This window comes from Salmo salar, chromosome ssa01, assembly GCF_905237065.1.
Source record: "Salmo salar chromosome ssa01, Ssal_v3.1, whole genome shotgun sequence".
NCBI classification, from domain to species: domain Eukaryota; kingdom Metazoa; phylum Chordata; class Actinopteri; order Salmoniformes; family Salmonidae; genus Salmo; species Salmo salar.
Genome location: NC_059442.1, coordinates 4,180,895 through 4,252,304, shown reverse-complemented (window position 1 = coordinate 4,252,304; position 71,410 = coordinate 4,180,895). Strand labels below are relative to the sequence as shown.

The 71,410-nt window shown below is 45.4% G+C and overlaps 3 protein-coding genes across 4 annotated transcripts; 2 read left to right on the top strand and 1 right to left on the bottom strand.

Moving 5' to 3' along the window:
* Window positions 1–5,354: 5,354 nt before the first annotated feature.
* Window positions 5,355–14,550, top strand: slc39a9 (solute carrier family 39 member 9). Its single transcript, XM_014176859.2, has 7 exons — window positions 5,355–6,120; window positions 8,245–8,353; window positions 9,263–9,469; window positions 11,349–11,417; window positions 11,557–11,642; window positions 13,033–13,167; window positions 13,420–14,550. Exons 1-7 carry the CDS (start codon window positions 6,019–6,021, stop codon window positions 13,654–13,656), a joined length of 945 nt encoding a protein of 314 aa, XP_014032334.1. The 5' UTR covers window positions 5,355–6,018; the 3' UTR covers window positions 13,657–14,550.
* A 7,453-nt stretch (window positions 14,551–22,003) lies between these two features.
* Window positions 22,004–41,847, top strand: LOC106586368 (uncharacterized). The gene is made up of 14 exons (XM_045694291.1): window positions 22,004–22,440; window positions 36,572–36,736; window positions 36,839–36,905; window positions 37,040–37,146; window positions 37,240–37,373; window positions 39,970–39,984; window positions 40,315–40,380; window positions 40,513–40,578; window positions 40,792–40,872; window positions 40,924–41,121; window positions 41,152–41,217; window positions 41,269–41,430; window positions 41,482–41,679; window positions 41,710–41,847. The coding sequence occupies exons 1-14, from the start codon at window positions 22,004–22,006 to the stop codon at window positions 41,838–41,840; spliced, it is 1,893 nt and encodes a 630-aa protein (XP_045550247.1). The 3' UTR covers window positions 41,841–41,847.
* Window positions 41,848–48,782: 6,935 nt separating this feature from the next.
* Window positions 48,783–57,621, bottom strand: ccdc177 (coiled-coil domain containing 177). Of its 2 annotated transcripts, none has more exons than XM_014175158.2 (2): window positions 57,475–57,621; window positions 48,783–55,644 (listed from the first exon to the last, which is right to left on the bottom strand). In XM_014175158.2, exons 1-2 carry the CDS (start codon window positions 57,508–57,510, stop codon window positions 52,627–52,629), a joined length of 3,054 nt encoding a protein of 1,017 aa, XP_014030633.2. In that variant the 5' UTR covers window positions 57,511–57,621; the 3' UTR covers window positions 48,783–52,626. The 2 variants fall into 2 exon arrangements, with proteins under 2 accessions (XP_014030633.2, XP_014031429.2); XM_014175954.2 differs by lacking the exon at window positions 57,475–57,621 and adding an exon at window positions 56,689–57,326.
* Window positions 57,622–71,410: the final 13,789 nt, after the last annotated feature.

Genomic DNA, 71,410 nt, shown 5'->3' with positions numbered 1-71,410 from the left:
CAGGTTAGCTAGGCTCATATCCCTGAGCACGTGCACCAAATTTCATCACTCTGAGTCAAACAAATTAAGAGATATAAACATGTGCCTGTTATACTGCCACTGTGTTGTCAATCTGAATGTGCTTGGATATGTTGAGTCTTCACAGTGTTTGGAACACGTGTACCAAGTTTTGTTACTATACGTATACGTGACTGACGTATATGCATTCATGTGCCAGACCACGCCCAGAATGCTTATTGGTCAATAATGGCCATGTTGATTTAGGTACTAGTCTGGAAAATGTTTTATTGGGAAAACGTTGTCCATAGATGCCACATATCATGTTTTGTAGAGATCCGCCACTCGGTGCCAGAGAAGTAGCGTTTAACGTGTTTTTCACTCAATTCTAAACGGTGGAAAATCCATCATTGTGAATCTAATGGATCCTTGAGGTAAATTTGGAGAGGGACCTATGTACCGAATTTCATGACTCTAGATAAAACAGGGTGAGGGGCACGACCTTTCAAAATTGGCATTTTCAATCGCTTGTTATAGCGACACCATCTAGCCAACTGGCATCGCATGGGTGGGTTTGGCAGCTGGCCCTTAACATCATGTCAGGTTGCACCATCCGAGGCCTTACCATCTCACAGTAATTAGCATTTCAATTTCGCCTTACAGAAGAAGAGGATTAATAAACAACGTAGCTGCAATCAGCAATGCCGGGGTTCAGCTGTGGGCCCACTGTGCCCTAGGACGAGTTACTTATTTACCATTTACCACTCTTGCCAAATAAAACAACTCAAAATCAAAGGGATCATGCAATATACTGTTTTGGTGTATTTTGGAACAATTTTCAATGATATTGACTACTTTAAATTAAAAGTCTTCTTCTCCAGAACTGCTGGACCGATTGTGTCCAAATGCGGTATATATCTTCAAACGCAATATTTTTGAAGACTCTAGCTGAAAACAATATGGCCGCTATGAGCCAATGAGCTTGCATTAATGTTTTTTTTTCTGTCCAACAGCGCCACAATGTGGACAAACTCAACCCTAATTGACCGGTTAGCTACTCATATCCTTGAGCCTGTGCGGCAAAATTTCAACAGATCAAGAAATATAAACATGTGCCCGTTATAGAGCCACCAAGTGGCTGATATGAAGGTGTTGCATTTTTTGGGAGTCTTGACAGTGTTTGCAACATGTTTACCAAGTTATGTTACAATACAAATATTCGTGATTGATTTGTATGCATTTATGCGCCTGACCAGGCCCACATGACTGCTTATTGGTTAATAGCGGCCATGTTGTTTTAGGGACTAGTCTCGTGTAGATTGGTCATTCGGTGCCAGAGTAGTAGCGTTTTCAGTGGTTTTTTTCCACAAAACTCTAAATGGCGGAAAATCCATCATGGCGGAGCTTATGAAGAGAGACCTACAGTATGTGCCGAATTTCATGCCTCTAGGTCACACGGCATACAGGGTAGCTTTCAAAGTTAGCATTTTCAATCATTTGTTATAGCGCCACCATGTGGCCAATTGGCATGACATTGCATGAGACGGTGTGGCCAATGGCCCTTTACCATCATGCAAATGTGTATCCTCCTAGGCCTTAATATCTCACAGGAATTAAGAGTTTTTTTTCACCAAATTGGCGGATATAAACATGGGCTGGTTATGATGCACAGTGTGGTCGATCTGAATATGCTTGCATATGTTGACAGTGTTTGGAAGTGTTTGGAACACTGGAACTCTAGAGTAGCCTTCCCTGTAGCTCAGTTGGTAGAGCATGGTGTTTGCAACGCCAGGGTTGTGGGTTCGATTCCCACGGGGGCCCAGCACAGGGAAAAAACAAAACAGCCCCAGACCATTATTCCTCCTCCACCAAACTTTACAGTTGGCACTATGTATTGGGGCAGGTAGCGTTCTCCTGGCATCCGCCAAACCCAGATTCATCTGTCAGACTGCCAGATGTTGAAGTGTGATTCATCACTCCAGGGAACGTGTTTCCACTGCTCCAGAGTCCAATGGCAGCAAACTTTACACCACTGCAGCCGACGCTTAGCATTGCACATGGTGATCTTAGGCTTTTATGCGGCCGCTCGCCATAGTAAGTCTTGCAATAAGAGCTACGATGCTAATATTTGTGTAATCTCTTCATAGTTGCTGCTGTGGCACTGCATCGTAGTGCTAGCTGTGCCACTACAGATTCTGGGTTCGAGTCCAGGCTCTGTCGCAGGGGCGGCACACAATTGGCCCAGTGTTGTCTGGGTTAGGGGAGGGTTTGGCCGACAGGGATGTCCTTGTCCCATCGCGCACTAGCGACTCCTGTGGCGGCCTGGGTGCAGTGCATGCTGACACAGTCGCCAGGTGCACATTGGTGCGGCTGGCTTCCGGGTTAAGTGGGCATTGTGTCAAGAAGCAGTGCAGCTTGGTTGTGTTTCTCTCGGCTCTCGCCTCTCCCGAGTTCGTACGGGAGTTGCAGCGATGAGACAAGACTGTAACTATGAATTGGATATCATCAAATTTGGGATAAAAATAATAAATAAAAATAACAAAAAAATGTATTAAATAAATAAAATATAAAAACGATAGTTGCTGTTTGTTGCTAGCTGGCTGCATGCCAAACATCCTTGCTCTTTACTTTATATAAATGTTTAATCAAATTCTGTATTTAACAAGTTTACCAACGTCTTAGTTTTGTCCTCACATGACGTTTCCCATTAAACTTCTTCACCCAGGACACTATCTGGCAGGACCTCGTCCGGCCAAAAAGACGAAGTACTATTATGCAGTAGTAATAATATACAGGTATCGCCTTAAGGAGAGGATAACCGAGTTGCAAGCTCGACTTCAGTCGCAAGGGCAATTTAAGTGTAGAAAAGGATGAAACAGTAAATAATGATCAGTAAATAATAATCAGTCCCTGCAGCTGGACTATTTTTTTCCACGGCTTCTGGAAAGAAATGCTGTCGGTGTAGCTAATTCAGCCGATATAAACTTTCAACTGTTTTCTCCACCAGTTGTTCCTCCACAGTTACGGGGTCTGAGCCGCCGAAACCTCCCATCATTAGCGCTGGCAAATTGAAAACCCTTGTCATTGGCGACTTCATTACCCACAATATTGCGCTATATTAAAAATAATCATTCAGCGATCATATATAATTTACCACACCAGGGGACAGGCTTACCGACGTAAAGGCTCATTTGAAGATGGTGCTGCCTGGGGCTAAAACTGGCGAGAGCAGATGGTATTGGGATATTGTTATCCATCTCAGTGTTACCGGCCTCAGTCTGTAGCTGTGGTGGCCTGTAATTGTAAAAGGACACAAGTTTACGTCTTTATTCTGAACTCACTGTTTCTCCTACTACCACAGTGCAACAGCGCCATCTATTGGCTTGATGGACTCACTAATGCTGAAGCATGTAAAATATACAATTTAGATTAATTAAGACAAAAACATAAACAAATTGGTTATAAAAAAAATTATAATAAATGGGGTGTCTGTTTTAAGTGACTTTGTTTTCAACCCAATACATCATCACTAACTATGTTATGATGAAACAGTCAGAGGTCACCAATGTGCAACATACACTATATTTACAAAGGTACGTGGACACCACTTGAGCAGCTTATCAAAATTATATGGACACCTTCTGGAGCAGGTTTTCATCAAGGATCTCACTGTACTTTGCTCCGTTCATCTTTCCCTCGATCCTGACTAGTCTCCCTGACCCTGCCTCTAAAAAACATCCTCACAACATGATGCTGCCACCACAATGCTTCACTGTAGGGATGGTGCCAGGTTTCCTCCAGACGTGATGCTTGGCATTCAGGCCAAAGAGTTTGATCTTGGTTTCATCAGACCAGAGAATCTTGTTTCTCATGGTCTGAGAGTCCTTTAGGTGCCTTTTGGTAAACTCCAAGTGGGCTGTCATGTACCTTTAACTGAGGAGTGGCTTCCGTCTGGCCACTCTACCATAAAGGCCTGATTGGTGGAGTGCTACAGAGATGGTTGTCCTTCTGGGAGGTTCTCCCATCTCCACAGAGGAACTCTGGAGGTCTGTCAGAGTGACCATTGGGTTCTTGGTCACCTCTCTGACCATGGCCCTTTTCCCCCGATTGCTCAGTTTGGCCGGACGGCCAGCTCTAGGAAGAGTCTTGGTGGTTCCAAACTTCTTCCATTTAAGAATGATGTTACCACTGTGTTCTTGGGGACCTTCAATGTTGCAGAAATGTTTTGGTACCCTTCCCCAGATCTGTGCCTCGACACAATCCTGTCCCGGAGCTCTACGGACAATTCCTTCGACCTCATGGCTTGGTTTTTGCTCTGACATGCACTGTTAACTGTGGGACCTTATATAGACAGGTGTGTGCCTTTCGAAATCATGTCCAATCAATTGAATTTACCACCAGTGGACTCCAATCAAGTTGTAGAAACATCTCAAGGATGATCAATGGAAACAGGATGCACCTGAGCTCAAATTTCGAGTCTCACAGCAAAGGGTCTGAATACTTATGTAAATAAGGTATTTCTGTTCTAAAAACCTGTTTTCGCTTTATCATTATGGGGTATTGTGTGTAGATTGATTAGGACAAACATTCATTTAATACATTTTAGAATAAGGCTGGAATGTAAAAACACGTGGGAAAAGTGAAGGGGTCTGAATACTTTCCGAATGCATTGTAAAAGATGGCGGTGTTCGCAATCTCACGAATAAAGACCTCCTCCAGTTCTGTCATTATTGAAAGAGACTGTGATAATACCTCACATCTAAAAATAAGGATACTTAATGTTAGATCCCTCACTTCCAAGGCAGTTATAGTCAATGAACTAATCACTGATCATAAACCTGATGTGATTGGCCTGACTGAAACATGGCTCAAGAATGATGAATTTACAGCTTAGTCTTGACAGATAATCCTCACATTTTTTGGTGACTTCAATATTCACATGGAGAAGACCACAGACCCATTTTAAAAACGATATATATCTAATCTCCCATTCCTGTCATTGTTTTTGTCTAAAGCCGTTCACTCAGCCATAACTGGCCTCACTTCCAGCACAATAAGTGGCGTCAACCCAATCTCAAAGAAGATGAAATAGACATTTGTCATCATTAAGTTCCAAGAAAACTTCACCATGGGCTTGTAAGATGTTGTGTGGAAATGTATTATCATTGAGCAGCTTATCAAAATTATATGGACAACTTCTGGCACTTAAATGGTAATTTAACAATTAAAGTAATCGTCCACTTAAACGGTTATACCTTTTTATAGACGTAAATAGATCGGTTTATGTAACGTCTGACGTGTCGGTCCACAGAGTCAGTGAAGACACGTTTACGTGGCATGTTTTTGCGTGGATAGTGATGAATACGTTACCCGGAAGTGCTACATTTCATCCGCAATGAAGATGCTGGCTTGTTGGCAAAACATTTCAAGCTAGCTATATATAAACAAAAATATTAATAATAATAGCCTACTGCAGGTAGCTAGTTTTAATTTAAAAAAATTGTGATAACAAATAGCTACGTTGGAGAGTACGATGTGGGCAATACGCTATGAATTACAACTTGAGATTGTCTGCTAGGCTAACTCTGCTAGCCGATGGTGTTTAGATTTCTGCAAAGTAAGGATCAGACTAGTTAGTTAGTAGCTAGCTAGCTAGATTTACATGTTTGCATAACAAACCGCGTTTAAGATCAATAACTTGGAGCCTATGTACATCCTTTGAAAGTCACCAGAAATGATTTAGCTAACGGTTATAGCCGAACTGACATGGCTGTTAGACCTCTGTGCAGCTAGCTTTAGCTAGAATTGCGACGTCTTTTCGTTTGATCATTGCTTTGTTTACACTTGGAGTTATTTGCCTAGCTAGAGCCTCAGCACGAACCACAATTCGTGTCTAGTAAGCAAGCTGAAGAGCAACAAAAACTCTGAACACTTGAACCGAGCCAGTTAGTTTCTGGTTTAGTCTTGAGTTCACGCTAACTACCATTAGTCAAGCGAATTGTTGCTAGCAAAGCTGTAACTATGTCTATCGACGACTTCACTTCGATCAGCCTGCTTTCCCTGGCCATGTTGGTGGGGTGTTATGTGGCTGGAACCATTCCTCTGGCTGTCAACTTCTCAGAGGTGAGTAGTACTCAAACTACAACATTGCTTAGAAACAGAGAAAGTTCTACTTGAAATGAAGTCAACAGCTGTTAGTCCCTAGCTAATTACTGAGATTACAGTGCTCATCAATGCACAATTTGTTTAAAACATCAGTGACAGTGGTTTTTTGGTCAAACTAGTCAATTTGAATGTATTCTAACGTTCACATACAATTTGACATATTCAGTGATGTGAGGTAACTAATCATGTGAGGCCGAAGTTCATGGTTGGAATATTGATCCCTGTCCAGGTTGTTCTGTAATGCTGCTGAACCCTCCGTCCTGGTTGTTCTGTAATGCTGCTGAACCCTCCGTCCGGGTTGTTCTGTAATGCTGCTGAACCCTCCGTCCTGGTTGTTCTGTAATGCTGCTGAACCCTCCGTCCGGGTTGTTCTGTAATGCTGCTGAACCCTCCGTCCTGGTTGTTCTGTAATGCTGCTGAACCCTCCGTCCTGGTTGTTCTGTAATGCTGCTGAACCCTCCGTCCTGGTTGTTCTGTAATGCTGATGAACCCTCCGTCCTGGTTGTTCTGTAATGCTGCTGAACCCTCCGTCCTGGTTGTTCTGTAATGCTGCTGAACCCTCCGTCCGGGTTGTTCTGTAATGCTGCTGAACCCTCCGTCCTGGTTGTTCTGTAATGCTGCTGAACCCTCCGTCCTGGTTGTTCTGTAATGCTGATGAACCCTCCGTCCTGGTTGTTCTGTAATGCTGCTGAACCCTCCGTCCTGGTTGTTCTGTAATGCTGCTGAACCCTCCGTCCTGGTTGTTCTGTAATGCTGCTGAACCCTCCGTCCTGGTTGTTCTGTAATGCTGCTGAACCCTCCGTCCTGGTTGTTCTGTAATGCTGCTGAACCCTCCGTCCTGGTTGTTCTGTAATGCTGCTGAACCCTCCGTCCTGGTTGTTCTGTAATGCTGCTGAACCCTCCGTCCTGGTTGTTCTGTAATGCTGCTGAACCCTCCGTCCTGGTTGTTCTGTAATGCTGCTGAACCCTCCGTCCTGGTTGTTCTGTAATGCTGCTGAACCCTCCGTCCTGGTTGTTCTGTAATGCTGATGAACCCTCCGTCCTGGTTGTTCTGTAATGCTGCTGAACCCTCCGTCCTGGTTGTTCTGTAATGCTGCTGAACCCTCCGTCCTGGTTGTTCTGTAATGCTGCTGAACCCTCCGTCCTGGTTGTTCTGTAATGCTGCTGAACCCTCCGTCCTGGTTGTTCTGTAATGCTGCTGAACCCTCCGTCCTGGTTGTTCTGTAATGCTGCTGAACCCTCCGTCCTGGTTGTTCTGTAATGCTGCTGAACCCTCCGTCCTGGTTGTTCTGTAATGCTGCTGAACCCTCCGTCCTGGTTGTTCTGTAATGCTGCTGAACCCTCCGTCCTGGTTGTTCTGTAATGCTGCTGAACCCTCCGTCCTGGTTGTTCTGTAATGCTGCTGAACCCTCCGTCCTGGTTGTTCTGTAATGCTGCTGAACCCTCCGTCCTGGTTGTTCTGTAATGCTGCTGAACCCTCCGTCCTGGTTGTTCTGTAATGCTGCTGAACCCTCCGTCCTGGTTGTTCTGTAATGCTGCTGAACCCTCCGTCCTGGTTGTTCTGTAATGCTGCTGAACCCTCCGTCCTGGTTGTTCTGTAATGCTGCTGAACCCTCCGTCCTGGTTGTTCTGTAATGCTGATGAACCCTCCGTCCTGGTTGTTCTGTAATGCTGCTGAACCCTCCGTCCTGGTTGTTCTGTAATGCTGCTGAACCCTCCGTCCTGGTTGTTCTGTAATGCTGCTGAACCCTCCGTCCTGGTTGTTCTGTAATGCTGCTGAACCCTCCGTCCTGGTTGTTCTGTAATGCTGCTGAACCCTCCGTCCTGGTTGTTCTGTAATGCTGCTGAACCCTCCGTCCTGGTTGTTCGGTAATGCTGCTGAACCCTCCGTCCTGGTTGTTCTGTAATGCTGCTGAACCCTCCGTCCTGGTTGTTCGGTAATGCTGCTGAACCCTCCGTCCTGGTTGTTCTGTAATGCTGCTGAACCCTCCGTCCTGGTTGTTCTGTAATGCTGCTGAACCCTCCGTCCTGGTTGTTCTGTAATGCTGATGAACCCTCCGTCCTCTCTGTCTTGTCCTGCAGGAGAAGCTGAAGCTGGTGACGGTCCTGGGAGCAGGGCTGCTGTGTGGTACTGCCCTAGCTGTCATCATCCCTGAGGGGGTCCATGCCCTGTATGAGGAGGTCCTGGAGGGTGAGACTCAGGCAATATTCCAAATGGCACCCTATAATCCCTTTATAGTGCACTACTTTTGACCAGGTCCTATGGGGTTATAGTCAAAAGTAGTGCACTATGTACTATGAGCACAGATCGAACAATGAGACAGATATTTCACCGAATCTGAGTCATCCGCTTGGCGTTTCCTCTCACTACCAAATATGGTGGTGAGAGGAAGCCCAGTGGTCGGCAGTGGCAGAAGATGGAAAGAGGTGAATTTTGACCGACATTCTGCCAATTTTTTTTCATTGATGAAACATTTGATCTCAATACAGTTTTCTGTTCCCAAAACTAGAAATTATTACAAACAGAGTGGACTAAGTTTTGTAGACTTTACCCTTTGCCGAAGTGTTTTTTTAATGACGTTGTTTAGGAGTGCAAAGGCGAATTTAGTTACTGTACACGTGCACTTCAGAGTAGGCGTTCCCTAACGGATATATGCAAATGCATGCTAGAACGCGCCAATAGCATCTCGCTAGCTCGTGCTTGGCTCTGCCCAGCTTGCTTGTTCTGCCCAATATGACTTATTTGTTCCTATTGGAAAGGACAGTCTGTAGTCTATTTTGGGTTAGTTATAAAAAAACGCTAGCAAGCCCAAGTAGGTAACACTGAGGACATAGTGAAGTGTATCAGGGTTTCCATTAGCCGGGTAAATGCTGTCTTTTGACCCCCCTCCCCCACACTTTAATAATAATTAAAACCCAATACATAGGTTAGGGTCTGAATCTATTCTATGGGTTAGGGTCTCTGAATCTACTGTCTAGGTTAGGGTCTCTGAATCTACTGTATGGGTTAGGGTCTCTGAATCTACTGTATGGGTTAGGGTTCTGAATCTACTGTATGGGTTAGGGTCTCTGAATCTATCTGTCTTTACTGTCTGTGTAGGTGCACACCACGCCCCTGGCCAGGTGAAGGGGGTGGAGGTGTCTGAGCCCAAGGAAGGTGTGGATGCAGCTCTGGGGGTCAGTGGGGAGCACAGCCACAGCCACGAGCACCTCCATGCCTACATCGGGGTTTCCCTGGTCCTGGGGTTTGTCTTCATGCTGCTGGTCGACCAGATAGGAAGCGCACACGTACACAGCAGTGCTGACGGTCAGTCTGGCAACAGCATGTGTGTACACACACACACACACACACACACACACACACACACACACACACACACACACACACACACACACACACACACACACACACACACAGCAATAACAGTCAGTATGGGTGGAGCTCACCACTCTCAGGGCCTGTTTCCCAGACACAGATTAAGTCTAGTAGTCCTGGACTAAAACAAGTTCAGTGGAGAATCACCATTGAAATGTATTTTCAGCCCAGTTCTAGGATTAATCAGTCCGGGAAACCGGGCCCACAAGGTTATACTTTATTAGAGCACGATTTGTCCATGGGAGTAGTCTGTCTGATTTGTCCATGGGAGTAGTCTGTCTGATTTGTCCATGGGAGTGGTCTGTCTGATTTGTCCATGGAGTGGTCTGTCTGATTTGTCCATGGAGTGGTCTGTCTGATTTGTCCATGGAGTGGTCTGTCTGATTTGTCCATGGAGTGGTCTGTCTGATTTGTCCATGGGAGTGGTCTGTCTGATTTGTCCATGGAGTGGTCTGTCTGATTTGTCCATGGAGTGGTCTGTCTGATTTGTCCATGGAGTGGTCTGTCTGATTTGTCCATGGAGTGGTCTGTCTGATTTGTCCATGGGAGTGGTCTGTCTGATTTGTCCATGGAGTGGTCTGTCTGATTTGTCCATGGGAGTGGTCTGTCTGATTTGTCCATGGGAGTGGTCTGTCTGATTTGTCCATGGGAGTGGTCTGTCTGATTTGTCCATGGGAGTGGTCTGTCTGATTTGTCCATGGGAGTAGTCTGTCTGATTTGTCCATGGAGTGGTCTGTCTGATTTGTCCATGGGAGTGGTCTGTCTGATTTGTCCATGGGAGTGGTCTGTCTGATTTGTCCATGGAGTGGTCTGTCTGATTTGTCCATGGGAGTGGTCTGTCTGATTTGTCCATGGGAGTGGTCTGTCTGATTTGTCCATGGGAGTGGTCTGTCTGATTTGTCCATGGAGTGGTCTGTCTGATTTGTCCATGGGAGTGGTCTGTCTGATTTGTCCATGGGAGTGGTCTGTCTGATTTGTCCATGGAGTGGTCTGTCTGATTTGTCCATGGAGTGGTCTGTCTGATTTGTCCATGGAGTGGTCTGTCTGATTTGTCCATGGGAGTGGTCTGTCTGATTTGTCCATGGAGTGGTCTGTCTGATTTGTCCATGGGAGTGGTCTGTCTGATTTGTCCATGGAGTGGTCTGTCTGATTTGTCCATGGAGTGGTCTGTCTGATTTGTCCATGGGAGTGGTCTGTCTGATTTGTCCATGGAGTGGTCTGTCTGATTTGTCCATGGAGTGGTCTGTCTGATTTGTCCATGGAGTGGTCTGTCTGATTTGTCCATGGGAGTGGTCTGTCTGATTTGTCCATGGAGTGGTCTGTCTGATTTGTCCATGGGAGTGGTCTGTCTGATTTGTCCATGGAGTGGTCTGTCTGATTTGTCCATGGGAGTGGTCTGTCTGATTTGTCCATGGCAGTGGTCTGTCTGATTTGTCCATGGCAGTGGTCTGTCTGATTTGTCCATGGGAGTGGTCTGTCTGATTTGTCCATGGAGTGGTCTGTCTGATTTGTCCATGGGAGTGGTCTGTCTGATTTGTCCATGGGAGTGGTCTGTCTGATTTGTCCATGGGAGTGGTCTGTCTGATTTGTCCATGGAGTGGTCTGTCTGATTTGTCCATGGGAGTGGTCTGTCTGATTTGTCCATGGAGTGGTCTGTCTGATTTGTCCATGGGAGTAGTCTGTCTGATTTGTCCATGGGAGTGGTCTGTCTGATTTGTCCATGGGAGTGGTCTGTCTGATTTGTCCATGGGAGTGGTCTGTCTGATTTGTCCATGGGAGTGGTCTGTCTGATTTGTCCATGTGTGTTTAGATCCAGAGTCTGCGAGGGTTGCCAGCTCAAAGATCACCACCACTTTGGGACTAGTTGTCCATGCAGCAGGTAAGATGGCTTCATTATACTCCTATTCTATAATGTTTCAGACCAAGATGTTTTTAGGAAGAAGAGAGAGTGGGAAGGCTTGTTGGTGGATTTATTATTATTATTATTTTATATTTATTTACAATACTCTATGTTCCAGCGGACGGCGTGGCTCTCGGAGCAGCAGCTTCCACCTCTCAGACCAGTGTACAGCTCATTGTCTTTGTGGCCATCATGCTTCACAAGGTACAGTGAAAACAATAACAACTCGTTCATCTTCTAGTCCATGTTTTGTTTTTAACGGTTTGTGTGTTTTCGTAACAGATGGTCACTGTGTTGCTTAACAGAATAACTTCCATCCTCACGAACCCACGCTATGACAGCATTCTAAACTTCCATCCTCACGAACCCACGCTATGACAGCATTCTAAACTTCCATCCTCACGAACCCACGCTATGACAGCATTCTAAACTTCCATCCTCACGAACCCACGCTATGACAGCATTCTAAACTTCCATCCTCACGAACCCACGCTATGACAGCATTCTAAACTTCCATCCTCACGAACCCACGCTATGACAGCATTCTAAACTTCCATCCTCACGAACCCACGCTATGACAGCATTCTAAACTTCCATCCTCACGAACCCACGCTATGACAGCATTCTAAACTTCCATCCTCACGAACCCACGCTATGACAGCATTCTAAACTTCCATCCTCACGAACCCACGCTATGACAGCATTCTAAACTTCCATCCTCACGAACCCACGCTATGACAGCATTCTAAACTTCCATCCTCACGAACCCACGCTATGACAGCATTCTAAACTTCCATCCTCACGAACCCACGCTATGACAGCATTCTAAACTTCCATCCTCACGAACCCACGCTATGACAGCATTCTAAACTTCCATCCTCACGAACCCACGCTATGACAGCATTCTAAACTTCCATCCTCACGAACCCACGCTATGACAGCATTCTAAACTTCCATCCTCACGAACCCACGCTATGACAGCATTCTAAACTTCCATCCTCACGAACCCACGCTATGACAGCATTCTAAACTTCCATCCTCACGAACCCACGCTATGACAGCATTCTAAACTTCCATCCTCACGAACCCACGCTATGACAGCATTCTAAACTTCCATCCTCACGAACCCACGCTATGACAGCATTCTAAACTTCCATCCTCACGAACCCACGCTATGACAGCATTCTAAACTTCCATCCTCACGAACCCACGCTATGACAGCATTCTAAACTTCCATCCTCACGAACCCACGCTATGACAGCATTCTAAACTTCCATCCTCACGAACCCACGCTATGACAGCATTCTAAACTTCCATCCTCACGAACCCACGCTATGACAGCATTCTAAACTTCCATCCTCACGAACCCACGCTATGACAGCATTCTAAACAAACAAAATTATTTTCAGTAACAACAAAAAAAAGATGAACAAAACAGATAAAAGGAACATCTATGAAGTAACAATTAGAAAGTAACCAATCAATGCTCTTATAAAGTTCAGTTGTCATTGGTCTGTATGTTAAACTGTCTGCCCCCCCCCCAGGCCCCAGCTGTGTATTTGAAACCTGTCTTTCTCCCCCCCCCCCCCCCCAGGCCCCAGCAGCCTTTGGCCTGGTCTCTTTCCTGATGCATGCTGGTCTAGAGAGGAACCGGATCCGGAAACACCTGCTGGTCTTCGCCCTGGCAGCACCTGTCCTCGCCATGGTTACTTTCGTAGGACTCAGCCAGGTCAGTTAGCCCAGAATGCTACTCTGCCCTCCCACTACTCCTGTCCCCAGCCCATAGAATGAAATGACGGCCTGAGATAACATGCTACATTTTAAAGTGGTCGACTGAGTGGAATCACAGTATTTCTTCCAAATGTTGTTCTCTCTCTCTATGGCTTTTCAAAATGTATTTCACTTTATGCTCCAGTCATGAGAATTGATGCTCATTCTAATTCCCCTGTTCTTTTTCCTTCCTGGTCTCTTCGACCTCTAGTCCAGTAAAGAGGCACTGTTAGATGTGAACGCCACGGGCGTGGCCATGTTGTTCTCTGCCGGGACCTTCCTGTATGTTGCCACGGTACACGTCCTTCCCGAGGTGGGCGGGACCGGACACAGCCACGCTCCTGTTCAGGGGAAGGAAGCGGCGAAGGGACTGAGCAAGGTGGAGGTTGGGGCCCTGGTTCTGGGCTGTCTGATACCACTGGTGCTGTCTGTTGGACACCAGCACTAGACACACACACACACACACACACACACACACACACACACACACACACACACACACACACACACACACACACACAGCTACCAGACATACAGGAGACCCAGAGGGGCGAGAGGAGAGAAAGGGTATAGGAAGGAGGAGGTTTAGAAGGAAAGCAGCCAAAACAGACATCGCTTATGTCTTATTTATCTTTTCTGTGACTGTTGATTGGTCGGAGTGGGACAACGACCTGCGACGGGATCAAAACCATTTAAACCTGGAAGACACAGAGATGATGATGTCATAATAACAGCAGCCTTTTTTTCTACACTCTACGAGAAGTGATGTCTGTTGATACTGTTGACAAGAGACTTGTATGTGTTTTATTGTTGTTTTTATACATTTGATTTGATTTTTAGCTCTAGGTAAGGTTGTACAGATAAACAAGAGAGTTGGATCATGGCCGTATCCTGTTTCAGTGATACAGATGAACTGTCTGACTGTCTCCTGAACTCATATTAATGGGAACATTTTTTGTTGGAAGACTTGGGCTGTAAGAAATGTAAAGACCTTATATTGTGACATCTTGCAGTAAAAGTAAAAATTTTTTTTTTTTTTAAATCAGTGGTTTTCAGACACACTATAATAACTTTGCTCTTATTGTAAGATGCAATGTGATATTTATTTATGTTCTTGCTAGTGGAATCCGGTTAACTATTGGGAAGTTTTACATGTAAGTAGTTACATTTCTATTACTTTTGATCTTACCTAATGGTCACTTATATATCTGCTCTACTAGTAATATGAAACGTCTGGGAGAAATGTGTCTGTAAGACTGATTTCCACAGACCCTAACCCTTGATAACTGAAAGTTAATGACTGTCTTTGCTTCAGCCACATAAAGGAACGCTTGCCCCAGGATCAGCCTCAAAATGATACACCGAAACATCTAAACCTTTAACAGCCATTCTTTCTTTCACATTTAGTTTGGTTGTTTACCCCCGGACCTGCTTTCCTGGTACAGGAAGTGGAGCCATGATTGTGGAGTAGAGTGAGGTTGCCACTATATATACTGATCTTTGGTCAGTTTTGTGTTTTTCCCCTCCCACGAATTTTAAGGTGAAAGCTCAGCCTAAATCTGATCTTTGGTCAGTTTTGTGTTTTCCTAGGTCTGTACCTAGGGGAAACATCACTCCTGAGCGATGATTGTATGGAGACAAAATGGCTACTAGTCTTTTTGACGACGGTGGTGGTGGTGGGCAAATAGACTAGTAGTTGTTTTGTCTCCATACAGCATGTGAGTAGTCTTTGTACAGTATATGAGTAGTCAGAGAGACATATTATAATGAACTCTGAATTGAGAGACCAGCATTATGGAGTGTAGGGAGACAGACAGACAGACCGACAAAACAGACAGACAGACCGACACAGACAGACAGACAGACCAGCAGGCAGGCAGACAGACAGCTTTGTCTGGACCACTTAGTTCTCATCTATCAAATCAGATGTTATTAGTCACATGTGCCGAATACAACAGGTGTAGACTTTACAGTGAAATACTTACTTACAAGCCCTTAACCAACAATACAGAGTTAAAAAGTAAGAAAAAAATCGCAAAGTAAGAGAAGGAAATGGTAACACAATAAAAAGCAATAACAAGGCTATATACAAGGAGTTCCATGTCAATGAAGTGGTAGTTGAGGTAATATGTACATGTAGGTAGGGGTAGAAGTGACTAGGCAATCAGGATAGATAATAAACAGAGTAGCACCAGTGTTGGTAGTTGAGATAATATGTACAGTTGAAGTCAGAAGTATATATATACGCCTTAGCCAAATACATTTAAACTTGGTTTTTCACAACTCCTGACATTTAATCCTAGTAGAAATTCCCTGTCTTAGGTCAGTTAGGATCACCACTTTTATTTTAAGAATGTGAAATGTCAGAATAATAGTAGAGAGGGATTTATTGCAGCTTTTATTTCTTTCATTACATTCCCAGTGGGTCAGAAGTTTACATACACTCAATTAGTATTTGGTAGCATTGCCTTTTAAATTGTTCAACTTGGGTCAAACGTTTCATGTAGCCTTCCACAAGCTTCCCACAATAAGTTGGGTGAATTTTGGCCCATTCCTCCTGACAGAGCTGGTGTAACTGAGTCAGGTTTGTAGGCCTCCTTGCTCGCACACACTTTTTAAGTTCTGCCCACACATTTTCTATAGGATTGAGGTCAGGGCTTTGTGATGGCCACTCCAATACCTTGACGTTGTTGTCCTTAAGCCATTTTGCCACAACTTTGGAAGTATGCTTGGGGTCATTGTTCATTTGGAAGACCCATTTGTGACCAAACTTGAACTTCCTGACTGATGTCTTGAGATGTTGCTTCAATATGTCCACATAATTTTCCTCCTCATGATGCCATCTATTTTGTGAAGTGCACCAGACCCTCCTGCAGCAAAGCACCCCCACAACATGATTCTGCCACCCCCGTGCTTCACGGTTGGGATGGTGTTCTTCGGCTTGCAAGCCTCCCCCTTTTCCTTCCAAACATAACAATGGTCATTATGGCCAAACAGTTCTATTTTTTGTTTCATCAGACCAGGGGACATTTTTCCAAAAAGTACGATCTTTGTCCCCATGTGCAGTTGCAAACCTTAAACTGACTTTTTTATGGCGGTTTTGGAGCAGTGGCATCTTCCTTGCTGTGCGGCCTTTCAGGTTATGTGGATATAGGACTCGTTTTACTGTGCATATAGATACTTTTGTAACTGTTTCCTCCAGCATCTTCACAAGGTTCTTTGCCTTGACGGCTGCGTGGTCCCTTGGTGTTTATACAGATGAACATGGTACCTTCAGGCGTTTGGAAATTTCTCCCAAGGATGAACCAGACTTCTGGAGGTCAACAATATTTTTTCTGAGGTCTTGGCTGATTTCTTTTGATTTTTCCCATGATGTCAAGCAAAGAGGCACTGAGTTTGAAGGTAGGCCTTGAAATACATCCACAGGTACACCTCCAATTGACTCAAATGATGTCAATTAGCCTATCAGAAGCTTCTAAAGCCATGACATCATTTTCTGTTTAAAATCACAGTCAACTTAGTGTATGTAAACTTCTGACCCACTGGAAATGTGATGCAGTGAATTATACATTAAATAATCTGTCTTTAAACAATTGCTGAAAAAATTACTTGTGTCATGCACAAAGTAGATGTCCTAATCGACTTGCCAAAACTATAGTTTGTTAACAAGAAATTTGTGTAGTGGTTGAAAAACGAGTTTTAATGACTCCAACCTAAAGTCTTTGTAAACTTCCGACTTCAACTGTACATGTATTTAGGGGTGAAGCGACTAGTCAATCAGGATAGATAATAAACAGAGTAGCAGGAGCGTATGGGAAGAGTGTGAAAGTGTGTGGCGTCAACATGCATTTGTGTGTGTGTGAGCGTATGTTGTGAGTGTCGGTGTAGTATGTGTAACTGTGTGAGTAGAGTCCAGATAGAGCATAGAGCCAGTACAAGAGATCCAGTGCCAAAAAAAGGGGGTAAATAGTCTGGCTGGCCGTTTGATTAACTGTTCAGCAGTTTTATGGCTTAGGGTAGAAGCTATTAAGGAGCCTTTTAGTCCCAGACTTGGCACTCTGGGCCCACTTGCCATCCGGTAGCAGAGAGAATAGTCTATGACTTGGATGGCTGGAGTCTTTGACAATTTTTAGGGCCTTCCTCTGATACTGAGGTCCTGGATGGCAGGGTGCTCGGCCCCCCAGTGATGTACTGGGCGATACGCACTACCCTCTGTAGCGCCTTATGGTCGGATGCCAAGCAGTTGCCATACCAAGTTGTGATACTGCCAGTCAAGATGCTCTCATTGGTGCAGAAGTTGAGGATCTGAGGGCCCATTCTAAATCTAAATCTTTTCAGCCTCCTGAAGGGGTAAGAGGCGTTGTCGTGCCCTCATCATGACTGTGTTGGTGTGTTTGGACCATGATAGGTCCTTAGCGATGTGGACACAGAGAACCTAAAGTTCTCGACCTGCTCCACTACAGCCCTATCCATGTGAATGGGGGCGTGTTCGGCCCTCCGTTTCCTGCTGTCCAAGATCCGCTCTTTTGTCTTGCTGACGTCGTTGAGGGAGAGGTTGTTGTCCTGGCACCACACTGCCAGGTCTCTGACCTCCTCCCTATAGGCTATCTCATCATCGTCGGTGATCAGGCCTACCACCGTTGTGTCGTCTGCAAATGTAATAATGGTGTTGAAGCCGTGCATGGCCACGCAGTCGTGGGTGAACAGGGAGTACAGGAGGGGTCTAAGCACACACCCCTGAGGGGCCCCCATGTTGAAGGTCAGTGTGGCGGATGTGTTGCAGGTCCAGCAGGAAGTCCAGGATCCAGTTGCAGAGGGAAGTGTTCAGTCCCAGGGTCCATAGCTTAGTGATGAGCTTGGAGGGCACTATGATGTTGAACGCTAAGCTGTAGTCAATGAACAGCATTCTCACGTAGGTGTTCCTTTTGTCCATGTGGGAAAGGGCAGTGTGGAGTGCAATAGAGATCTGTTGGGGCGATATGCGAATTAGAGTGGGTCCAGGGTATCTAGGATGATGGTGTTGATGTGAGCCATGACCAGCCTTTCAAAGAATTTCATGGCTACAGGTGTCAGTGCTATGGGGCGATAGTCATTAACACAGGTTACCTTGGCGTTCTTGGGCACAGGGACTTTGGTGGTCTGCTTGAAACGTAAGTATTACAGACTGGGTCAGGGACAGGTTGAAAATGTCAGTGAAGACACTTACCAGCTGGTCAGCGCGTGCTCTCAGCACGCATCTTGGTAATCTGTGTGGCCTTGTAAATGTTAACTTGTTTAAAGGTCTTACGTCGGCTACGCAGAACATGATCACACAGTCATCTGGAACAGCTGGTTCTCTCATGTATGGTTCAGTGTTGCTTGCCTTGATGCGAGCATAGAAGGCATTTCTCTCGTCTGGTAGGCTCGCGTCATGGGTCAGCTCGTGGCTCGGTTTCCCTTTGTAATCCGTGATAGTTCGCAAGCCCTGCCACATCCAACGAGCAACAGAGCCGTTGTTGTTGGATTCGATCTTAGTCCTGTATTGATGCTTTGCCTGTTTGATGGTTCGTCGGAGGATGTAGTGGGGTTTCTTATAAGCGTCTGGATTAATGTCCTGCTCCTTGAAAGCGGTAGCTCTAGCCTTTAGCTCAGTGCAGATGTTACCTGTAATCCATGGCTTCTGGTTGGGATATGTGCGTACGGTCACTGTGGGGACGACGTCGTCGATGGATCTATTTAAGAAGCCGGTGACTAATGTACTAAAAACTCCTCATAGCCTTCTGATGAATCCCGGAACATATCCCAGTCTGCGCTAGCGAAACAGTCCTGTAGCTTAGCATCCACGTCATCGGACCACTTCCGTATTGAGCGCGTCACTGGTACTTCCTGTTTGAGTTTTTGCTTGTAAGCAGGAATAAGAAGGATAGACTTATGGTCAGATTTGCCAAATGGAGGGCGAGGGAGAGCTTTGTACACGTCTCTGTGTGGAGTAAAGGTGATCTAGAGTTTTTGCTCTTCTAGTTGCACCAGAAGACAGATCTCTTAGACCAGGGACCTTATTCCCTATATAGTGCACTACTTTAGACCAGAGCCCTATTCCCTATATAGTGCACTACTTTAGACCAGGGCCCTATTCTCTATATAGTGCACTACTTTAGACCAGAGCCCTATTTCCTATATAGTGCACTACTTTAGACCCGGGCCCTATTCCCTATATAGTGCACTACTTTAGACCAGAGCCCTATTCTCTATATAGTGCACTACTATAGAGCAGAATCCTATGGGCCCTGGTGAAAATAGTGCACTTAAAGGTCATGTTTGTCATGAAATGTGATGATATTTGAAGGAAACCAGATCAAAGTATGAATATAAAAGTATGAGCAATGACTGTTTTTTCTACATTGATAAAGTTTGATCATAAAGTTACTAGTCCACTCCTCCATGTCAAACACTTGGATTCATTATTCATGGGATAAGGGTGACATCACCTTGACTCTCATTTTAATACACCAATGGGTAACATGCTATTCTCTTAACTAATTGAAATGAGTACCGCCTTGTAAACAACATCGGAGAGAGGCATTTGCAGAGTGTCGTGGTTTATATAGCTAGGTAGCTACTCTACAAGTGCCAAAATGTGACTGTAGAGTGGCAGCAAATATAGTTATATAGTTCCATTTTAATCTATGGCAACGATAATTATATGTTTCCCATTACGTCTGTGTCTGCTGTTTAGCTATTTACTGGCGAGCTAGGTCTACAGCCAGCGTGGAACAAAAGGGGGAGAAAGGTCGTTCAAAACTCAAGACGCAGTTGTCAAGTCGATACATCCGTCAGTGCTGCTGTGAACCGCATCGCAAGAGACATGCCGAATGGGAGATGTATACAAACATTTAATTATCATTCATGCACATTTTCTTGATGGTTTTACTGCAACACTGCATCCAAGTTTCTTGACATAGGCGTTTTCAAAGAGCTGTCAGTCAAAACGAACTCATGAATATAAGCTCCCCGCCCACCTGGGGCTCATCACCGCATCAGGACCTGGGACTCAACACCGCATCAGGACCTGGGACTCAACACCGCATCAGGACCTGGGACTCAACACCGCATCAGGACCTGGGACTCAACACCGCATCAGGACCTGGGACTCAACACCGCATCAGGACCTGGGACTCAACACCGCATCAGGACCTGGGACTCAACACCGCATCAGGACCTGGGACTCAACACCGCATCGGGACCTGGGACTCATCAGGACCTGGGGCTCAACACCGCATCAGGACCTGGGGCTCAACACCGCATCAGGACCTGGGGCTCAACACCGCATCAGGACCTGGGGCTCAACAGGACCTGGGGCTCAACACCGCATCAGGACCTGGGGCTCAACACCGCATCGGGACCTGGGGCTCAACACCGCATCGGGACCTGGGACTCATCAGGACCTGGGGCTCAACACCGCATCAGGAGCCTGGGGCTCAACAGGACCTGGGACTCAACACCGCATCAGGACCTGGGACTCAACACCGCATCAGGACCTGGGGCTCAACACCGCATCAGGACCTGGGGCTCAACACCGCATCGGGACCTGGGACTCATCAGGACCTGGGACTCAACACCGCATCAGGACCTGGGGCTCAACAGGACCTGGGGCTCAACACCGCATCGGGACCTGGGACTCATCAGGACCTGGGGCTCAACACCGCATCAGGACCTGGGGCTCAACACCGCATCAGGACCTGGGGCTCAACACCGCATCAGGACCTGGGGCTCAACACCGCATCAGGACCTGGGACTCAACACCGCATCAGGACCTGGGACTCAACACCGCATCAGGACCTGGGACTCAACACCGCATCAGGACCTGGGACTCAACACCGCATCGGGACCTGGGGCTCAACACCGCATCAGGACCTGGGACTCAACACCGCATCGGGACCTGGGACTCAACACCGCATCGGGACCTGGGACTCATCAGGACCTGGGGCTCAACACCGCATCAGGACCTGGGGCTCAACAGGACCTGGGGCTCAACACCGCATCAGGACCTGGGGCTCAACAGGACCTGGGGCTCAACACCGCATCAGGACCTGGGACTCAACACCGCATCAGGACCTGGGGCTCAACACCGCATCAGGACCTGGGGCTCAACACCGCATCAGGACCTGGGGCTCAACACCGCATCAGGACCTGGGGCTCAACACCGCATCAGGACCTGGGACTCAACACCGCATCAGGACCTGGGGCTCAACACCGCATCGGGACCTGGGACTCATCAGGACCTGGGGCTCAACACCGCATCAGGACCTGGGGCTCAACACCGCATCAGGACCTGGGGCTCAACAGGACCTGGGGCTCAACACCGCATCAGGACCTGGGGCTCAACAGGACCTGGGGCTCAACACCGCATCAGGACCTGGGACTCAACGACCTGGGGCTCAACACCGCATCAGGACCTGGGGCTCAACAGGACCTGGGACTCAACACAGCATCAGGACCTGGCCCAGAATAGGAAGTCGTGTAGATTCAAATGACGAGGAACTAGCGAAGAAGAGTGTTTTGTTTTGCATGAAGTCTAATGCTGAATGAAGGTTTACAATTATTTTGAGGTTTCAAACACAATTGTAATGTTCACCTACAGTATGTATAGAATGAAAGACTATCCCTTGGTCTTGGAGAACACTTTCATGTGTTACTTAACCATCAACCCATAGAGCTGTCCTATAGGTTGATGCCGAGGCAGAGCTGTCTATAGGTGGATGCAGAGGCAGAGCTGTCTATAGGTGGATGCAGAGGCAGAGCTGTCCTATTGGTGGATGCAGAGTCAGAGCTGTCCTATTGGTGGATGTAGAGGCAGAGCTGTCCTATTGGTGGATGTAGAGGCAGAGCTGTCCTGTTGGTGGATGCAGAGGCAGAGCTGTCCTATTGGTGGATGCAGAGGCAGAGCTGTCCTATTGGTGGATGCAGAGGCAGAGCTGTCCTATTGGTGGATGCAGAGGCAGAGCTGTCCTGTTGGTGGATGCAGAGGCAGAGCTGTCCTATTGGTGGATGCAGAGGCAGAGCTGTCCTATTGGTGGATGCAGAGGCAGAGCTGTCCTGTTGGTGGATGCAGAGGCAGAGCTGTCCTGTTGGTGGATGCAGAGGCAGAGCTGTCCTGTTGGTGGATGCAGAGGCAGAGCTGTCCTGTTGGTGGATGCAGAGGCAGAGCTGTCCTGTTGGTGGATGCAGAGGCAGAGCTGTCCTATTGGTGGATGTAGAGGCAGAGCTGTCCTGTTGGTGGATGCAGAGGCAGAGCTGTCCTATAGCTTTTAATCTCCTATCCATTAGTACACACACACACACTTCCTAAATATGCGCTGTAACCAGTGGCAACCCGTCAATCAGGGCAAAGCCCCACCTGTTTTGAGCCCCACCTGTTTAGATAAAACAAAATAATGTTTTAAGTTTTTGTATTTTGTATTTTTTTTAAATGCCTGTTTTGCATTTTGTTTTGGCATTAATACGTGTCACATCAGTTTTCAAATAATGTAAAAAAAAATATATATATATACATTTGAGTTAATATAGCTGCATACAAACATGGTCTCTTTTTTGCTTTCTTCATTAAAGCAGCTCCAAAATGCAGGTGTTTCAGCCTAGCTCAGTGCTTTCTGTGGTGGAGGGGCAGCCAGCGGAAAATACGGAGCATAGGGGTTGGTAATGTTCTCTAGTTGCGCTGTGATTGGCTCAGTGTTCTGTCACTCATGGGGACACTACGTCACTGCAAAATCTACGGGTAGAGCTTGAAAATTCAAGCCCCTTGGGTGCTGCCATAGAGTTACATTAGAAGTGCCCTTCCAAGAAGGCTCAAGGTCATTGGCCACAGATAAAATGACATTACATCTCATTATATATACAGTAGCTTTGATTGGACTGATCATGTCATCATCATACTTTCAAAATCTTAGCTAGCAGTCATCATCATGAATCAAGTCGACAATCTACTGGCAAATCCTTTTAAACTCTTGTCATATAAAGATAAATTATAGATAAAATGTATCGGTGCTCATCAGCCATTGTACATAAACATTACACAACGAGTTGGAAATCTGAAATTCAACAAGGAGTGGTTTGGAAGGAATCAGTGGCTAACTGCTTGTGTTGCAAAGAAATCACTAGCCTGCTTTTCGGTGGAGTGGGTGTGTGGTCCAAGTCTGGGTTTAAGGGTCTCTTTACCAAGGGGGGGAAAAACAAGCTCTGACTTGGCGAAAATACGATCATCCAAGTCGGAATTCCAAGTCGGGCCTGTTTGTAGAGCTCCGACCCCCCCCCCGAGTTCACAGTTGTCTTGAAAGCACCATAAATCCAGAGAATGCCAGACTTTGATGACAAAGTTTGATGTCAACATTTTCTCATGAAGGACCGACGCGCCATCTTCCTGTTCAAGTGAGCACAGCACAACAAGGTGAGACCAAAAATGTATCCTATGCTGCTGCATAAATGATGTAATATGCCAGGGAGATATGTATACTGTAGCTAAGAAAGTAATACTAAGTGTATGTTTTGTAGTAAGCTGTTAGTAGCCCATGTGCCTCACCCTAATAATTTGGTATATTTTCCCCTCATAATTTAGCCTACTGTTCTGACTTGGTAGTGCACATGTAGCCTATATCCTGTCTTAGAAAAATGTAATCATTGAATATTGTAAGAGCTTTCATTGTCTGCTTATATGCCCCCTTTATTTATCCTACGGTTCTGACTTGGTGTACAGGGAAAATACTGTAAGAACGGCCCATGTTCTGAATTCTGTTGCTGTAAATTTTGCTCATTAATGTCTTAATTGAAATGACAGATTTCCTCTTATCGCCTTATGCCATAGTGTGTACATGTCGATTGTCAGTAGAAACCACATTTGCTTAAATTAAGCAAGTCAGCTATGTTTTTTTAAAGGCAGTAAATGAGGCTGAATGAACTGTTTCGCTGTCAGACAAGGCTCCACTGATAGTCAGGTGTAGCAGTGGTAAGGATTCCCTCCATGGTGCTGAAAAGAAAGCTCTGCTGTTGGGACAGCTTTTATGTAGGCCCTAACAGTTTGTGGGCACCGTTTGTCACCGTTATAGTGCAATGACTGTATTGTTTAGTGTTGTGTTGTGTAGTGGTTTGCTGCCATGCATCCCCAATTTATTTTTGGGGAGTTTGCTCCACCAAGATGTACATGCTAAAAATCACCACTGTCTGTCACCTAGTAACCATTCAGTTGTATACAACAGGAGGACGCTCATAATAATGTCCAGAACTGAGCGAATGGAACCGTATCTTTGATGATACCATTCCACTGATTCCGCTCCAGTCTTTACCACGAGCCCGTTCTCCCCAATTGAGGAGCCGCCAATCTCCTGTGATGTACACATAACAAACCCTGCTTTTCATTTCACTACCTAACATGCTCGTTGCTAGAAAGTAGCGTGCTTGTTGTTGTTATGCCTCTGATACAGATTCTTAATTCATCCTACCAGCAGGTACGTCCTGTCTAGTTAAATATACCTAGCAGGTGGTTGGTCCTGTCTAGTTAATTATACCTAGCAGCAGGTAGGTCTTGTCTAGTTAATTTTTCCTACCAGCAGGTAGGTCCTGTCTAGTTAATTATACCTAGCCATGGGTAGGTCCTGTCTACTTAATTATAGCTAGCCACAGGAGGTCCTGCTGAAACGTGAAGAGAGTAGATATAATTTAACAGATGGGCTCCCGCATTCTTCTGCATGTTTTTACATAAAGATAGATTTAGAGTTAGATAAACTTGGATTTTTCCACAAGGAAATATACGGGATTCTACCCTCCACAACATAACCTTCACTATGTCACCAGGACATATACAGGATGCTACCCTCCACAACATAACCTTCACTATGTCACCAGGACATATACAGGATGCTACCCTCCACAACATAACCTTCACTATGTCACCAGGACATATACAGAATACTACCCTCCATAAATAACCTTTACTCTAAATCAAAATTCTAAACCTACAACCTGATTTTGGACAAAACTACCTGGGAGGATTCCTACTACCAAAGATTCTTATTTGCAAGGACTATACAGCCAATGCTCTGGCAAACCAACGACCATCAAAAGAAACAGAAACCTGAACACACCATCCAACCTGGAACTGAGTGAGTAATGTTTAGTCTGAAGCTATCCGGAAGGCCAAAGTTAGTTACTTTAAGGAGCAGTTCTCTCTCTGTGGGTCTAACCCCAAGAAATTCTGGAAAACGGTTAAAGGAGCTCCTTAAACTTCACCCCCCCAAAAAACGTCTGGATCAGATGGCTTAGATCCTTTCTTATTTAAGGTTGCTGCCCCTATCATTACCAAGCCTGTCTCTGACCTTTTTAACCTGTTGGGGCTAGGGGGCAGTATTTGCACGGCCGGATAAAAAACATACCCGATTTAATCTGGTTACTACTCCTGCCCAGTAACTAGAATATGCATATAATTAGTAGATTTGGATAGTAAACACTCTAAAGTTTCTAAAACTGTTTGAATGGTGTCTGTGAGTATAACAGAACTCATATGGCAGGCCAAAACCTGAGAAGATTCCATGCAGGAAGTGGAAATCTTATTTGTGGAATCACCTTCAACACTTTGCCTATGAAACACACCGTGAGTTAGGATTCATTTAGCAGTTCCTAAGGCTTCCACTAGATGTCAATAGTCTTTACAAAGTGGTTTGAGTCTTCTCCGGTAAAAACTGACCGAATGAGAGGCCTGGAAAGTTGGTCATGGGGCAGGGCCATTACTACTATGACGCGGGCGCCCGTGGGTACCCTTTCGTTCTGAAACGTTTAGTAAGACAATGCAATCGTCCGCCTTGAATATTATTGAAGCTCTGATTGAAAAAGGCCCTAAAGATTTATGTTATACAACGTTTGACATGTTTGAACGAACGTAAATATATATTTTTTGCACATTCGTGACGACAAGTGCCGCGCACTTTAGTACATTATGAGTAGCCTTCGGAACGCGCTAACAAGGAGCTATTGGGACATAAATTATTAACTTTTTCGAAACAAAACTACATTTGTTGTGGACCTGGGATCCCTGGAAGTGCCTTCTGATGAAGATAATCAAAGGTAAGGGAATATTTACAATAGTATATTTGATTTTAGATGGTTCCAAGATGGCGCTAACCTGTATCGCCTAGCCTATTTTTCTGAGCATAGCACCTCATTTATTGCAAAGTGTGATTTCCCAGTAAAGTTATTTTTAAATCTGGCAATGCGGTTGCATTCACGAGATGTTAATCTATAATTCTTTGAATGACAATATTAAATTTTAACAATGTTTTCGAATAGTAATTTTGTAAATTGTAGCGCTGATTCACCGGAAGCATTTGAGGGAAAATATTTTCTGAACGTCACACGCCGATGCAAAATGCTGTTTTTATGTATAAATATGAACTTTATCCATGTATTGTGTAACATGATGTCCTAGGAGTGTCATCTGATGAAGATTGTCAAAGGTTAGTGCTGCATTTAGCTGTGTTTTGGGTATTTGTGATGCATGCTAGTTGCTTTGAAAATGGCAGTGTGATTTTTTTCTAATGTTTTGCTTTTGCTGTAAAGCCTTTTTGAAATCGGACAACGTGGTTCGATTCAGGAGAGGTGTATCTATAAAATGGTGTAAAATAGTCATATGTTTGAGAAATTGACGTTATAGCATTTATGAGGTATTTGTATTTCGTGCGACGCGATTCCACTGGCTGTTGACTAGGGTGGGACGCAAGCGTCCCAGGTTCCCAGACAGGTTAACCTCTCTCTCCTCTCTGGGGAGGTTCCCATTGCTTGGAAGGCAGCCACGGTGTATCCTTTATTTAAAGAGGGAGATCAAGCTGTTCATAACTGTTATAGGCCTTTTTCTATTTTGCCTTGTTTATCAAAAGTGTTGGAAAAACATGTCAATAATCAACTGATTGGATTTCTTGATGTCTATAGTATTTTCTCTGGGATGCAATCTGGTTTCCGCTCAGGTTATGGATGTGTCACTGCAACCTTAAAGGTCCTAAGTGATCTCAACATTGCCCTTGATTCAAGCAATGTTGTGTTGCTATTTTTATTGGCTTGGCCAAAGCTTTTGATACAGTAGACCATTCCATTCTTGTGGGCCGGCTAATTAGTATTGGTGTCTCTGAGGGTTCTTAGGCCTTGTTTGCAAACTACTGCTCTCAAAGAGTGCATTGTATGAAGTCAAAACATCTGCTGTCTCAGCCACTGCCTGTAACCAAGGGAGTACCCCAAGGCTCAATCCTAGGCCCCACTCTCTTCTCAATTTACATAAACAACATAGCTCAGACAGTAGGAAGCTCTCTCATCCATTTATATGCAGATGAATCAGTCTGACAGGTGGGTAGGAAACAACATCTCCACCCCGCTGATCCTCAACACTGGGGCCCCACAAGGGTGTGTTCTCAGCCCTCTCCTGTACTCCCTGTTTACCCATGACTGTGTGGCCATGCACGCCTCCAACTCAATCAAGTTTGCAGACGACACTACAGTGGTAGGCTTCATTACCAACAACGACGAGATGGCCTACAGGGAGGAGGTGAGGGCCCTCGGAGTGTGGTGTCAGAAAAATAGCCTCACACTCAACGTCAACAAAACAAAGGAGATGATCGTGGACTTCAGGAAACAGCAGAGGGAGCACCCCCCATCCACATCGACTGGACAGTAGTGGAGAAGGTGGAAAGTTTCAAGGTCCTTGGTGTACACATCACGGACAAACTGAAATTGTCCAGCCACACAAACAGCGTGGTGAAGGCGCAACAGCGCCTCAAGAGGTTGAAGAAATGTGGCTTGTCACCAAAAACACTCACAAACTTTTACAGATGCACAATCGAGAGCATCCTGTCAGGCTGTATCACCGCCTGGTAAGGCAACTGCTCCGCCCACAACCGTAAGGCTCTCCAGTGCTAATATAATTGCAAAAGGGTTTTCATCATCAATTAGCCTTTTAACATTATAAACTTGGATTAGCTAACACAACGTGCCATTGGAACACAGGAGTGATGGTTGCTGATAATGGGCCTCTGTACGCCTATGTAGATATTCCATAACGTTTCCAGCAACAATAGTCATTTACAACATTAACAATGTCTACACTGTATTTCTGATCAATTTCATGTTATTTTAATGGACAAAAAATTTGCTTTTCTTTAAAAAAATAAGGACATTTCTAAGTGACCCCAAACTGTTGAACGGTAGTGTATATATTGTATTCTATCCTATTCTACTGTATCTTAGTCTATGCTGCTCTGACATTGCTCGTCCAAATATTTATATATTCCATTACTTTACTTAGATTTGTGTGTATTGGAAATATGTTGTGAAATTGTTAGCTATTAGTGCAATGTTGGAGCTAGAAATACAAGCATTTCACTACACCCGCAATAGCATCTGCTAAACACGTGTATGTGACCAATAAAATTGGATTTGATTTGATTATTACAGCTCATTATGAGCTTGAGTCTATTATATATTACAATCCCTTTGTGATTCTCCTAATAAATTCCTCCATTAACCTCTATGGGGTCCCACCTACTCAACAGCCAGTTGAATCCTGTGGCGCGTTATTCAAATCCTTAGATATGCTATTACTTAAATTTTTCAAAAATATGCCTATTTTACACCATTTTAAAGATAAGACTCTCGTTAATCTAACCACACTGTCCGATTTCAAAAAGGCTTTACAACGAAAGCAAAACATTAGATTATGTCAGCAGACTACCCAGCCAGAAATAATCAGACACCCATTTTTCAAGCTAGCATATAATGTCACATAAACCCAAACCACAGCTAAATGTAGCACTAACCTTTGATCTTCATCAGATGACAACCCTAGGACATTATGTTATACAATACATGCATGTTTTGTTCAATCAAGTTCATATTTATATCAAAAAACAGCTTTTTACATTAGCATGTGACTAGCATGTGACTAGCATTCCCACCGAACACTGCCGGTGAATTTACTAAATTACTCACGATAAACGTTCACAAAAAGCATAACAATTATTTTAAGAATTATAGATACAGAACTCCTCTATGCACTCGATATGTCCGATTTTAAAATAGCTTTTCGGTGAAAGCACATTTTGCAATATTCTCAGTAGATAGCCCGGCATCACAGGGCTAGCTATTTAGACACCCAGCAGGTTTAGCACTCATCAGTCAGATTTACTATAAGAAAAATGTTCTTACCTTTGTTGTCTTCGTCAGAATGCACTCCCAGGACTTCTACTTCAATAACAAATGTTGGTTTGGTCCAAAATAATCCATCGTTATATCCAAACAGCGGCGTTTTGTTCGTGCGTTCTAGACACTATCCTAAAGGCTAAATAAGGGTGACGAGCATGGCGCAATTCGTGACAAAATAATTCTAAATATTCCATTACCGTACTTCGAAGCATGTCAACCACTGTTTAAAATCAATTTTTATGCCATTTTTCTCATAAAAAAGCGATAATATTCCGACCGGGAATCTGCGTTTAGATAAACAGACAAAGGAAAAGAAACCATTCGGTCGAAGCGGGCATGCGCCTAAGCCCATAGTACTCTGAGTGGCCACTTGCCAAAAGCGATAAAGTGTTTCAGCCAGAGCCTGCCTCGATATCGTTCAACGTTTTCCCGGCCTCTGAGACCCTATGGACGACGTAGGAAGTGTCACGTTATTGCACAGATCCTGAGTCTTCAATAAAAAGAGCCAAGATGAAACACTACTTCTCAGACAGGCCACTTCCTGCTTGAAATCTTCTCAGGTTTTGGCCTGCCATAGGAGTTCTGTTATACTCACAGAGACCATTCAAACAGTTTAAATTTTTTTGGGGTGTTTTCTATCCAAAGCCAATAATTATATGCATATTCTAGTTACTGGGCAGGAGTAGCAACCAGATTAAATCAGGTACGTTTTTTATCCAGCCGTGCAAATACTGCCCCCTATCCCCAACAGGTTAAATAAGAGAGACTTTTTTTCACCCTGGTATTTTCCTGGTCTGGATGTGTCTAACGATGAGTCCGTCACTGTGTGTGTGTGTGTACAGTACTTTTCCTCTGACAGTGTGTGTGCTCTCTTACTCCCCCTACAGGTTAGAGGAGAATGAGCAGCACACTACACACACTACAGTGCACTACAGTACGGTCCAGGACACTACAGCAGTCCCTCACACATCTCACTGTGGACAAGAAGCAGACTGATCTGGACTACTGCAACTCTCTGTTGGCTGGGCTCCCCACTTGTGTCATCAAAACCCCCTGCAACTTACCCAGAACACCTCAGCCCGCCTGGTGTTCAACCATTCCAAGTTTTCCCATAACATCCCGCTCCTCAGCACACTCCACTGGCTTCCAATCGAAGCTCGCATTCAGTACAAGACCATGGTGCTTGCCTAAAAAAAATAATTCCACTTTGGGCCTCATCACGGAGCTCTTTGGTAAGGTCATCCATTAAGATCCTCTCAGTAGGCCTCAACGCAGAGCTCTTCAGTGGGGACCTTCCATTGAGAGAGAACCTCTGTGGGCCTCACTTGATATGAAATTGCTTGGCATCCAACCGTAAGGCGCTACAGAGGGTAGTGTGTACGGCCCAACACATCACTGGTGCCGAGCTCCCTGGCATCCAGGACCTCTATACCAGACAGTGTCAATGGCAAGTGGCATCTACCCAAGTTATATATATCTAGCCAAGTTACATCGTTTGTCATTGTGTATTTATTCCTTGTATTATTATTTTTCTATTTATATATTTTTCTCTCTGCATTGTCGGGAAGGGCAAGCTACAACGGTGTTTGTCAGACCATGAAATCGTTCTTCTCACGGAAAGAGTCACGGGACTCGTCTGAAGGTAACCCATACAAATGAATGATAGTATGGAGGTAGTTTTGTGCCAACAGGGGTGAAATATGTGTCCAAAAAGATTTCCTGAGCTTTCTCATATCATCCAGATTTAGGACAGACACTTGAAAACCTTATTCCTTATTATTAGTTTTTTTGCCATTTCTGAATGTGTTATTCAATGCGTTTCTATGGGCTATAGTAGTAAAGGTCAAATTCAATATTTTATCAAAAAACATTTTCATAGATATTTTTTTATATCCCTAAAGGGTTCCTCATTCCAAATCAAATAGCTAAATGATCTATGGTATGATCATCGGCAGGGTAGCCTAGTGGTTAGAGCGTTGGGCAAGTAACCAAAAGGTTGCTAGATTGAATCCCTGAGCTGACAAGGTCAGGGTCTGTCGTTCTGCCCCTGAACAAGGCAGTTCCTAGGCCGTCATTGTAAATAAGAATTTGTTCTTAACTGACTGGCCTAGTTAAATAAAGGTAGACAAAACGTTAAAAAAATAAAAATAAAATCTTTAAACAAAACCATATGTTAGTTTAAAAAGGCGCAGGTTTAAATTTGTTCCACCTAAGCAAGTCTGACTAGAAGTCAGAGACCACTATGATGACACACCAAGTGATGACCACCAATCAGAGACTGCTATGATGACACACCAAATGATGACCACCAATCAGAGAACATTATGATGACACACCAAATGATGACCACCAATCAGAGACCGCTATGATGACACACCAAATGATGACCACCAATCAGAGACCACTATGATGACACATCAAATGATGACCACCAATCAGAGAACACTATGATGGCACACCAAATGATGAACACCAATCAGAGACCACTATGATGACACACCAAATGCGTTTGATGGATAATTTTTTTTCTACTTCTAATGCCACTTAAGATGAACGTCATCCAATTACGTTACTGAGTTTGGGTAATCCAAAAACGATGTTACTTTTGCACAGGTAACTAGTAACTGTAATAGATTACATTTAGAAAGTAACCTTCCCAACCCTGTATATAAGTTGACATACAGTTGAAGTCAGAAGCTTATATTATCTTAGGTTGGAGTCATTAAAATTATTTTTTCAACCACTCCACAAATGTCTTGTTAACAAACTATAGATTTGTCAAGTCGGTTAGGACATCTACTTTGTTCTTGACACAAGTATTTTTTCCAACAATTGTTTACAGACAGATTATTTCACTTATAATTCACTGCATCACAATTCCAGTGGGTCAGAAGTTTACATACAATAAATTGACTGTGCCTTTAAACAGCTTGGAAAATTCCAGAAAATGACGTCATGGCTTTAGAAGCTTCTAATAGGCTAATTGACATAATTTGAGTCAATTGGAGGTATACCTGTGGATGTATTTCAAGGCCTACCATCAAACTCAGTGCCTCTTTGCTTGACATCATGGGAAAATCAAAAGAAATCAGCCAAGACCTCAGAAAAAAAATTGTAGACCTCCACAAGTCTGGTTCATCCTTGGGAGCAATTTCCAAATGCCTGAAGGTACCACGTTCATCTGTACAAACAGTAGTACACAAAGTATAAACACCATTGGACCACGCAGCCGTCATACCGCTCAGGAAGGAGACGTGTTCTGTCTCCTAGAGATGAACGAACTTTGATGCGAAACAACAGCAAATGACCTTGTGAAGATGCTGGAGGAAACAGGTAAAAGAGTATCTATATCCACAGTAAAACGATTCCTATATCGACATAATCTGAAAGGCCGCTCAGCAAGGAAGAAGCCAATGCTCCAAAACCGCCATAAAAAAGCCAGATTACGGTTTGCAACTGCACATGGGGACAAAGATTATACTTTTTGGAGAAATGTCCTCTGGTCTGATGAAACAGAAAGAGAACTGTTTGGCTATAATGACCATTGTTATGTTTGGAGGAAAAAGGGGGAAGCTTGCAAGCTGAAGAACACCATCCTAACCGTGAAGCACGGGGGTGGCAGCATCATGTTGTGGGGTGCTTTGCTGCAGGAGGGACTGGTGCACTTCACAAAATAGATGGCATCATGAGAATGGACAATATGTGGATATATTGAAGCAACATCTCAAGACATCAGTCAGGAAGTTAAACCTTGGTCGCAAGCAGGGCTTCCAAATGGACAATGACCAAAAGCATACTTCCAAAGTTGTGGCAAAATGGCTTAAGGACAACAACGTCAAGGTATTGGACTGGCCGTCACAAAGCCCTGACCTCAATCCTATAGAAAATTTGTGGGCAGAACTGAAAAAGCATGTGCGAGCAAGGAGGCCTACAAACCTGACTCAGTTACACCAGCTATGTCAGGACGAATGGGCCAAAATTCACCCAACTTATTGTGGGAAGCTTGTGGAAGGCTACCCGAAATGTTTGACCCAAGTTAAACAATTTAAAGGCAACGCTACCAAATAGTAATTGAGTGCATGTAAACTTCTGACCATCTGGGAATGTGATGAAAGAAATAAAAGCTGAAATAAATCATTCTCTCTGCTATTATTCTGATATTTCACATTCTTAAAATATAGTGGTGATCCTAACTGACCTAAGACAGGGAATTAAATGTCAGGAATTGTGAATAACTGAGTTTAAATGTATTTTGCTAAGGTGTATGTTAACTTCCGACTTCAACTGTATACAGTATATAAGGCCCTACTGTAATAGATTACATTTATAAAGTAACCTACTCAACTCTGTATATAAGTTAACATATACAGCTCTATATAATCTGTGCTATGGAGAAGGAGGACGGAATCGCGGAATCCTGAGAATAAAATAGATTTCAATAGTATCGAGAGAAAAAAATGATTAAACTTAAGGAATCAACTAAATGTATTGAAAATGTATTAATTTGCCTACGTTTATCATAAGACATGAACAGAATAAATCAGTGATTTGTATTTCCTGCAACTATCTGAAGAGTCAATGAGAATTCCCCGTCTATGGGAATGTGCAGTGCTTTGTGTAGCTGTTAGCAATGATGCTAATGAAAAATCTTCTGGTAGATGGGAAATGATTTCCCAAAAACCTAAATGAAATGTTTAACTACAAAGTAACCTTTACTTATTACGTACAGTGCCTTCAGAAAGTATTCATACCCTTTGATTTATTCAAAATGTCCTTGTTACAGCCTGAATTCAAAATGGATGAAGTATATATATTTTTTTAACCCTGCACACAATACATGTTAAAATCACCTTTGGCAGTGATTACAGCTGTGAGTGTTTTTGTCTTTCTGGGGGAAATCTATGAGAACTTTGCACACCTGGATTGTACAAAATATGCACGTTTATTATTTTTTTCCAAGTTGGTTTGTTGGTCATTGCTAGACAGCCATTTTCAGGTCTTGCCATAGATTTTCAAGTCTATTTAAGTCAAAACTGTAACTCGGCTACTCAGGAACATTCACTGTCTTCTTGGTAAGAAACTCCAGTGTAGATTTGGCTTTGTGTTTTTGGTTATTGTCCTGCTGAAAGGTGAATTAATCTCAGTGTCTGGTGGAAATCTGACTGAACTAGGTTTTCCTCTAAGATGTTGCCTGTGCTTAGCTCTATTATGCAAATGTTTATCCTGAAAAACCTCCCTTGGCCTTGCCGATGACAAGCATACCCATAACATGATGCAGCCACCATCAGGTAGCCCAGTGGTTAAGAAAATTGGGCCAGTAAACGAAAGGTCGCTGGTTCGAATCCCCAAGCCGACAAGGTGGAAAAATGGACCATTCTGCCCTTGAGCAAGGCAGTTAACCCCCAATAACTGTTCCCTGGATGATGTGGACGTCGATTAAGGAAGCCCCCTGCACCTCTCTGATTCAGAGGGGTTGGGGTTAAATGCGGAATGCGTTCAACATTTCAATTGAATATTTAACCTTAGTGCCTTATTGCAAACACAATGCATGTTTTTGGAATATTTGCATTCTGTACAGGCTTCCTTCTTTTCACTCTGTCATTTAGGTTAGTATTGAGAAGTAACTACAATGTTGTTGATCTATCCTTAGTTTTCTACTGTAATTGTTTTAAAGTCCCCATTGGCCTCATGGTGAAATCCCTGAGTGGTTTCCTTCCTCTCCGACAACTGAGTTAGGAAGGATGCCTGTATCTTTGTAGTGACTGGGTGTATTGATACACCATCCAAAGTGTAATTAATAACTTCACCATGCTCAAAAGGATATTCAATGTCTGCTTTTTTACAAATTTCTACCAATAGGTGCCCTTCTTTGCGAGGCATTGGAAAACCTCCCTGGTCTTTGTGGTTGAATCTGTGTTTGAAATTCACTGCTCGACTGAAGGACCTTACAGGTAATTTGTATGTGTGGGGTACAGAGATGAGGTAGTCACTCAAACACTTTTAGAGACCATCCTCTTAGAATGGCAAGTATAAGGTCATATTGAACATTATCTCCCTGGATGCAATTCCTATGGCTTCCACAGGGTGTCAGCAGTCTATGTTCAAGGTTTCAGGTTTGTAACTTCCAAAATGAATAAGAAATAACAGTTTTAGTACAGGGACTCAGTCTTGGAAATTCGTGTTAGCGTGCGCGATGAAGACAGGACGCACCTGCTAAAATCGGTTTCCTATTGAGTATACTTCTTTCCATAAGAAATATTATAGTTTGATTACATTTTAGGGTATCTGAGGAGTAAATGGAAATGTATTTTGACTTGTTGAAATAAAGTTTAGAGGTAGATTTTCGGATTCCTTTCTCAGCATGTTGAATCAAATCGATGGCGCCAACTAAACAGACCTTCTGGGATATAAAGAAGGATTTTATCTAACAAAACAACACTACATGTTATAGCTGGGACCCTTTGGATGACAAATCAGAGGAAGTTTTTAAAAAAAGTAAGTGAATATTTAATCACTATTTGTGAATTTATGAAACCGGTGCTGGTGGAGAAATATTTTGTGGGGCGCAGTCTTCAAACAATCACATGGCATGTTTTCGCTGTAATAGCTACTGTAAATCGGACAGTGCAGTTAGATTAACAAGAATTTAAGCTTTCAGACGATATAAGACACTTATATGTACCTAAATGTTTAATATCCATACTTTCTACGAGTATTTATTCGAATTGCGCGCCCTCCAGTTTCACTGGAAGTTGTCTCACTAGCGGGACACCTAGCCCTAAAGCAAATGTTTACTCCTGAACTTATTTAGGCTTTCCATAAGAAAGGGGTTGAACACTTATTGACTCAAGACATTTCAGATTTTCATTTTTATTAATTTGTAGAAATAATTCCACTTGATGGGGTACTGTGTGAAGGCCAGTGGGTGTGAATAGTTTCTGAAGGCACTGTAGCTACCTAACCAAGTACAGCCATTTGGGATAGGACCAGTATGTTCAGCAACATGAAGTTGGTAGAATAGTTTTTTTGAAACTGTAGAAATGTGTACCTACTGTCTCCAGCGTCTGATGTTCTCACTGCTTCTCCAGGTGTGTCACGCTGAGCTGCACCTGGCCACCTGTTTCCAGCGTCTAATGTTCTCACTGCTTCTCCAGGTGTGTCACGCTGGAGCTGCACCTGGCCACCTGTTTCCAGCGTCTGATGTTCTCACTCCTTCTCCAGGTGTGTCACGCTGAGCTGCACCTGGCCACCTGTTTCCAGCGTCTGATGTTCTCACTGCTTCTCCAGGTGTGTCACGCTGGAGCTGCACCTGGCCACCTGTTTCCAGCATCTAATGTTCTCACTGCTTCTCCAGGTGTGTCACGCTGGAGCTGCACCTGGCCACCTGTTTCCAGCGTCTGATGTTCTCACTCCTTCTCCAGGTGTGTCACGCTGGAGCTGCACCTGGCCACCTGTTTCCAGCGTCTGATGTTCTCACTGCTTCTCCAGGTGTGTCACGCTGGAGCTGCACCTGGCCACCTGTTTCCAGCGTCTAATGTTCTCACTGCTTCTCCAGGTGTGTCACGCTGGAGCTGCACCTGGCCACCTGTTTCCAGCGTCTGATGTTCTCACTCCTTCTCCAGGTGTGTCACGCTGAGCTGCACCTGGCCACCTGTTTCCAGCGTCTGATGTTCTCACTCCTTCTCCAGGTGTGTCACGCTGGAGCTGCACCTGGCCACCTGTTTCCAGCGTCTAATGTTCTCACTCCTTCTCCAGGTGTGTCACGCTGGAGCTGCACCTGGCCACCTGTTTCCAGCGTCTGATGTTCTCACTCCTTCTCCAGGTGTGTCACACTGGAGCTGCACCTGGCCACCTGTTTCCAGCGTCTGATGTTCTCACTCCTTCTCCAGGTGTGTCACGCTGGAGCTGCACCTGGCCACCTGTTTCCAGCGTCTGATGTTCTCACTCCTTCTCCAGGTGTGTCACGCTGGAGCTGCACCTGGCCACCTGTTTCCAGCCTGTTTAACGGACGCATCCAACTGCAGGTTCTCGTTGCCGTAACAAAGGGGTTGTGTAGGTCTACAATCTTGTCCCTGACATCCTTGGAGAGCTCTTTGGTCTTGGCCATGGTGGAGAGTTTGGAATCTGATTGATTGCTTCTGTAGACAGGTGTCTTTTATACAGGTAATAAACTGAGATTAGGAGCACTCCCTTTAAGAGTGTGCTCCTAATCTCAGCTCGTTACCTGTATAAAAGACCCCTGGGAGCCAGAAATCTTTCTGATTGAGAGGGGTCAAATACTTATTTCCCTCATTAAAATGTAAATCAATTTATAACATTTTTGACATGCGTTTTTCTGGATTTTTTTGTTGTTATTCTGTCTCTCACTGTTCAAATAAACCTACCATTAAACTTATAGACTGATCATTTCTTTGTCAGTGGGCAAACGTACAAAATCAGCAGGGGATCAAATACTTTTTTCCCCTCACTGTATATGTTTATTGTATATGGTATACAAGCCGTCTATATACTGTCCTCCTACTAATGATTCAAGGACATCTGGGGAAAAATCATGTATACAGTTATTGAGCAAATAGGATATGTGAGTTGCTCTATAACCACTGTGACAATGTGATGGTATAATCAAGCTTGCTACATACAGTACAGGCCTTAAACCTGTTTGACCTGACCTCTACACCAAAGATGTACTCTTGAAAATAGAAATGCAATTGTGAATTACCCATATAGCCAACACACACACACACACACACCCACACACAATGCAAGTGGACTTGGAAACATGTTGGGATTTATTTTTCTCGTATTTGATTGTTGATTGTATTTACATAGATTGCCAACTTTTGAAACAGCTTTGAATACATTTGAAGGTAAACTGACAGAGATAGATTTTTATCTGATTATAATTATAATATGAAACCAGTTTCTAACTTAGCCTGGTCCTAGATCTGTTTGTGCTGTCTTGCTTGACAATGACCATAGGATTTGCCAAGATAGCACAAACATCTGGGACAGGAGTAGGTTCAATGCTACATGGGTATATTTTCTGTTCTCGACCAGAAACACAAAGTAGGAAACACTCATCACACTCACTGCTAACAAGCATCTCACTGTAAATTATACAAATTAATATATACAGAGCATTCAGAAAGTCTTCATCTTGTCTTTATCCACATTTTGTTACATTACAGCCTTATTCTAAAGTGAATTAAATCAAAATGTTCCCCCTCATCAATCTACACACCATAATGACGAAGCAAAAACAGGTTTTTTAGAAATGTTAGCAAAATTATACAAATAAAATAACTGAAATATAACATTTGACATAAGTATTCAGGCCCTTTACTCAGGGGGATGGTGCCAGGGTTCCTCCAGATGTGACGCTTGGCATTCAGGCCAAAGAGTTCAATCTTGGATTCATCAGACCAGAGAATCTTGTTTCTCATGGTCTGATCGTCTTTAGGTTCCTTTTGGCAAACTCCAAGCGGGCTGTCATGTGCCTTTTACTGCGGAGTGGCTTCCGTCTGGCCACTCTACCATAAAGGCCTGATTGGTGGAGTGCTGCAGAGATGGTTGTCCTTCTGGAAAGTTCTTCCATCTCCATAGAGGAACTCTGGAGCTCTGTCAGAGTGACCATTGGGTTCTTGGTCACCTCCCTGACCAAGGCCCTTCTCCCCCGATTGCTCAGTTTGGCCGGATGTCTTGGTGGTTCCAAACTTCTTCCATTTAAGAATGATGGAGGCCACTGTGTTCTTGGGGACCTTCAATGCTGTAGAAATGTTTTGGTACCCTTCCCCAGATCTGTGCTTAAACACAATCCTGTCTCAGAGCTCTATGGATAATTCCTTCAACCTCATGGCTTGGTTTTTGTTCTGACATGCACTGTCAACTGTTGGGACCTTATATAGACAGGTGTGTGCCTTTCCAAATCATGTCCAATCAATTGAATTTACCACTGGTGAACTCCAATCAAGTTGTAGAAACATCTCAAGGATGATCAATGCAAACAGGATGCACCTGAGCTCAATTTTGAATCTCAAAGCAAAAGGTCTGAATACTTATGTAAATAAGGTATTTCTGTTTTTCGCTTTGTCATTATGGGGTATTGTGTGTAGATTGATGAGGAAAAAATGTATTTAATCCATTTTAGAATAAGGCTGTAACCTAACAAAATGTGGAACAAGTCAAGGGGTCTGAATACTTTCCAAATGCATTGTATAACTTAACACATGACGTGTCCCACTGCGGAAAATAAGCCCTCATGTTTTAGGGCAGGGAAACATAACATCATATTGAACCTAATATTGTGGTAATAATGTTCAACCTAGGCCTTGTTCTGGTTCAATACACTGAAGCCCTCTAAGAGCCCATTGAGGATAGCACTGAGTATACAGAGGAGTAGAACTAGTTCTATTGGCTGTAGGTCAGTGTTCTGTAGGTCAGTGTTCTGTAGGACAGGTAGGAGTAGAACTAGTTCTATTGGCTGTAGGTCAGTGTTCTGTAGGTCAGTGTTCTGTAGGACAGGTAGGAGTAGATCTAGTTCTATTGGCTGTAGGTCAGTGTTCTGTAGGTCAGTGTTCTGTAGGACAGGTAGGAGTAGAACTAGTTCTATTGGCTGTAGGTCAGTGTTCTGTAGGTCAGTGTTCTGTAGGCCAGGTAGGAGTAGAACTAGTTCTATTGGCTGTAGGTCAGTGTTCTGTAGGTCAGTGTTCTGTAGGTCAGTGTTCTGTAGGACAGGTAGGAGTAGAACTAGTTCTATTGGCTGTAGGTCAGTGTTCTGTAGGTCAGTGTTCTGTAGGACAGGTAGGAGTAGAACTAGTTATATTGGCTGTAGGTCAGTGTTCTGTAGGTCAGTGTTCTGTAGGACAGGTAGGAGTAGATCTAGTTCTATTGGCTGTAGGTCAGTGTTCTGTAGGCCAGGTAGGAGTAGAACTAGTTCTATTGGCTGTAGGTCAGTGTTCTGTAGGTCAGTGTTCTGTAGGCCAGGTAGGAGTAGAACTAGTTATATTGGCTGTAGGTCAGTGTTCTGTCGGTCAGTGTTCTGTAGGTCAGTGTTCTGTAGGACAGGTAGGAGTAGAACTAGTTCTATTGGCTGTAGGTCAGTGTTCTGTAGGTCAGTGTTCTGTAGGACAGGTAGGAGGAGAACTAGTTCTATTGGCTGTAGGTCAGTGTTCTGTAGGTCAGTGTTCTGTAGGACAGGCAGGAGTAGAACTAGTTATATTGGCTGTAGGTCAGTGTTCTGTAGGTCAGTGTTCTGTAGGTCAGGTAGGAGTAGAACTAGTTCTATTGGCTGTAGGTCAGTGTTCTGTAGGTCAGTGTTCTGTAGGATAGGTAGGAGGAGAACTAGTTCTATTGGCTGTAGGTCAGTCTTCTGTAGGTCAGTGTTCTGTAGGTCAGTGTTCTGTAGGACAGGTAGGAGTAGATCTAGTTCTATTGGCTGTAGGTCAGTGTTCTGTAGGTCAGTGTTCTGTAGGACATGTAGGAGTAGATCTAGTTATATTGGCTGTAGGTCAGTGTTCTGTAGGTCAGTGTTCTGTAGGACAGGTAGGAGTAGAACTAGTTCTATTGGCTGTAGGTCAGTGTTCTGTAGGTCAGTGTTCTGTAGGACAGGTAGGAGTAGAACTAGTTCTATTGGCTGTAGGTCAGTGTTCTGTAGGTCAGTGTTCTGTAGGCCAGGTAGGAGTAGAACTAGTTCTATTGGCTGTAGGTCAGTGTTCTGTCGGTCAGTGTTCTGTAGGTCAGTGTTCTGTAGGACAGGTAGGAGTAGAACTAGTTCTATTGGCTGTAGGTCAGTGTTCTGTAGGTCAGTGTTCTGTAGGACAGGTAGGAGGAGAACTAGTTCTATTGGCTGTAGGTCAGTGTTCTGTAGGTCAGTGTTCGGTAGGACAGGTAGGAGTAGAACTAGTTATATTGGCTGTAGGTCAGTGTTCTGTAGGTCAGTGTTCTGTAGGTCAGTGTTCTGTAGGACAGGTAGGAGTAGAACTAGTTCTATTGGCTGTAGGTCAGTGTTCTGTAGGTCAGTGTTCTGTAGGATAGGTAGGAGGAGAACTAGTTCTATTGGCTGTAGGTCAGTGTTCTGTAGGTCAGTGTTCTGTAGGACAGGTAGGAGTAGAACTAGTTCTATTGGCTGTAGGTCAGTGTTCTGTAGGTCAGTGTTCTGTAGGACAGGTAGGAGTAGAACTAGTTCTATTGGCTGTAGGTCAGTGTTCTGTAGGTCAGTGTTCTGTAGGCCAGGTAGGAGTAGAACTAGTTCTATTGGCTGTAGGTCAGTGTTCTGTAGGTCAGTGTTCTGTAGGTCAGTGTTCTGTAGGTCAGTGTTCTGTAGGACAGGTAGGAGTAGAACTAGTTCTATTGGCTGTAGGTCAGTGTTCTGTAGGACAGGTAGGAGTAGAACATTCAGGACTGTTCTCTAGGGCATCATGGTAGGAGGCAGATTTCTATTGGCTGTAGGTCACTGTAGGCGTGGCTGTAGGGTTCTGTAGGCCACAGACTAGTCGGCAGAGTTATTTTGGCAACAGGAGTGTTCTTGTAGGGTATGGTAGGTAGAGGTGGGGGCACTAGGTAGGTGGAGGTCATCATCGCCCTTACCATCCTTGCCATGATCTGCAACACATATAATCCATTATGACATTTTAATATTGAAGTTATTAAGATAAAGATGTTCCCTTTTAAATATAACTTTTTTTCCTCAGAGGCAGATAAATAGCCCATGTTTGTAATTCTGCCAGCTCACTCCAGTTCACCTCACCTCCCCTCTGGCCAGCTGAAGGGCACACAGAATTTGCATCCCAAATGGCACCCTATTCCCTATATAGTACACTACTTTTAACCAAAGCCCTATGTGCCATGGTCAAAAGTAGTGCACTAAATAGGGAATAGGGTGCCATTTGGGACGCACATAGAGGTCTGCAGTCAGTATAGTAAGCCTAACATACTTCTCTCTGCCAGGCCGGACTAATGCGACAGGGAACAGCTCTAATACATTTCGGCCTTTATATTTCATCTCATCCTTTAGAATCTAGATGTATGTTGGCAGATTTTCTATTCTGTTAAAAGCAAAATAATACAGTGACAAAATAATAAAGGACAGGTGCCATTCTAAGCTGTGTAGAAAGCTAGAGAGAGAAATACAGATTAAAGAGCGAGAGAGAGAGGGGTAGGGAGAGAGAGGGATCTGTGCAGAGAGAGAGAGAGAGATGGAGGGAGAGAGAGGGATCTGTGCATATATAGAGAGAGAGATGGAGGGAGAGAGAGGGATCTGTGCAGAGAGAGAGATGGAGGGAGAGAGAGGGATCTGTGCAGAGAGAGAGAGAGATGGAGGGAGAGAGAGGGATCTGTGCAGATAGAGTGAGAGATGGAGGGAGAGAGAGGGATCTGTGCAGATAGAGAGATCTGTGCAGATAGAGAGAGGGATCTGTGCAGATAGAGAGAGAGAGAGGGGCAGAGAGAGAGAGCGGGATCTGTGCAGAGATAGAGAGAGAGGGATCTGTGCAGATAGAGAGAGAGATGGAGGGAGAGAGAGAGGGGCAGGGAGAGAGCTGGATCTGTGCAGATAGAGAGAGATGGAGGGAGAGAGAGGGATCTGTGCAGAGAGAGAGGGAGGGAGAGAGAGGGATCTGTGCAGAGAGGGAGGGAGGGAGGGAGGGAGGGAGGGAGGGAGGGAGGGAGGGAGGGATCTGTGCAGGGGGAGAGGAAGGGAGAGATTGAGAGTGATCTGTGCAGAGAGAGAGAGAGAGAGAGAGGGTAGGTGGGAGAGAGAGAGAAAGAAAGAGAGGCTGGCTGACTGTAGGGTATTTTTCTGTTTGTTTCATTAGTCTATTGTTGACACAGTCCCAACATGTTTTGCTTGTCAGCAATCAAGTTTTCAAGATATGTAATGTTCAAAATATAGCAATCTGGCATGTATGATCAACTAATGAAACAAATACCAGTTTTCCTTTAAGGGATTTCTCTCCCTCACTCTGAACCCTGTCCTGGAATGAGCAGAAAGCAAAGCTCTGCAAAGCCCTGCTCCAAACAGTTGTCAATGTTATTGCACATTAGCTCAGCTTGTCTCCAATAAATGTCCTTTAGGAATCTACTTGCTAGATGAGAGAAATCTGCAACTATAGGTCAGTTGAGAGGCACACTTTCTGCTGTGTGCAGGAATGAAAAGCTGGAGGCGTTTGTCCTCCGCTCGGCTCCCCTCCCCCCGTCTCTCCAGCCTGCAGCCTGTCAACAGCCTTCCCCTCCTCTCCTCTCCCCCTTCTTTCCAGCCTGCCAGCACCCCTCCCCTCCTCTCCCTCCTCTCTCTAGCCTGCCAGCACCCCTCCCCTTCTCCCACCCCTTCTCCAACCAGCACCGACAGTCCCTCATCTCTCCAGCCTGCCAGCACCCCTCCCTTCTCCAACCAGCAACAACACTGAGTCTCTCCCCTTCTTCAACCAGCACCAACACTGACAGTCCCTCCCCTTCTCTAACCAGCACCAACACTGACAGTCCCTCCCCTTCTCTAACCAGCACCAACTCTGACAGTCCCTCCCCTTCTCTAACCAGCACCAACTCTGACAGTCCCTCCCCTTCTCTAACCAGCACCAACTCTGACAGTCCCTCCCCTTCTCTAACCAGCACCAACACTGACAGTCCCTCCCCTTCTCCAACCAGTACCAACACTGACAGCCCCTCCCTACTCCAACCAGCACCAACACTGACAGCCCCTCCCCTTCTCCAACCAGCACCAACACTGACAGTCCCTCCCCTTCTCCAACCAGCACCAACACTGACCATCCCTTCCCTTCTCCAACCAGCACCCCTCCCCTTCTCCAACCAGCACCAACACTGACAGCCCCTCCCCTTCTCCAACAAGCACCAACACTCAGTCCCTCCCCTTCTCCAACCAGCACCCCTCCCCTTCTCCAACCAGCACCAACAATGACAGCCACTCCCCTTCTAAAACCAGCACCTCTCCCCTTCTACTACAGCACCAACACTGACAGTCCTTCCTCTTCTCCAACCAGCACCAACACTGACAGTCCCTCCCCTTCTCCAGCCAACACTGACAGCCCCTCCCCTTCTCCAACCAGCACCCCTCCCCTTCTCCAACCAGCACCAACACTGACAGTCCCTCCTCTTCTCCAACCAGCACCAACACTGACAGTCCCTCCTCTTCTCCAACCAGCACCAACACTGACAGTCCCTCCCCTTCTCCAACCAGCACCAACACTGACAGCCCCTCCCCTTCTAAAACCAGCACCTCTCCCCTTCTACAAACAGCACCAATACTGACAGTCCTTCCTCTTCTCCAACCAGCACCAACACTGACAGTCCCTCCCCTTCTCCAGCCAACACTGACAGCCCCTCCCCTTCTCCAACCAGCACCCCTCCCCTTCTCCAACCAGCACCAACACTGACAGTCCCTCCTCTTCTCCAACCAGCACCAACACTGACAGTCCCTCCTCTTCTCCAACCAGCACCAACACTGACAGTCCCTCCCCTTCTCCAACCAACACTGACAGCCCCTCCCCTTCTCCAACCAGCACCAACACTGACAGTCCCTCCCCTTCTCCAACCAGCACCAACACTGACAGCCCCTCCCCTTCTCCATAAACACCAACACCGGCAGCCCCTCCCCTTCTCCAACCAGCACCAACACTGACAGCCCCTCCCCTTCTCCAACCAGCACCAACACTGACAGTCCCTCTCCTTCTCCAACCAGCAACAACACTCAGTCCCTCCCCTTCTCCAACCAGCACCCCTCCCCTTCTCCAACCAGCATGTCTCCCATTCTCCAACCAGCACCAACACTGACAGCCCCTCCCCTTCTCCAAACCAGCACCCCTCCCCTTCTCCAACCAGCACCAACACTGACAGTCCTTCCTCTTCTCCAAGCAGCACCAACACTGACAGTCCCTCCCCTTCTCCAACCAGCACCAAGACTGACAGTCCCTTCCCCTTCTCCAACCAGCACCCCTCCCCTTCTCCAACCAGCACCAACACTGACAGTCCCTCCCCTTCTCCAACTAGCACCCCTCCCCTTCTCCAACTAGCACCACTCCCCTTCTCCAACCAGCACCAACACTGACAGCCCCTCCCCTTCTCCAACAAGCACCCCTCCCCTTCTCCAACCAGCACCAACACTGACAATCCCTCCCCTTCTCCAACCAGCACCAACACTGACAGTCCCTCCCCTTCTCCATAAGCACCAACACTGACAGTACTTCCTCTTCTCCAACCAGCACCAACACTGACAGCCCCTCCCCTTCTCCAACCAGCACCAACACTGACAGCCCCTCCCCTTCTCCAACCAGCACCAACACTCAGTCCCTCCCCTTCTCCAACCAGCACCCCTCCCCTTCTCCAACCAGCACGTCTCCCATTCTCCAACCAGCACCAACACTGACAGCCCCTCCCCTTCTCCAACCAGCACCCCTCCCCTTCTCCAACCAACACCAACACTGACAGTCCCTCCCCTTCTCCAACCACCACCAACACTGACAGTCCCTTCCCCTTCTCCAACCAGCACCCCTCCCTTTCTCCAACCAGGACCAACACTGACAGCCCCTCCCCTTCTCCAACCAGCACCAACACTGACAGTCCCACCCCTTCTCCAACCAGCACCAACACTGACAGTCCCTCCCTTTCTCCAACCAGCACCAACACTGACAGTCCTTCCCCTTCTCCAACCAGCATGTCTCCCATTCTCCAACCAGCACCAACACTGACAGCCCCTCCCCTTCTCCAAACCAGCACCCCTCCCCTTCTCCAACCAGCACCAACACTGACAGTCCTTCCTCTTCTCCAAGCAGCACCAACACTGACAGTCCCTCCCCTTCTCCAACCAGCACCAAGACTGACAGTCCCTTCCCCTTCTCCAACCAGCACCCCTCCCCTTCTCCAACCAGCACCAACACTGACAGTCCCTCCCCTTCTCCAACTAGCACCCCTCCCCTTCTCCAACTAGCACCACTCCCCTTCTCCAACCAGCACCAACACTGACAGCCCCTCCCCTTCTCCAACAAGCACCCCTCCCCTTCTCCAACCAGCACCAACACTGACAATCCCTCCCCTTCTCCAACCAGCACCAACACTGACAGTCCCTCCCCTTCTCCATAAGCACCAACACTGACAGTACTTCCTCTTCTCCAACCAGCACCAACACTGACAGCCCCTCCCCTTCTCCAACCAGCACCAACACTGACAGCCCCTCCCCTTCTCCAACCAGCACCAACACTCAGTCCCTCCCCTTCTCCAACCAGCACCCCTCCCCTTCTCCAACCAGCACGTCTCCCATTCTCCAACCAGCACCAACACTGACAGCCCCTCCCCTTCTCCAACCAGCACCCCTCCCCTTCTCCAACCAACACCAACACTGACAGTCCCTCCCCTTCTCCAACCACCACCAACACTGACAGTCCCTTCCCCTTCTCCAACCAGCACCCCTCCCTTTCTCCAACCAGGACCAACACTGACAGCCCCTCCCCTTCTCCAACCAGCACCAACACTGACAGTCCCACCCCTTCTCCAACCAGCACCAACACTGACAGTCCCTCCCTTTCTCCAACCAGCACCAACACTGACAGTCCTTCCCCTTCTCCAACCAGCACCAACACTGACAGTCCCTCCCCTTCTCCAACCAGCACCAACACTGACAGTCCCTCCCCTTCTCCAACCAGCACCAACACTGACAGTCCCTCCCCTTCTCCAACCAGCACCAACACTGACAGTACTTCCCCTTCTCCAACCAGCACCAACACTGACAGTCCCTCCCCTTCTCCAACCAGCACCAACACTGACAGTCCCTCCCCTTCTCCAACCAGCACCAACACTGACAGTCCCTCCCCTTCTCCAACCAGCACCAACAGTGACAGTCCCTCCCCTTCTCCAACCAGCACCAACACTGACAGTCCCTCCCCTTCTCCAACCAGCACCAACACTGACCATCCCTTCCCTTCTCCAACCAGCACCAACACTGACAGTCCCTCCCCTTCTCCAACCAGCACCAACACTGACAGTCCCTCCCCTTCTCCAACCAGCACCAACAGTGACAGTCCCTCCCCTTCTCCAACCAGCACCAACACTGACAGTCCCTCCCCTTCTCCAACCAGCACCAACACTGACAGTCCCTCCCCTTCTCCAACCAGCACCAACACTGACAGTACTTCCCCTTCTCCAACCAGCACCAACACTGACAGTCCTTCCCCTTCTCCAACCAGCACCAACACTGACAGTCCCTCCCCTTCTCCAACCAGCACCAACACTGACAGTACTTCCCCTTCTCCAACCAGCACCAACACTGACAGTCCCTCCCCTTCTCCAACCAGCACCAACACTGACAGTACTTCCCCTTCTCCAACCAGCACCAACACTGACAGTACTTCCCCTTCTCCAACCAGCACCAACACTGACAGTCCCTCCCCTTCTCCAACCAGCACCAACACTGACAGTACTTCCCCTTCTCCAACCAGCACCAACACTGACAGTCCCTCCCCTTCTCCAACCAGCACCAACACTGACAGTCCCTCACGTTCCCACGTACCCCTGCCCTCTCTGTCTCAGCTCTAACTTCTGCCACCTCTCAGCTCCGCCCCATCCCCTGGTGCTGTTACCATGGTAACTCCTACATGGAGGCCAAATCAGCGCCGTGTGTATTTCTCCTTCTGTTTTAATCAGAGAGACACTGGCCTCTAAAGCCTGTTGGCTACGATGGCAGGTTGTGCGTGTGTGTGTGTGTGTGTGTGTGTGTGTGTGTGTGTGTGTGTGTGTGTGTGTGTGTGTGTGTGTGTGTGTGTGTGTGTGTAGTGTGCGTGTGGTTGCGTGTGTTTGGTCACGGATGTAGTAAAGGGGGGATTAACACAAATACTGAACACGATACATATGATATGTAAAAACAACTACTACATTTAATTGGACAACATCATAAAAAGCTTGTAATTACCTGTTATGCTTCACACAGAGAGGCAAACTCTGTGCCTGGTTGGTTGCCGGATTATAGAAGGTGGTGATTTGGGGTCAGAGACTGGAGGAGAGACTGGAGGAGAGACTGGAGGAGAGACTGGAGGAGAGACTGGAGGAGAGACAGGAGGAGAGACTGGAGCAGAGACTGGAGCAGAGACTGGAAAAGAGACTGGAGCAGAGACTGGAGCAGAGACTGGGGAAGGTCTAGAATGAGAGAGAGGAGGAGAGACAGGAGGAGGTTCTAAGAGGAGAGGCAGGAGGAGAGACAGGCGGAGAGACAGGAGGAGAGACAGGGGAAGGTCTAGAAGGAGAGACAGGAGGAGAGACAGGAGGAGGTTCTAGAAGGAGAGACAGGAGGAGAGACAGGAGGAGGTTCTAGAAGGAGAGACAGGAAGAGAGACAGGAGGAGAGACAGGAGGAGATTCTAGAAGGAGAGACAGGAAGAGAGACAGGAGGAGAGACAGGAAAATGGACAGGAGGAGGGTCTAGGAGGAGAGACAGGAGGTGAGATGAGAGGAGGAGTGACAGGAAGATGGACAGGAGGAGGGTCTAGGAGGGTATAAAACATAGCGATATCTAATCTCTATGGTATAGAATGTTCTCCCCTGCAGAACCAGGAGGGTATAGAATATTCTCCCCTGCAGAACCAGGAGGGTATAGAATGTCCTCCACTGCAGAACCAGGGGGGTATAGAATATTCTCCCCTGCAGAACCAGGAGGGTATAGAATGTCCTCCACTGCAGAACCAGGGGGGTATAGATTGTCCTCCACTGCAGAACCAGGAGGGTATAGAATGTCCTCCACTGCAGAACCAGGGGGGTATAGATTGTTCTCCCCTGCAGAACCAGGAGGGTATAGAATGTCCTCCACTGCAGAACCAGGGGGGTATAGATTGTCCTCCACTGCAGAACCAGGAGGGTATAGAATGTCCTCCACTGCAGAACCAGGAGGGTATAGAATGTCCTCCACTGCAGAACCAGGGGGGTATAGATTGTCCTCCACTGCAGAACCAGGAGGGTATAGAATGTCCTCCACTGCAGAACCAGGAGGGTATAGAATGTCCTCCACTGCAGAACCAGGAGGGTATAGAATCCATAATAGCAGCAGAGGGGATGGAACAGGAGAGAGTCCAGGAGGGTATAGAAAACCTCTGCAGCAAAACTAGGAAGGTATAGATTCTATACTATACTCCACTGCACAACCAAGGCTCTGATGTTTCCTGTTATATGACATGAGGAGAGACAGGCATAGGATCCTGGAGGACAGTCCAGGAGTGTTTATATAACATACCGGTCTCTATACTATAGAACACCTCTACAGCAGAATCAGGTTCCAGGTAGATTCTATACTGCAGTAGAATCAGGTTCCAGGTAGATTCTATACTGCAGTAGAATAAGGTTCCAGGTAGATTCTATACTGCAGCAGAATCAGGTTCCAGGTAGATTCTATTCTACAGCAGAATCAGGTTCCAGGTAGATTCTACTCTACAGCAGAATCAGGTTCCAGGTAGATTCTATACTGCAGCAGAATCAGGTTCCAGGTAGATTCTATTCTACAGCAGAATCAGGTTCCAGGTAGATTCTACTCTACAGCAGAATCAGGTTCCAGGTAGATTCTATACTGCAGTAGAATCAGGTTCCAGGTAGATTCTATCCTACGGCAGAATCAGGGGCCAGGTAGATTCTATACTCCAGTAGAATCAGGTTCCAGGTAGATTCTATACTGCAGTAGAATAAGGTTCCAGGTAGATTCTATACTGCAGCAGAATCAGGTTCCAGGTAGATTCTATTCTACAGCAGAATCAGGTTCCAGGTAGATTCTACTCTACAGCAGAATCAGGTTCCAGGTAGATTCTATACTGCAGTAGAATCAGGTTCCAGGTAGATTCTATCCTACGGCAGAATCAGGGGCCAGGTAGATTCTATACTCCAGTAGAATCAGGTTCCAGGTAGATTCTATACTGCAGTAGAATCAGGTTCCAGGTAGATTCTATACTGCAGTAGAATCAGGTTCCAGGTAGATTCTATACTGCAGTAGAATCAGGTTCCAGGTAGATTATATTCTACAGTTGAATCAGGGGCCAGGTAGATTCTATACTGAAGTAGAATCAGGGTGCAGGTAGATTATATTCTACAGTAGAATCAGGGGCCAGGTAGATTCTATTCTACAGTAGAATCAGGGTCCATGTAAATTATATTCTACAGCAGAATCAGGGTTCTCTCTGATGCCTCATCAGCAGCTGGCTGGGTTGTGTTGTGCTGACATCACTCTGAGTGATGTCACGTTGCTCTGCCACAGCTGCTTCGTCAGCGGTTGGTTGGTCAGCTCGGCCGCACGGTGAAGACAGGAGGAGAGTACAGCCAAGGGCTCAGTAACAGCACAGTACAGAATACACTACACACTTAGAAAAAAGGGTTCCAAAAGGGTTCTTTGGCTGTCCCCATAGGAGAACACTTTTTGGTTCCAGGTAGAACCCTTTTCGGTTCCAGGTAAAACTCTTTTGGGTTCCATGTAGAACCCTTTTGGTTCCAGGTAGAACCCTTTTTGGTTCCAGGTAGAACCCTTTTCGGTTCCAGGTAGAACCCTTTTCGGTTCCAGGTAAAACTCTTTTGGGTTCCATGTAGAACACTTTTGGTTCCAGGTAGAACCCTTTTTGGTTCCAGGGAGAACCCTTTTCGGTTCCAGGTAGAACTCTTTTGGGTTCCATGTAGAACCCTCCCTGGAAAGAGTTCTACCTGGAACCAAAAAAGGGTTCTTCAAAGGGTTATCCTACGGTGACAGCCGAAGAACCCTTTTCGGTTCTAGATTTGTTTTCTAAGAGTGTACACACACAGTTTCTCCATCTGCATCACAACATACAAAAGAGTCCCTGGTCTGCTTTAGGGCTCTCAGACCACTCACTTGTGCTTCCTTTCCCCCTTTCTATCCGATTCTCTCTCCCCCCTACAGAAGAGAAGAGACTCCGTTAAAAGCAGCCAATGTGGTTAGTTGTCATGGAGTTGTGCTTCCCGGGGAAACAATGGTTCTTTTCATTCCAACAGCACAGCTCTCAGTTGGGTAGATCTGATATAGAGGGAGTGTGGAAGGGGCTGCGTTACAGCACTATTAGATGGAACGCTCTGATCCACATAATATACTATGTCCTAAACGGTTGGGTATATAATCCACAAGACCAGATCTTTGTCAACCTACATACACTATTTTTTCCTCTTTTTCTTCATCGATTTGCATATTATAAAGTGTACTTTTGGCATCAAGATAATATGTCTAAACAATACAAAGGAATGATTCGGATTTCATCAAATGTAAAATCAAATACAAATGGGTGAGGAGTTTAGAGGAAAGGGACATCATAGGACAGGAGATACCATTCCTTATGAGAGATAAGATGTTATCATAGGACAGGAGATACCATTCCTTATGAGAGACAAGATGTTATCATAGGACAGGAGATACCATTCCTTATGAGAGATAAGATGTTTTAAAGCTGTGCAGCATTGAAGCTAGTTAGGAGGCTATAACCAATCAGAGACCACTATGATGGCACACCAAATGATGACCACCAATCAGAGACCACTATGATGACACACCAAATGATGACCACCAATCAGAGACCACTATGATGGCACACCAAATGATGACCACCAATCAGAGACCACTATGATGACACACCAAATGATGACCACCAATCAGAGACCACTATGATGGCACACCAAATGATGACCACCAATCAGAGACCACTATGATGACACACCAAATGATGACCACCAATCAGAGACCACTATGATGGCACACCAAATGATGACCACCAATCAGAGACCACTATGATGGCACACCAAATGTGTTGGATGGATCCTTTATGATTTAAGGGAAAAGTAATCCAAAATAATTAGATTACGTTACTGAGTTTGGGTAATCCAAAAGTTGATTTTGCACAGGTAGCTAGCAACTGTAACGAATTACATTTACAAAGTAACCTGTCCAACCCTGACTATAGCCAAGCACATGGTAACCAGTAGTAACCAGTAATCCGGGGTAGTAACCAGTAGTTACCAGTAGCCCAGGGTGGTCAGTAGTTACCACTAACCAGTAGTCCAGGGTATTAACTAGTAGTTACCAGTAGTTACCACTAACCAGTAGTCCAGGGTAGTAACCAGTAGTTACCAGTAGTCCAGGGTAGTCAGTAGTTACCACGAACCAGTAGTCCAGGGTATTAACTAGTAGTAACCAGTAGTTACCACTAACCAGTAGTTTACCAGTAGCATGAAGGTGTGCCTCATCATTTGTCATCCAGGCTGGCTTTGAACTGGAACTGAGCCTCCAGATCCATCTTATCAAAGGTCCTCATGTTGGTCTCCTCCCTGACCCGGTCCCGTACGTGGAAGGAGGCGCGGGCGGTAGAGCGAGCGCTCTCCAGCACGGCTCTCTTCTCCCTGAAGATCTGCTCACTCTTCTCCAGTTTCCTCTCGATGGACTGGAGGAGCTCCATCCTCCTGGCTTGCTCCTCCCCTTCCACACGCTGTCTGTTGAGTCGTTGTAGTCTCTCCTTCTCCTGCCTGCTCTGTACTGCTCTCTGGGCTTTCTCCTTGGCCCTCTCCTCCGCCACCAGAGCTGCCTGCTGAGCCCGTCTCTCTGCTTCCTTGGCCCGGGCCTCCGCCTGCTGTTGCTGCTGTTTCTCCCTCTTCTCCGCAGACCTCCTTGCCTTCTGAATCTGTAGCTCCTCCCTCTTCGCCTTCTCCTTCAGCTCCTTGTCTCTCCTCTCTACAATCTGTTCATAGTTCTCCAGGGAACGGCTCAGCTTCTCCTCCGCAGCCTTCCGTGCCTCCTCCCGCTCCTCCTCCTCTCTCCGGGCGATCTCCCTGATCAGGGCTGCGTGGCGCCTCCTCTCGGCCCGGTTCAATCCCCGGCGCTCCTCTTGGGCCTGGTGCTCCTTCTCCTGCTTCTTCAGCTCAGCAATGGTAAGTTTCTCCTTGAGGAGGAGCTGCTCCTGCTCCAACACTGCAGACCTGTCCTCCTCCAGAGCCTTGAGGTTCTGCTCCTGATGTTCTTTCTTCTGTTTCTCCTCCCTTGCAGCCTGCTGGAGCCTCTGCTGCCTACTGCGCTCTTGCAGCTCCGCCAGCTCCCTCCACCGCTCCTCGCTCTCCGCCACCTGGCGCAGCTTAGCGGCCGACGACTCTCTCTCCTGCTGGCTGAGCCGGCGCTGGCGGTGGGACACCTGGGACTGCCACGCCCGCTGACACTGCAGCACCGCCCGCTGCTTCTCCCGATCTTCCCGCTCCCGTTGCAGGTCCCCAAGGCGCTTTTCGCTGTCCCACTGCAGGTGAGCCACGTAGCGCGTCTGGCTCATGATGTCCTCCTCTTGGTACCGGGCCAGCATCAGAGCAGCGATCTTCCTGTCCCGCTCCGGAACCGCTTTCAGCCCCCGCCGCCGCACCTCCTTGACGATACGCTCCACCTTCTGGGTGGTCTGGAGGGAGTGGCTAAGGTCCCCCAGGCTAAGGCTCCTCCCCATCAAGGAGTTGAAGGTGGCCAGGGTGCGGGCACGGGGGGAGGAGGACTTGGCCCAGTGGTCTCTGGGTCCATCCCAGCTGTAGGAGGAGGAGGCGCCGGACTCCTCTCCAGAGGAGGTGCAGGTGGTGGTAGAGTTGGTGGTGGAGGTGGAGATGGTATCCATCCTCCTTTGTAGGGACTCAAGGGAGTGGCTCTTCCCTCTGCCCTTTGGAGTGGACACAGGGTGACCGTTGTGGTGAGGGAACGGCCCTCCTAGACCCCCTGTGATGCCATTGAGAGCCGCTGTAGTCGGGGTAACTGGGCTCTGCACGGAACTCTTGAACATGGTGGATGTCATGGAGGTGGTTGTTCTGGGGAAGGAGGAAGGTTTGCAGGCTGATCTGGGGAAGGTGTTGGAGGCTTTCGGCGTGGTGGTGGTGCTGCTGCTGGGGATCTTTCTGACCACTGGAGGTGGACCTGAGACAGGGCGGGGTGCCTTGGTTAGTTCTGAGGATTTAGGACGTTTAGCAGAACCAAAACCACAGTCCAGACCTTTAGATGATGAGGACACAGAGCTGAATGAGCTGGTTTTAGAGGACTGCAGATTGCTACTTTTAGCTAGAGGAGTTGTACTAGTTTTATTAATGCTTGGACCTGGTGTTGTAGTAGCAGCTCTAGAGGGCTGTCCTGTACTACTGGGGGAAGGTTTAGATTTAGTAGGACTAGAGGCCACAGGGCCTGGTTTAGATAGCTGAGTTAAGCTGGGTGTGACTGGTGCGCTGTGCTGTTCCTCTGTAGATGATGCAGCATGTCCGTTGACTGCAGCCTGAAGGATTCTCCTCTTATCTTCCCTTATGATCCTCTCTCTCTCCTCCCGGCATGCTCTAAGCTTGGCGTGCCTGTCCTTCTCATACACCTCAAACATGCCCGTCGCCACACGCATGGACCGTCCCGGGGCCTCCCGGGCGAAGTCTGACAACGGGCGCGACAAGATCTCCACGGGTTTGACCCCGCAGCGGGCGCAGGCCTCCAAGGAGCGGGGGCTGGTCAGGACATAACGACTTCCCTCTGCCACCGGGGTGTCGAAGTTATATAGGTCCAGGTGCAGCTTGGGGCATGGTTTTCTGGGCTCTGGGTCGCTGCTTGGAGGCTGGAGGTCTTGAGGTAGAGGGTTCGGAGCTTGGCTGCTGTCCGACAGGGGGGTTGCTGCCTCCAGACTGACCGGAGGGCTCTGTAGCTGGGTGTGTGGACTGGGAGGCTGGAGGTCTGGAGGGCTTGGAGAATGAAGCTGCCTGTCAAAAGGGTCCTGAAGCTGGGGGTGGGTGTGTGGACTGGGAGGCTGGAAGTCTGGAGGGGGAGGAAGCTGAAGCTGCCTGTCCGGAGGGCCCTGAAGCTGGAGCTCGGTGTGTGGACTGGGAGGCTGGAAGTCTGGAGGGGGAGGAAGCTGAAGCTGCCTGTCCAGAGGGCCCTGAAGCTGGGGAAGGGTGTTTGGACTGGGAGGCTGGAAGTCTGGAGGGCCTGGCGAATGAAGCTGCCTGTCCGGAGGACCCTGAAGCTTGGGATGGGTGTGTGGACTGGGAGGACTGGCCTCCTGTGCAACAGGGGGAGGAGCTACCATCCTCTCCCCCAGCCCAGCAGAGTGTATGGGTGTGGTCTCTGCATCACTGCAACCCACATCCTCACCCTCCTCTGTTGCTTTCCCATCAGCCGGGTCTGGTAGTCTGGTGGGTGCAGAGGTCACCGGCAGGGCCTCCATCTGTTTCCCCTTGGTCTGGTCCTCTGGCTCAGACGGGTCAACAACAGCTGGCTAATATTAGAACAAGAGAGGGAGGGAGGGAGGGAGGGAGGGAGGGAGGGAGGGAGGGAGAGAGAGAGAGAGAGAGAGAGAGAGAGAGAGAGAGAGAGAGAGAGAGAGAGAGAGAGAGAGAGAGAGAGAGAGAGAGAGAGAGAGAGAGAGAGAGAGAGAGAGAGAGAGAGAGAGAGAGAGAGAGAGAGAGAGAGAGAGAGAGAGAGAGAGTAAGTTAATGTAGAGGAATGGGGTGAATAGAAGAGAGAATTTTTAGCAGCAGGATTATATCAGGCCATCGCTCTGTCCTACTCTGTCCAGGGCTTAATCTGTCTGTATGTCTGTCTGTGTGAGTGAGGGAATATCTAGCGCATATATTTTGTTTTTACATGCATGGACGGTGCTTCTGCTGCATACATACATTCATTCATACATATATTCTCTTATATGATTCACATATACTGATTATGCTCCAGTTGAGGCCTTCTATCTTTCAGGGGATTTTAATTAACCAACAACAAGAAGTAATGGAATTATCCCACGATGTTGGAGGGAACCTATTCATTTATATGAATTATTTTACATGTCTATGAACAAGCACAGGATGCCTGCTGCAATGCACATATCATACACAGGCCGAACACATAGCCTAACAGACTAACCACTTATTGCAGGCAGTTCTTTCCACATCCCAATTAAATGTGCTTTACATAGAATAGAATAGAATAGAATAGAATAGAATAGAGCCATATAATGGAGAAGAAGAAACACAATTAAAGATACTATAAATAATACTATTTTATTACTTATTAATAAGTCATTCATAGGCCTACACACATGAAATATAGTGTATTACCATGTTATTAAAGCTGATCTATAATAGGCTATGTCTGCAGGCCTACGTCTACCAAAACAACTCCTGTCACATCGCATCAACAGATAATCATCACAGATGACACATCTCACCCCAAACCGAGATTGTTTTAATCTGGGGGGGGGGAAAAAATTATGATCATTAATATGTATAGGCTATAACCTACTGACTGAAACAAAACCGTCACTAACCTGCCACTTTGACGATTGTTTCCCAAACCGATGCTTTCTAGTTCCAAATTAGTGCGTTTAGTCCCCTCCACGCCCTGCATACTACCAGGTGACGGAGGAATTATTACTCTGTGCGCTGACAGACCCAGCGATGGAAGATCACAGACGTCACCGCGACCTCTGAACGACGCGACACAGACGCCGTCTTTCTCCGTCTGTTACAGAGGGCCGTTCTTGATGACACGACTCGATGCAGTCTTTCAACTCTTCGTGTTTACATTTATCTGCAGCTTCTATTATTATTATTATTATTATTTAATTTATACAGCAAATAGTTAGGCTATATTCTGTGGTTTAGTCTTTGCTTAGTCTCTGTGCTAGGCTGGTGTGCTCAGTCTCCACCTGCTGTTCTGCTCTCTCCCGCATCTCTCCATCCCTTCATCTCATCTCTTCATCCGCTACCATAGCCCCGCCTGCTTCTGCTGCTGCTTGTGACAATATGGTAAAAAATATATTGTGCAATGACACTGCAATGCAATCCCCCCTTCTCCCTTTTGTCTGCTCATTTTACATTATAAAACGACAATATTATATTACTGCAATAATATAATAATATTTGATTATTTCCAAAATATAGCAGTATAGCATTTATTCTCTATTTTGCAGCAATGTAACTAAGGCCTATGTAGGCCATATGAAGCCTATAATTGTAAACGATTGACCACTAGGATTTTTACACAATGTTATATTTCCTAGGCTTTAGAAGAAAACAAATCGAAAACAGTAGTTACGCAGTAACTGGCTTACCTTATTAAAGATCCCGAAAGCTTCCAAAAAATACATGTTTATTATTCAAGCTATTAATAGACAGGATGCTGTATTTCAGCGTTCTAATTCTGTGTTATTTCATCCATCTGCAGCTAGCCATCTGCCATAGACAGTATATATCTGCCAGTGGGCTTCCGTGGGGGTGGCCAAGACTGTAATGAACTAATATAGCCACTAGGGGATGCTGTAAGGTCATGGCATTAGCTTTACAACGCTGTAATTTACAATGCCTTCAGAAAGAATTCATACCCTTTTGACTTATTCCACATTTTGTTACGTTACAGCCTGAATTCAAAATGGATTAAATCACCCATCTACACACAATACCCCATAATGACAAAGTAAAAAAAAAATGTTGACATTTATGCAAATCTCATTTGCATATATATCCACACCCCTGAGTCAATTGTTTGTAGAACAATTCCCCCTTCCCTCTTCCCCTTCCCTCTTCCCTTCCCTCTTCCCCTTCCCTCTTCCCCCTTCCCTCTTCCCCTTCCCTCTTCTCCCTTCCCTCTTCCCCCTTCCCTCTTCCCCTTCCCTCTTCTCCCTTCCCTCTTCCCCTTCCCTCTTCTCCCTTCCCTCTTCCCCTTCCCTCTTCCCCTTCCTTCTTCTCCCTTCCCTCTTCTCCCTTCCCTCTTCCCCTTCCCTCTTCTCCCTTCCCTCTTCCCCTTCCCTTCCCCCTTCCCTCTTCCCCTTCCCTCTTCTCCCTTCCCTCTTCCCCTTCCCTCTTCCCCTTCCCTCTTCTCCCTTCCCTCTTCCCCTTCCCTCTTCCCCTTCCCTTCTCCCTTCCCTCTTCCCCTTCCCTCTTCCCCTTCCCTCTTCTCTCTTCCCTCTTCCCCTTCCCTCTTCTCCCTTCCCTCTTCCCTCTTCCCTCTTCCCTCTTCCCCTTCCCTCTTCCCCTTCCCTCTTCTCCCTTCCCTCTTCCTCTTCCCTCTTCCCTCTTCCCCTTCCCTCTTCCCCCTTCCCTCTTCCCTCTTCCCCTTCCCTCTTCCCCTTCCCTCTTCCCCCTTCCCTCTTCCCCTTCCCTCTTCCCCTTCCCTCTTCCCTCTTCTCCCTTCCCTCTTCCCCCTTCCCTCTTCCCTCTTCTCCCTTCCCTCTTCCGTATTAAATCAATCAATCAATCAATTGTGCAACATTTGCCCATTATTCTTTTCAAAATTCTTCAAGCTGTGTCAAATTGGTTGTTGATCATAGCTAGACAACCATTTTTAGGTCTTGTCATAGGTTTTCAAGTAGATTTAAGTCAAAACTGTAGCTCAGCCACTCAGGAACGTTCACTGTCCTCTCCAGTGTAGATTTGGCCTTGCGTTTAAGGTTATTGTCCTGCTGAAAGCTAAATTCATCTCTCAGTGTCTGGTAGAAAGCAGACTGAAACAGGTTTGCCTCTAGGATTTTGCCCGCATTCCGTAAATCTTTTATCCTGGAAAAACTCCCCAGTCCTTAACGATTACAAGCATACCCTTAACATAACGCAGCAACCACTATGCTTGAAAACCTAGATTTGCCCCAAACATAACACTTTGTATTCAGGATAAAAAGTGAATTGCTTTGACACGTTTTTTACAATATTACTTTAGTGCGTTGTTGCAAACAGGATGCAAGTTTTGGAATATTTTGTTTCTGTACAGGCTTCCTTCTTTTCACTCTGTCAATTAGGTTAGTATTGAGGAGTAACTGTAATGTTTTCTCCTATCACAGCCATTAAACTCTGTAACTGTTTTAAAGTCCCCATTGGCCTCATGGTGAAATCCCTGAGCGGTTTCCTTCATCTCAGTCAACTGAGTTAGGAAGGACACCTTTATCTTTGTAGTGACTGGGTGTATTGATACACCATTCAATGTGTAATTAATAACTTCACCATGCTCAAAGGGATATTCAATAAATCTGTGTTTGAAATTCACTGCTCGACTGAGGGACCTTACAAATAATTGTATGTTTAGGGTACAGAGATGAGGTATTCATTCAAAAATGATCTTAAACACTATTATACTTTTTGGAGAAATGTCCTCTGGTCTGATGAAACAGAAATAGAACTGTTTGGCCATAATGACCATCGTTATGTTTGGAGGAAAAAGGGGAGGCTTGTAAGCCGAAGAACACCATCCCAACCGTGAAGCACGGGGGTGGCAGCATCATGTTGTGGGGGTGCTTTGCTGCAGGAGGGTCTGGTGCACTTCACAAAATAGATGGCATCATGAGGGAGGAAAAATATGTGGATATATTAAAGCAACATCTCAAGACATCAGTCAGGAAGTTAAAGCTTGGTCGCAAATGGGTCTTCCAAATGGACAATGACCCCAAGCATGCTTCCAAAGTTGTGGCAAAATGGCTTAAGGACAATAAAGTCAAGGTATTGGAGTGGCCGTCACAAAGACCTGACCTCAATCCTATAGAAAATTTGTGGGCAGAACTGAAAAAGCGTGTGCAAGCAAGGAGGCCTACAAACCTGACTCAGTTCTACCAGCTCTGTCAGGAGGAATGGGCCATAATTCACCCAACTAATGGTGGGAAGCTTGTGAAAGGCTACCCAAAACACTTGACCCAAGTTAAACAATTTAAAGGCAATGCTACCAAATACTAATTGAGTGTATGTAAACTTCTGACCCACTTGGAATGTGATGAAATAAATAAAAGCTGAAATAAATCATTCTCTGTGCTATTATTCTGACATTTCACATTCTTAAAATAAAGTGGTGATCCTAACTGACCTAAGACAGGGAATTCTTACTAGTATTAAATGTCAGGAATTGTAACAAACTGAGTTTAAATGTATTTGGCTAAGGTGTATGTAAACTTCTGACTTTAACTGTACATAGACTTGGAATCATTGGCCACTTTATTTAATAATGTTAAAATAATGTTTACATACCCCCACACTGGCCACTTTATTTAATAATGTTTAAGTAATGTTTACATACTGCTTTACTCATCTCATATTTAATTGTCTTGTAGTTCATTTCACTCCAACATTGCTCGTCCTAATATTTATATATTTCTTAACTCTATTATTTTACTGTAGATTTGTGAATTGTTGTAAATTGTTAGATATTACTGCACTGTTGGAGCTATGAACACAAGCATTTCGCTACACCCCCAATAACATCTGCTAAATTTGTGTATGTTACAAATAACATTGGATTTGGTTAGGACCCTTTTTGTTGCATGTAGAACGCTTTTGGTTCTAGGTAGAAACCAATTGAGTTCCATGTAGAACCCTTTTGGTTCTAGGTAGAACCCAATTGGGTTCCATGTAGAACCCTTTTGGTTCTAGGTAGAACCCAATTGGGTTCCATGTAGGACCCTTTCCCCAGAGGGTTTTACCTGGAACCAAAATGGGTTTGAATCCGTGAGCTGACAAGGTAAAAATCGGTCATTCTGCAAGGTAATTAACCCACTGTTCCCCAGGTAGGCTGTCATTGTAAGTAAGAATTTGTTCTTAACTGTCTTGCCTAGTTAAATAAAGGTTAAAGAAAAAATTCTACCTGGAACCAAAAGGGTTCTATGGGGACAGCCGAAGAACCCTTTTGGAACCCTTTTTTCTAAGTGTATAATCTCCAGCCGGCACAGCCAGAAGAGGACTGGCCATCCCTCAGAGCCTGGTTCCTCTCTAGTTTTCTTCCTAGGTTCCAGCTTTTCTAGGTAGTTTTTCCTTAGCCACCATGGTTCTATATCTGCATTGCTTGCTCTTTGAGGTTTTAGCCCTCAGCCCTGTTATGTAAGGATATAAGATTTATTTGCGGCCTGCACGCACTAAGTATTTAAAACATTAATTAATTTACTATTTGCTCTGGGGCCTGAGTTTAGCAACTACCAAGTAGTCTGAGAGCCAAAAACTCTTGAAATGTAGCCTAATGTTTATTTGATATTAGAGCTAGGCCCAGGCCTATATTTCATTTTCAGACCTCCTTGTACTTTCCAGGCAGTCCTTGATGTCAACAAAATGAGGTATTCTACAAACACACTTCAAAATCCTGCTGGCTCCCTTTTTCTCTACCACATTTTCCTTTGTTGTTGACCAGGATTCAGCTATGTCAGCCTTATTCCCTCTTCACACAATAAGCCCCATCACTTATGAAATCATCTTTACTATGCAGAAGATGTCTAAATATTTTTGATATCTAACAAGGATTTTTTCCAGAGCTGAAAGTCTGTGTTTACAGAGTGAACATTTCCATGCTCCTGACCGGTTAGTTAAGGTTAGAGGACAGACAGACACTGCTAATGAGAAGACCTTAAGAGAACATTGTTTCTATCTAATAACTCTTCTAAAAACTATTCTAAAAACTCCTGATCTCTCTACAGTATAGAAGAGATATTTGCTTACTATTATGCACAGCTTGTTGTTTGTGTAGAAGTTGCATTTCACTTCACACTGACATGTGCATCCAGTGACAGGCGCTTCCTCTGACTGTGACGTGAATTACCTGGCAGTATGGAATCACTCAGGCCTCAGACACACTGAGAGGGAAACATCTTTCATGAATGGGAATGGATAAATGTTTAAAAGGATGACTTTCATAGCGAATATTTCAGTTAGACTGGAAAAGGAAAACCCACACTAGGAATAGTCTTTACAGTGGCTTGCGAAAGTATTCACCCCTGCTTGGCATTTTTCCTATTTTGTGACCTTCCAACCTGGAATTAAAATAGATTTTTGGGGGGGTTTGTATCATTTGATTTACACAACATGCCTTCCACTTTGAAGATGCAAAATATTTTTTTTTGTGAAACAAACAAGAAATAAGACAAAAAAATTGAAAACTTGAGTGTGCATAACTATTCACCCGCCCAAAGTCAATACTTTCTGGAGCCACCTTTTGCAGCAATTACAGCTACAAGTCTCTTGGGATATGTCTCTCTAAGCTTGGTACATCTAGACACTGGGATTTCTGTACGTTCTTCAAGGCAAAACTGCTCCAGCTCCTTCAAGTTGGATGGGTTCCGCTGGTGTACAGCAATCTTTAACCTCTATGGGCTAGGTGGGACGCTTGCGTCCCACCTACTCAACAGCCAGTGTAATCCCGTGGCGCGTTATTCAAATTCCTCAAAAATGCAAAAACTTCAATTTTTCAAACATATGACTATTTTACACCATTTTAAAGACAAGACTCTCGTTAATCTAACCACACTGTCCGATTTCGAAAAGGCTTTACAACGAAAGCAAAACATTAGATAATGTCAGCAGAGTACCCAGCAAGAAATAATCAGACACCCATTTTTCAAGCTAGCATATAATGTCACATAAACCCAAACCACATCTAAATGTAGCACTAACCTTTGATGATCTTCATCAGATGACAACCCTAGGACATTATGTTATACAATACATGCATGTTTTGTTCAATCAAGTTAATATTTATATCAAAAACCAGCTTTTTACATTAGCATGTGACTAGCATGTGACTAGCATTCCCACCGAACACTGCCGGTGAACTTACTAAATTACTCACGTTAAACGTTCACAAAAAGCATAACAATTATTTTAAGAATTATAGATAAAGAACTCCTCTATGCACTCGATATGTCCGATTTTAAAATAGCTTTTCGGTGAAAGCACATTTTGCAATATTCTCAGTAGATAGCCCGGCATCACAGGGCTAGCTATTTAGACACCCAGCAAGTTTAGCACTCATCAAAGTCAGATTTACTATAAGAAAAATGTTATTACCTTTGCTGTCTTCGTCAGAATGCACTCCCAGGACTTCTACTTCAATAACAAATGTTGGTTTGGTTCAAAATAATCCATAGTTATATCCAAACAGCGGCGTTTTGTTCGTGCGTTCAAGACACTATCCGAAAGGGTAAATAAGGGTGACGAGCATGGCGCAATTCGTGACAAAAAAATTCTAAATATTCCATTACCGTACTTCGAAGCATGTCAACCGCTGTTTAAAATCAATTTTTATGCCATTTTTCTCATAAAAAAGCGATAATATTCTGACCGGGAATCTGCGTTTAGGTAAACAGACGAAAGAAAATAAAGCATTCGGTCGACTCAGGCACGCGCCTAAACCCATAGTACTCTGATCGGCCACTTGCCAAACGCGATAAAGTGTTTCAGCCAGAGCCTGCCTCGATATCGTTCAGCTTTTTCCCAGGCTCTGAGAGCCTATGGGAGCCGTAGGAAGTATCATGTTATTGCAAAGATCCTCAGTCTTCAATAAAAAGAGCCAAGATGAAACACAACTTGTCAGACAGGCCACTTCCTGCATGGAATCTTCTCAGGTTTTGGCCTGCCATATGAGTTCTGTTATACTCACAGACACCATTCAAACAGTTTTAGAAACTTTAGGGTGTTTTCTATCCAAAGCCAATAATTATATGCATATTCTAGTTACTGGGCAGGAGTAGTAACCAGATTAAATCGGGTAAGTTTTTTATCCGGCCGTGTCAATACTGCCCCCTAGCCCTAACAGGTCATACCACACATTCTCAATTGGATTGAGGTCAGACATATGAATGTTTCCCCTTAAACCACTTGAGTGTTGATTTAGCAGTATGCTTAGGGTCATTGTCCTGCTGGAAGGTGAACCTCCGTCCCAGTCCCAGTCTCAAATCTCTGGAAGACTGAAACAGGCTTCCCTCAAGAATTTCCCTGTATTTTGCGCCATCCATCATTCCTTCAATTCTGACCAGTTTCCCAATCCCTGCCGATGAAAAACATCCCCACAGCATGATGCTGCCACCTCCATGGGGATGGTGTTCTCGGGGTGATGGAAGGTGTTGGGTTTGCGGCAGACACATATTTTTTTCTGGCCACTCTTCCACAAAGCCCAGCTCTTTGGAGTGTACGGCTTAAAGTGGTCCAATGGACAGATACTCCAATCTCCGCTGTGGAGCTTTGCAGCTCCTCCAGGGTTATTTTTGGGTTCTTTGTTTACTCTCTGATTAATGCCCTCTTTGCCTGGTCCATGAGTTTTGGTGGGCAGCCCTCTCTTGGCAGGTTTGTTGTGGTGCCATATTCTTACCATTTTTTTTATAATGGATTTAATGGTGCTCCGTGGGATGTTCAAAGTTTTGGATATTTTTTTATAACCCAACCCTGATCTGTACTTCTCCACAACTTTATCCCTGACCTGTTTGGAGAGCTCCTTGGTCTTCATAGTGTCGCTTCATGGTGGTGTCCCTTGCTTAATGGTGTTACAGTCTCTGGGGCCTTTCAGAACAGGTGTATATATATACTGAGATCATGTGACAGATCATGTGACACTTAGATTGCACACAGGTGGACATTATTTAACTAATTATGTGACTTCTGAAGGTAATTGGTTGCACCAGATCTTCAGTCAGTGTTTATTCACGTTTGGGCGAAACCCTTTGTCAGTGTTCAGTACAAATGTTTGGGCATCACTCTTTGTCAGTGTTCAGTTAACTACGTTAGGTCGACATCATTTGTCAGTGTTCAGTTAACCACGTTTTGGCAACACCGTTTGTTAGTGTTCAGTCACATTTGGACATCACCCTTTGTAAGTGTTCAGTCACGTTTGGGAATCAACATTTGGCAGTGTTCAGTGAACCACGTTTGGGAAACACCCTTTGTCAGTGTTCAGTTAACCATGTTTGGGAAACACAATTTGTCAGTATCAGTGAACCACGTTTGGGCAACACCCTTTTTCAGTGTTCAGTTAACCACGTTTGGGCAACACCCTTTGTCAATGTTCAGTTAACCACGTTTGGTCGACACCATTTGTCAGTGTTCAGTTAACAACGTTTGGGAAACACACTTTGTCAGCATTCAGTTAACCACGTTTGGGCAACACCCTTTCTCAGTGTTCAGTCACGTTTGGTCAACACCCTTTGGCAGTGTTCAGTTAACCAAGTTTGGGCAACACTCTTTGTCAGTGTTCACTTAACCATGTTTTAGCAGCACCCTTTGTCAGTGTTCAGTTAACCACGTTTGGGCAACACCCTTTGTCAGTGTTCACTCACGTTTGGGCAACACACTTTGTCAGTGTTCAGTCACTTTTGGGCAACACCCTTTGTTAGTGTTCATTCAAGTTGGGCGACATCCCTTGCCTTGTCAGTCTTCAGCTAACCACGTTAGGGCAATTCCCTTCATCAGTGTTCAGTCACGTTTGGGCGACAACCTTTGTCAGTCTTCAGTTAATCACGTTTTGGAAACACACTTTGTCAGCATTCAGTTAACCACGTTTGGGCAACACTTTTTGTCAGCATTCTGTTATCCAAGTTTGGGCAGCACCCTTTGTAAGTGTTAACTTGTTATGGATAGGGGGCAGTATTTTCACGGCCGGATAAAAAAACGTACCCGATTTAATCTGGTTATTACTCTTGCCCAGAAACTAGAATATGCATATAATTGGTAGCTTTGGATAGAAAACACTCCAAAGTTTCTAAAACTGTTTGAATGGTGTCTGTGAGTATAACAGAACTCAAATGGCAGGCCAAAACCTGAGAAGATTCTGTACAGGAAGTACCCTGTCTGACCATTTCTTGGCCTTCTTTGTCATCTCTATCCAAAACAAAGGATCTCTGCTGTAACGTGACACTTTCTAACGCTCCCATAGGCTCTCAGAAGGCGCCAGAATGTTGAATGATGACTCTGCAGTTACTGGCTGAAAAACAGTAGCGCATTTGGATAGTGGTCGATCTGAGAACAATGAGACGGGCGTGCGCATGCACGTGAAGAGTCCATTTTAGATGATCAGTCTTTGAACAAAAACAACGACTCCCGGTTGGAATATTATCGCTATTTTACGAGAAAAATCGCATAAAAATTGATTTTAAACAGCGTTTGACATGCTTCGAAGTACGGTAATGGAATATTTTGCGCGTCACCCTTCGTCACCCTTCGGATAGTGTCTTGAACGCACGAACAAAACGCAGCTATTTGGATATAACTATGGATTATTTGGAACCAAACCAACATTTGTTGTTGAAGTAGAAGTCCTGGGAGTGCATTCTGACGAAGAACAGCAAAGGTAATCCAATTTTTCTTATAGTAAATCTGAGTTTGGTGAGTACCAAACTTGGTGGGTGTCAAAATAGCTAGCCCGTGATGGCGAGCTATCTACTCAGAATATTGCAAAATGTGCTTTCACCGAAAAGCTATTTTAAAATCGGACACCGCGATTGCATAAAGGAGTTCTGTATCTATAATTCTTAAAATAATTATTATGTTTATTGTGAACATTTATCGTGAGTAATTTAGTAAATTCACCGGAAGTGTTCGGTGGGAATGCTAGTTCTGAACGTCACATGCTAATGTAAAAAGCTGGTTTTTGATATAAATATGAACTTGATTGAACAAAACATGCATGTATTGTATAACATAATGTCCTAGAAGTGTCATCTGATGAAGATCATCAAATGTTAGTGCTGCATTTAGCTGTGGTTTTGTTTTTTGTGACATTATATGCTAGCTTGAAAAATGGGTGTCTGATTATTTCTGGCTGGGTACTCTCCTGACATAATCTAATGTTTTGCTTTCGTTGTAAAGCCTTTTTGAAATCGGACAGTGTGGTTAGATAAAGGAGAGTCTTGTCTTTAAAATGGTGTAAAATAGTCATATGTTTGAAAAATGGAAGTTTTCGGATTTTCGAGGAGTTTGTATTTCGCGCCACGCCCAATCATTGGTTATTGGAGCGGTGTTCCGCTAGCGGAACGTCTAGATGTAAGAGGTTTTAAGTTAACTATGTTTCGGCAACACCCTTTGTCAATGTTCAGCAAACCACGTTTGGGCGACACCATTTGTAAGTGTTCAGTCATTTTTGGGTGACACACTTTGTCAGTGTTCAGTTAACCAAGTTTGGGTAAATCCCTTTGTCAGCATTCAGTGAACCACGTTTGGGCAACACTTTTTGTCAGTATTCTGTTAACCAAGTTTGGGCAGCACCCTTTGTAAGTGTTCAGTTAACCACGTTTGGGCAAGACCCTTTGTCAATTTTCAGTCACGTTTGGTCAACACCCTTTGTCAGTGTTCAGTCAAGTTTGGGCAACACCAACACTCTTTGTCAGTATCAGCTAACCACGTTTGGGCAACACCCTTTGTCAGCGATCAGTTAACCACGTTTGTTCAACACCCTTTATCAGTGTTCAGTTAACAACATTTGGGGAACACCCTTTGTCAGTGTTCATTCACATTTAGTCATCACCCTTTGTAAGTGTTCAGTCATGTTTGGCAAAACCCTTTGTCAGTGTTCAGTCACATTTGGGCAGCACCCTTTGTCAGTGTTCTTTCACGTTTGGGCAACACTCTTTGTTAGTGTTCAGTCACATTTGGACATCACCCTTTGTCAGTGTTCTTTCACGTTTGGGCAACACTCTTTGTTAGTGTTCAGTCACATTTGGACATCACCCTTTGTCAGTGTTCTTTCACGTTAGGTCGACACTATTTGTCAGTGTTCAGTTAACCATGTTTGGGAAACACCCTTTGTCAGCGTTCAGATAATCACGTTTGGGCAGCACCCTTTGTCATTGTTCAGTCACGTTTGGGAATGAACATTTGGCAGTGTTCAGTTAACCAAGTTTGGGAAACACCCTTAGTCAGTGTTCAGTCACGTTTGGGAATCAACATTTGTTGGTGTTCAGTAAACCATGTTTTGTCATCATCCTTTGTCTGTGTTCAGATAACCACTTTAGGGTAACACCCTTTGGCAGTGTTCAGTTAACCATGTTTTGGTAGTATTCAGTCACGTTTGGGCAACACCCTTTGTCAGTGTTCAGTCACTTTTGGACAACAAACTTTGACAGTTTTCAGTCACATTTGGGCAACACCCTTTGTCAGTGTTCAGAGAATAACGTTTGGGCGACACCCTTTGTCTGTGTTCAGCCACGTTTGGGCAACACCCTTTGTCAGTGTTCAGAGAATAACGTTTGGGCGACACCCTTTGTCTGTGTTCAGCCACGTTTGGGCAACACCCTTTGTCAATGTTCAGTCTCATTTGGACAACAAACTTAGACAGTGTTCAGTCACGTTTGGGCGACACACTTTGTCAGTGCTCAGTTAACCATGTCTTGGTAACACCCTTTGGCAGTGTTCAGTTAACCAAGTCTGGGCAGCAACCTTTGTCAGGGTTCAGTCATGTTTGGGCAACACCCTTTGTTAGTGTTCAGTCACATTTGAGCGACACATTTTGTCGGTGTTCATTCACGTTTGGGTGACACACTGTCAGTGTTCAGTTAACCATGTTTGGGCAACACCCTTTGTTAGTATTCAGTCACGTTTGGGCAACACCCTTTGTCAGTGTTCAGTTAACCACATTAAGGCAGCAACCATTTTTTGTGTTCAGTTAACCATGTTTTGGCAACACCCTTTGGCAGTGTTCAGTTAACCAAGTCTGGGCAACACACTTTGTCAGCGTTCAGTCACTTTTGGGCAACACCCTTTGTCAGTGTTCAGTCACATTTGGAAAACAAACTCAGTGTTCAGTTTACCATGCTTTGGAAACACCATTTGTCAGTCTTCAGTTGGCCATGCTTTGGAAACACCCTTTGTCAGTGTTCAGTTAACCTTGGTGGGCAACACCCTTTGTCAGTGTTCAGTAACCACGTTTGGGCGACACCCTTTGGCATTGTTCTGTCACAATTTGACAACACACTTTGTCGGTGTTCAGTCAAGTTTAGGCGACACCCTTTGTCAGTGTTCAGCCACGTTAGGGTAACACCCTTTGGCAATGTTCAGTTAACCATGTTTTGGTGACACCCATTGTCACTGTTCAGTCACATAAGGGCAAAACCATTTGTTAGTATTCAGTCAAGTTTGGGCGACACCCTTTGTCAGTGTTCAGAGAATAACGTTTGGGTTACACCCTTTGGCAGTGTTCAGTCACATTTGGGCATCACACTTTGTGGGTGTTCATTCACGTTTGGGCAACACCCTTGGTCTGTGTTCAGCCACATTTGGGCAACAACCTTTGCCAGTGTTCAGTCACATTTGGACAACAAACATTGACAGTTTACAGACACGTTTGGGCTACACCCTTTGTCAGTGTTCAGTTTACCATGCTTTGGAAACACCATTTGTCAGTGTTCATTTAACAATGGTGGGCAATACCCATTGTCAGTGTTCTGTAACCACATATGGGCAACACCCTCTGGCAGTGCTCAGTCATGTTTAGGCAACACCCTTTGTCAGTGATCAGTCAAGTTTGGATAACAGCCTTTGTCATTGATCAGTCACATTTGGGCAGCACCCACTGTCAGTGTTCAGTCACGTTTGGGCAACACCCTTTGTCAGTGTTCTGTTAACCATGTTTTGGCATCACCCTTTGTTAGTATTCAGTCACGTTTGGGCAACACCCTTTGTTAGTGTTCAGTTAACCACATTAAGGCAGCAACCATTTTTACTGTTCAGTTAACCATGTTTTGGCAACACCCTTTGTCAGCGTTCAGTCACTTTTGGGCAACACCCTTTGTCAGTGTTCAGTCACATTTGGAAAACAAACTTTGAGAGTTTCAGTCACGTTTGGACAACACGCTTTGTCAGTGTTTAGTTAACATGCTTTGGACAACACCCTTTGTCAGTCTTCAGTTGACAATGCTTTGGAAACAACCTTTTTCAGTGTTTAGTTAACCATGGTGGGCAATATCCATTGTCAGTGTTCAGTAACCATGTTTTGGCGACACCCTTTGGCAGTGCTCAGTCATGTTTTGGCAACACCCTTTGTCAGTGATCAGTCAATTTTGGACAACACACTTTGTCGGTGTTCATTCACATTTAGGCGACACCAATTCTCAGTGTTCAGTCACGTTTGGGAAACACCCTTTGTCAGTGTTCAGTCACATTTGAGAAACAAACTTTGTCAGTGTTTAGTCATGTTTGGACAACACCCTTTGTCAGTGTTCAGTTTACCATGCTTTGGAAACATCCTTTGTTAGTATTCAGTCACGTTTGGGCAACACCCTTTGTCAGTGCTCAGTTAACCATGTTTTGGCAACACCCTTTGGCAGTGTTCAGTTAACCAAGTCTGGGCAGCACCCGTTGTCAGTGTTCAGTCACGTTTGGGCAACACCCTTTGTCAGTGTTCAGGAACCACGTTTAGGCGACACCAATTGGCAGTTTTCAGCCACGTTTGGACAACACCCTTTGTCAGTGTTAAGTTATGTTTGGGCAGCACCCTTTCTCAGTGTTCAGTTAACCACGTTAGGGCAACACATTTTGTCAATGTTCAGTCACGTTTGGGAAACATCCTTTGTCAGTGTTCAGTCACATTTGAGAAACAAACTTTGCCAGTGTTCAGTCTTGTTTGGGCAACATCCTTTGTCAGTGTTTTGTTAACCATGCTTTGGCATCACCCTTAGTCAGTGTTCAATTAACCATGGTGGGCAACACCCTTTGTCGGTGTTCAGTTAACCATGGTGGGCAACACCCTTTGTCAGTGTTCAGTAACCTTATTTGAGTGACACCCTTTGGCATTGTTCTGTCACACTTTGACAACACAATTTGTGGGTGTAGAGTCACGTTTGGGCAACACACTTTGTCAGTGTTCACCCACGTTTGGGGGGTACCCTTTGTCAGTGTTCACTCACGTTTGGGCAACACCCTTTTTCAGTGTTCAGTCACGTTTGGGCAACACCCTTTGTCAGTGTTCACCCACGTTTGGGCAGCACCCTTTGTCAGTGTTTAGTTAACCACGTTAGGGCGACAGATTTTGTCAGTGTTCAGTCTTGTTTGGGCAACATCCTTTGTCAGTGTTCAGTTAACCATGCTTTGGCATCACCCTTTATCAGTGTTCAGTTAACCATGTTTTGGCAACACCCTTTGGCAGTGTTCAGTTTACCAAGTCTGGGCAGCACCCTTTGTAATGGTTCAGTCACGTTTGGGAAACACGCTTTGTCAGTGTTCACTCACGTTTGGGCAGCACCCTTTGTCAGTGTTTAGTCACATTTGATCGACACCCTTTGGAAGTGCTCTGTCACATTTGGACAACACACTTTGTCGGTGTTCATTCACATT

Coding starts and splice junctions, on each gene's coding strand:
- slc39a9 (XM_014176859.2), top strand. CDS start 6,019: ATGTCTATCGACGACTTCACTTCGATCAGCCTGCTTTCCCTGGCCATG. Junction 11,418..11,556: donor ACTAGTTGTCCATGCAGCAG/GTAAGATGGCTT, acceptor TCTATGTTCCAG/CGGACGGCGTGGCTCTCGGA. Junction 13,168..13,419: donor CTTTCGTAGGACTCAGCCAG/GTCAGTTAGCCC, acceptor TTCGACCTCTAG/TCCAGTAAAGAGGCACTGTT.
- LOC106586368 (XM_045694291.1), top strand. CDS start 22,004: ATGCAGAGTCAGAGCTGTCCTATTGGTGGATGTAGAGGCAGAGCTGTC. Junction 40,381..40,512: donor TGTAGGTCAGTGTTCTGTAG/GTCAGTGTTCTG, acceptor TATTGGCTGTAG/GTCAGTGTTCTGTAGGTCAG. Junction 41,122..41,151: donor ACTAGTTCTATTGGCTGTAG/GTCAGTGTTCTG, acceptor AGTGTTCTGTAG/GTCAGTGTTCTGTAGGACAG.
- ccdc177 (XM_014175158.2), bottom strand. CDS start 57,510: ATGTATTTTTTGGAAGCTTTCGGGATCTTTAATAAG. Junction 55,645..57,474: donor CTTTCGGGATCTTTAATAAG/GTAAGCCAGTTA, acceptor TTCTAATATTAG/CCAGCTGTTGTTGACCCGTC.